Below are 72089 nucleotides of genomic sequence, written 5' to 3'. Positions count from 1 at the left end.
TATCGGCCTATATCGAATCTTCCATTCCTCTAATTTTTTTTAGAAAAGGCTGTTGCGCAACAACTCACTGCCTTCCTGAAGACAAACAATGTATACGAAATGCTTCAGTCTGGTTTTAGACCCCATCATAGCACTGAGACGGCACTTGTGAAGGTGGTAAATTACATTTTAATGGCATCGGACCGAGGCTCTGCATCTGTCCTCGTGCTCCTAGACCTTAGTGCTGCTTTTGATACCATCGATCACCACATTCTTTTGGAGAGATTGGAAACCCTAATTGGTCTACACGGACAAGTTCTGGCCTGGTTTAGATCTTATCTGTCGGAAAGATATCAGTTTGTCTCTGTGAATGGTTTGTCCTCTGACAAATCAACTGTAAATTTCGGTGTTCCTCAAGGTTCCGTTTTAGGACCACTATCGTTTTCACTCTATATTTTACCTCTTTGGGATGTTATTCAAAAACATAATGTTAACTTTCACTGCTATGTGGATGACACACAGCTGTACATTTCAATGAAACATGGTGAAGCCCCAAAATTGCCCTTGTTAGAAGAATGTGTTTCAGACATAAGGAAGTGGATGGCTGCAAAATTTCTACTTTTAAACTCGGACAAAACAGAGATGCTTGTTCTAGGTCCCAAGAAACAAAGAGATCTTCTGTTGAATCTGACAATTCATCTTAATGGTTGTACAGTCGTCTCAAATAAAACTGTGAAGGACCTCGGCGTTACTCTGGACCCTGATCTCTCTTTTGAAGAACATATCAAGACAGCTTTTTTCCATCTACGTAACATTGCAAAAATCAGAAACTTTCTGTCCAAAAATGATGCAGAAAAATTAATCCATGCTTTTGTCACTTCTAGGTTAGACTACTGCAATGCTCTACTTTCCGGCTACCCGGATAAAGCACTAAATAAACTTCAGTTAGTGCTAAATACGGCTGCTAGAATCCTGACTAGAACCAAAAAATTTGATCATATTACTCCAGTGCTAGCCTCTCTACACTGGCTTCCTGTCAAAGCAAGGGCTGATTTCAAGGTTTTACTGCTAACCTACAAAGCATTACATGGGCTTGCTTCTACCTATCTCTCTGATTTGGTCCAGCCGTACATACCTACACGTACGCTACGGTCACGCAGGCCTCCTAATTGTCCCTAGAATTTCTAAGCAAACAGCTGGAGGCAGGGCTTTCTCCTATAGAGCTCCATTTTAATGGAACGGTCTGAGAGACGCAAACTCGGTCTCAACCTTTAAGTCTCTACTGAAGACTCATCTCTTCAGTGGGTCATATGATTGAGTGTAGTCTGGCCCAGGAGTGGGAGGGTGAACGGAAAGGCTCTGGAGCAACGAACCGCCCTTGCTGTCTCTGCCTGGCCGGTTCCCCTCTTTCCACTGGGATTCTCTGCCTCTAACCCTATTACAGGGGCTGAGTCACTGGCTTACTGGGGCTCTCTCATGCCGTCCCTGGAGGGGGTGCGTCACCTGAGTGGGTTGATTCACTGATGTGGTCATCCTGTCTGGGTTGGTGGTTTTGGCCTTTCTAGGGAGTTTTTCCTAGCCACCGTGCTTCTACACCTGCATTGCTTGCTGTTTGGGGTTTTAGGCTGGGTTTCTGTACAGCACTTTGAGATATCAGCGGATGTACGAAGGGCTATATAAATACATTTGATTTTGATTTGATTTGATGCTAGTCAGGCGGGCGGGTGCAGGTAGCGAACGGTTGAAAAGCATGCATTTGGTTATACTAGCATTTAAGAGCCGTTGGAGGCTACGGAAGGACTGTTGTATGGCATTGAAGCTCATTTGTAGGTTAACACAGTGTCCAAAGAAGGGCCAGATGTATACAGAATGGTGTCATCTGCATAGAGGTGGATCAGGGAATCACCCGCCGCAAGAGCGACATTGTTGATATATACAGAGAAAAGAGACGGTCTGAGAATTTAACCCTGTGGTACCCCCATAGAGACTGCCAAAGGTCCGGACAACAGGCCCTCCGATTTGACACACTGAACTCTGTCTGAGAAGTAGTTGGTGAACCAGGCGAGGCAGTCATTTGAGAAACCAAGGCTGTTGAGTCTGCCGATAAGAATATAGTGATTTTCTGGCATATTTTCTTCACGCAAAAAGCGTGGATCTGGGCCTGTTCCAGTGAAAGCAGGATATCCTTCTCGTCGGACTCGTTAAAGTTTCTTCTAGTCCGCGGTGGGTAATCACTTTTCTGATGTCCAGAAGTTATTTTTGGGCATGAGAGACAGTAGCAGCAACATTATGTACACAATAAGTAAAAAAACAAGCTAGACAAAATGCAAAAAAAAACAACTAAATTACCAAAGTCACAGACAGCAGTTCAGAGTTTCCGCTATGATTACAGAGTCTTGATAGTTAGTTCAAGTAGACAATGGTAGCTGATGACTCTTTTAATAATTTTATCAAGATGAGCACTGGAGATGATACATAATGATGTTAAATTAGTGACAAGGCATATTTCTTTCTCTCCCATGTTTTTGCCTTCTGTTAATTTATGTTGAAACTTTGTTGCCTCATGCTGTGACATCCACAAACAGAAGGCAGTGAGCTAAAAACAGTTCCGCTAGAACTCAAGTCCTGACTTGTAAAGTGAATCTATGGGTTTATCCTGGATCATTGGCATCTAGATTGGATTTTAGTGGCACACTAGTGCATTAACAAAGCATTGACACGCACACCTGACAATTATTAGTAACTCATCACAAAAAAGTGAATTGCGCCTCTACGCCTCCATGTAAATACTAGCAGGCCAAAAAAATTGCTGAGCATCCTCGCCTATTCCCGGACCATCCTTTAAATCCGGCTTCTCTCCCTGGAACAATGGGGGACATATTTGGACATCGGGGCCAATGATTGGAGCCATTGAGCGGCCCCGCTACGGGATCGGATGCAGTGAATTAGTGTAAAGCCTCTGTGAGAAAAGGGCTGACACGACGGTCAGCTATGGCCCCTGCCGTGGTTTCAGCTAACTGCCACGCAACATGGCTCGACCCAACCCTCGACCACCTCTCCACTGGTCCCCTGTTGTGGATCCATATGGCTATAGGATAAAGATCATATAACGGAGAGGATAAGTGTTATGAGTGTATGTTGTCATCTAGAGGGGGCATAGAGAGAATGTGATGTAATAGTATGGTAAAAGGACTGATTAAATAATATCATACTTAGGAGGTTCATACAGGCCTGGAGCGTTTTAGCAATTTGTGAGTTAATTAGTAAAATAATGGATTCATTTATTTTGGATAAAATGATATGCCTTGTTTGTAACATTGTTTTAACATTAGCATCTTAGCATTAGTTCTGTGATTAAGATCTGTTGAAAAAGTGAGAAAAAAATATATAATATTTTATTCAGTTCTGCATTGGTAGACCTATCCTGGAGAAGGGTCATTCACAGTCAATGTCAGTTGTTCTCTGACTGTCCTGTGCCAAAGCTTGTTAGCCCAGCCTTATGAATGGCCCCTGTTCTCCTGCTCCAGAACGGCCCTGAGCAAGAGTGGAGTGTGGCACGCCACCATATGCCTGAACAAAACGGCCATATGCCCCACTGGTTAATTCATTCTTGTTAGGCATTGTGTCGGTTTTCTTTTTCATCATATCACACTTTTTTACAATGTCAAACCAGTGCATAATAAACTAAACAGTGCATGACCACAACAGTATAACTCAGTTAGGTGTGATAAAATAGTTATAATTGAATCTTGTCTTGAATAAATCATAATATAAATGTTATATTCCATTCTCTTGAGTCTCTCAATGTCACTAAATCCATAAGGTTAATTAAATAAAAATGCCCTGTGTAATTACATTTTTAAATCCCCTGCACTTTCTCTAGTCTCATTACTGACCGTGTGTGTGTGAGCCTGCGTGTGCATGCATTCTTGCGTGTGTGGTGTGTGCTTATAAGATAGATAGAATGAGATGGAGAGCAAGAGAGAGAGCGAGAAAGAGAGAGAGAGAGAGAGTCATAGAGAGAGCGAAAGGGCCGGTTAGATGCTAACACACAATAGTATGCAGGCACTCCATAGTGCCCGTGTGAAACGGGGTCAGTTGTTGGTAAAATTAGGCCTGTCCTCTGCACTGGGCGAGGCTCTATGGAACCGACAGATGGAGAAATGGTTCCCAGAGAGCCCAGACCGCCACAAATAGCTCTACACACATGCAAGCACACACACAGACAGACTCAAGCACACACGAGCACCCACACACATGCACATACACACACACACACACACACACACACATACAATGGTACCTAAGCAGAAGACAGCAGGTAGTCTATAGCTGCCAATCCTGTCACAATCACAAACTCAGTGTGGGACTTGACTATTAATACAAATTTAAAGCAGAATCAGATAACCTCCGGTTCTCAGACAGACCTGGCCTGGTTTTGTCTGGCTTTGCCTGATTTCCTGAGGCTGCCGCTGTGACAGTCCCTCTTCCTGAGCCCAGTTCTGGGGGCTCCACAGGAGCTGTCCAATCATATTGCAGCTAAGCCATCAAGGTTAGGGCAGAGAGACAGGAGAAACACAAAACTCTGGCGGCCTCACGACACTCCGACTCAATCCCCTTTCCTGGTTATAACACAAACATTGGGCTGATATCCTGAAGCCCTACGGTTGTATGTTTGTTTGCAATTTCCATTGAATAAGTGGATCAATTTGTTCCTAACATTTTGTCCAGAAATACATTGTACATTGTCACACCTTCACGCTTCACTCCTCAGTCGTAGGCAGAGACAGTTTTAGAATAATGATAAAGCACTTGTTCATCGGAAGAGGTGGGAAACACGTGCTTGCGTGAGAAAACACTGAAATGAGCATGTTTATGTTGAATTCTGCTCCAATAATAGCATGCAGAAATGCCTAAAGGGAGAGTCAGTAGAGAAAGGTTTAATGCATGCCATGAGTGACAACATATAATATAATGAACAGGAGAAGCCACCAAGCCACAGAGGGGAAATAAGGTCAACTGGTACTGTATTTATACTTTCTGGTTATACACTGTATTACTGAAAATGATACTGTCATGATTGTGAGCATTCAGGTAAATGTCTCTGTCCTTATGTACTGTCACGCCCTGACCTTAGAGATCCTTTTAATTCTCTATTTGGTTAGGTCAGGGTATGACTAGGGTGGGCAATCTATGTTTTCTATTTCTTTGTTGGCCTGGTATGGTTCCCAATCAGAGGCAGCTGTATATCGTTGTCTCTGATTGGGGATCATATTTAGGCAGCCTTTTCCCACCTGTTGTTTGTGGGATCTTGTTTTTGTATTGTTGCTTTTGAGCCTTACAAGGCTGTATGTTTCGTTGGTTACTCTTATTTTGTTGCTGGTTATCATTAATAAAAAATTATGAACCTACCCCACGCTGCATCTTGGTCCGACCATCCTTACAACGACGAGCATTACAAATACAGTAAGGGCTGCCTGCCCCAAACTACTTTACCTAAATTGTGGATATGATTTGAGACGAGACACATGTAAAACCTTTACTTAAAAAGTCACTGTAAAGTTCAAGTTTGATTGCTTTATGCTCAAGTACAGTGAAATGCTTAACTTGCCAGCTCTAAACTAAGTACTGTATGACAGGGCCGTCACCTGATTTTCCTAACATTTGGGGCTCAGTCCTGATACCAGGGGCTGAGGGATTTGCAGATCTGAGAAAAAATTGCCTTGTCTAAAATAATTTATTGCAATTCTACATGACTGGAGACATTACACAAATATGTTTTATTCTACACAAAATGACAAGCTACTCTGACATTGACATACTAAGATAAAAAAAAATGAACAACCCATGATTTAATTGCAACCAATAGCATAGGCCAATGTGTCATGGCTCTCGAAGGAACTGGACCAAGGTGCAGCGTGGTGAGCGTACATATTCTATTTATTAGAAAAGACGCCAAACAAAACAATAAAGACTACAAAACAAACTTGAAGCTAAAGGCTATATGCCATAAACAAAGTCAACTTCCCACAAAGAAAGGAGGGAAAAAGGGCTACCTAAGTATGGCTCCCAATCAGAGAGAACAATAGACAGCTGTCCCTGATTGAGAACCATACCCGGCCAAAACATGGAAACACCAAATCATAGAAAACGAAACAGAATGCCCACCCCAAATCACACCCTGACTAAACCAAATAGAGACATTAAAAGGCTCTCTACGGTCAGGGTGTGAGTGTACCCCCCCAAAGGTGCGAACTCCGGCTGCAAAACCTGAACCTATAGGGGAGGGTCTGGGTGGGATCCATCCGTGGTGGCGGCTCAGGTGCGGGACTGGAGACTGGAGACCGTCGCTGGAGGCTTCGTGCCATGACTACTCACTGGAGGCTTCGTGCCATGGATCATCACTTGAGGCTTCGTGCCTGGGCACTGGGCACCCTCGTTGCGGGCCCCGGACTGGGTTCCCTTGTTGCGGGCCCCGGACTGGGCGCCCTCGTTGCGGGCTCCGGACTGGAGACCGTCGCTGGAGGATCCGGACTGAAGGACGTCTCTGGAGGCTCCGAACTGAAGGACGTCTCTGGAGGCTCCGAACTGAAGGACGTCTCTGGGAGCTCCGGACTGAAGGACGTCTCTGGGAGCTCCGGACTGAAGGACGTCTCTGGGAGCTCCGGACTGAAGTACGTCTCTGGGAGCTCCGGACTGAAGTACGTCTCTGGGAGCTCCGGACTGAAGTACGTCTCTGGGAGCTCCGGACTGAAGGACGTCTCTGGGAGCTCCGGACTGAAGGACGTCTCTGGGAGCTCCGGACTGAAGGACGTCTCTGGGAGCTCCGAACTGAAGGACGTCTCTGGGGGCTCCGGACTGAAGGACGTCTCTGGAGGCTCCGGACTGAAGGACGTCTCCGGAGGCTCCGGACTGGAGACCGTCTCCGGAAGCTCCGGATTGAAGACCGTCTCCGGAGGCTCCGAACTGAAGGACGTCTCCGGAGGCTCCGAACTGAAGGACGTCTCCGGAGGCTCCGAACTGAAGGACGTCTCTGGGAGCTCCGGACTGAAGGACGTCTCTGGGAGCTCCGGACTGAAGGACGTCTCTGGGAGCTCCGGACTGAAGGACGTCTCTGGGAGCTCCGGACTGAAGGACGTCTCTGGGAGCTCCGGACTGAAGGACGTCTCTGGGAGCTCCGGACTGAAGGACGTCTCTGGGAGCTCCGGACTGAAGGACGTCTCTGGGAGCTCCGGACTGAAGGACGTCTCTGGGAGCTCCGGACTGAAGGACGTCTCTGGGATTTCCGGACTGAAGGACGTCTCTGGGAGCTCCGGACTGAAGGACGTCTCTGGGAGCTCCGGACTGAAGGACGTCTCTGGGAGCTCCGGACTGAAGGACGTCTCTGGGAGCTCCGGACTGAAGGACGTCTCTGGGAGCTCCGGACTGAAGGACGTCTCTGGGAGCTCCGGACTGAAGGACGTCTCTGGGAGCTCCGGACTGAAGGACGTCTCTGGGAGCTCCGGACTGAAGGACGTCTCTGGGAGCTCCGGACTGAAGGACGTCTCTGGGAGCTCCGAACTGAAGGACGTCTCTGGGGGCTCCGGACTGAAGGACGTCTCTGGAGGCTCCGGACTGAAGGACGTCTCTGGAGGCTCCGGACTGAAGGACGTCTCTGGAGGCTCCGGACTGAAGGATGTCTCTGGAGGCTCCGGACTGAAGGATGTTTCTGGAGGCTCCGGACTGAAGGACGTCTCTGGGGGCTCGTCTCTGGAGGCTCCGGACTGAAGGACGTCTCTGGGAGCTCCGGACTGAAGGACGTCTCTGGGAGCTCCGGACTGAAGGACGTCTCTGGGAGCTCCGGACTGAAGGATGTCTCTGGGAGCTCCGGACTGAAGGACGTCTCTGGGAGCTCCGGACTGAAGGACGTCTCTGGGAGCTCCGGACTGAAGGACGTCTCTGGGAGCTCCGAACTGAAGGACGTCTCTGGGGGCTCCGGACTGAAGGACGTCTCTGGAGGCGCCGGACTGAAGGACGTCTCTGGAGGCTCCGGACTGAAGGACGTCTCTGGAGGCTCCGGACTGAAGGATGTCTCTGGAGGCTCCGGACTGAAGGATGTTTCTGGAGGCTCCGGACTGAAGGACGTCTCTGGGGGCTCGTCTCTGGAGGCTCCGGACTGAAGGACGTCTCTGGGGGCTCGGGACTGGAGACCGTCTCTGGAGGCTCCGGACTGAAGGACGTCTCTGGAGGCTCCGGACTGAAGGACGTCTCTGGAGGCTCCGGACTGAAAGACGTCTCTGGAGGCTCCGGACTGAAGGACGTCTCTGGAGGCTCCGGACTGAAGGACGTCTCTGGAGGCTCGGGACTGGAGACCGTCGCTGGAGGCTTCGTGCCATGACTCCTCACTGGAGGCTTCGTGCCATGACTACTCACTGGAGGCTTCCTGCCATGACTACTCACTGGAGACTTCTTGCCATGGATCATCACTGGAGGCTTCGTGCCATGGATCATCCCTGGAGGCTTCGTGCCATGGATCATCAATGGAGGCTTCTTGCCATGGATCATCACTGGAGGCTTCGTGCCGTGGATCATCACTGGAGGCTTCGTGCCATGGAGCTAAAGGCCAAACTTTGATTTGAAACACAATTTCTAAGACATCCTCTATAGGATGTGAGATAGAAAAACTCCATCTTGTCTTGGCCATGGAAGAGTCTAGAAAAACATTGTCTTGGCCATGGAAGGGTCTAGGCTGTTGAAGGAACTGGACCAAGGTGCAGCGTGGTCAGCGTACATTCTATTTATTAGAAAAGACGCCATGCGAAACAAACACTACAAAACAAACTTGAAGCTAAAGGCTATGTGCCATAAACAAAGTCAACTTCCCCCAAAGAAAGGAGGGAAAAAGGGCTACCTAAGTATGGTTCCCAATCAGAGACAACGATAGACAGCTGTCCCTGATTGAGAACCATACCCGGCCAAAACATAGAAACACCAAATCATAGAAAACGAAACATAGAATGCCCACCCCAAATCACACCCTGTCCAAACCAAATAGAGAAGCTCTCTACGGTCAGGGCGTGACACAATGAAAGGAGTGGATACACAGATCTTAGGCCTACAATATGAGGAGGAAATGAGGAGGAAATTATAGTCAACCAACTTTCCAGTGACACTCACTTATCCAAACAGTTTTTTCCCACAATTGTATTTTGAAATATTTTGCGAAAGACCTTTTATCTGTGGCTTGCCTGTGGCTTGCCTGTGGCTTGCCTGTGGCTTGCCTGTGGCTTGCCTGTGGCTGTGGCTTGCTGTTCATTGACAACCACATTGACAGCCACAACAAAAAAATCCGCTGTTTGATATTTGCCATGAGGCACTATGTTTTCTTCTTTGTGCTGTGCTCTCCAAAAGGCCAAATAATCAACACTTCTTATTATTAATTCAATGGATTATGGTACGTAACCCCATATGAGGTAATTGTGTATGAGGTAGGCCTATTTTTACTAGAAAATACATTCATAAGTCACTGAAGCCAATAGGCTAGTCGTTTCAGCTATATGGTTATTAAAATGATGTAGGCCTTATGACCTTTGTAACCAATTATAAAATATAGGAAATTAGTTGAATAGCTTACGGGAAAAGTGTACAAATGTGTATTTGCATCAGTTGGCTAAGGGACTGAAATGCATCAGAACAGTATTGGAAAGTTCAAGAAAAGATCAGGCAAGCTCATCAGGTAGGCTATATGTGTAACGATGTGCACTGAGAGTCGGGAAGCAAGTTCAGGGAGTGAGTGTTTTAATAAATAAACGGAACATAATACAAAACAAGAAACTCGAACAGCAGACAGACAGGAAACAGAAACAATGATGTCTGGGGAAGGAACAAAAGAGAGTGACATATATAGGGCAGGTAATCAAGAAGGTGATGGAGTCCAGATCAGAGTGTCATAATGTGCTGATGCCCGTAACGATGGTGACAGGTGTGCGCCATAATGAGCAGACTGGTGACCTAGAGACTGGAGAGGGAGCACTCGTGACGATAGGCCTAATGTGTGTACAGAAGATCTGCATTGCTTTCAATTGCTAGACTAATGATCATGAGCACTCACCTCAACATTTCTAGCTAACACAGCCTAATTGTAACAAAATATCCAAATGTCAAAACAAAAATCGAACATTGATTGATTTATAAAGACGAGTTCCCATGCTAGTCTCAAAGCGGCACAATGATGCTGTCCCAATCAAAATGGTGCTGGAATTATCTGTTGACCACACATGGCAATTGCTTTACGTCTATTATAACCAGTGGTGTTGTGCTATTTTTTTAGGTAGCCTACTGGAGCAATTTTTGTAATCATTATTATGTCATAATTTCTGGAGGAAAGTTGCTACCGACGTGTAGCCTATTGTATAAAGTTATTTTAGATTATAAATTGGGTGGTTCGAGCCCTGAATACTGATTGGCTGAAGGCCGTGGTATATCAGACTGTGTACTACGGGTATGAAAAAGCATTTATTTTTACTGTTCTAATTACATTTGCAGCCAGTTTATAACAGCAATAAGGAACATTGGGGGTTTGTGGTGTATGGCCAATATACCACGGCTAATGGCTGTATCCAGGCATTCCACGTTGGGTCATGCGTAATAACAAATCAAACTTTATTTGTCACATGCGCCTAATACAACAAGTGTAGCCCTTACTGTGAAATGCTTACTTACAAGCCATTAACCAACAGTGCAGTTCAAGAATGAGTTAAGCAAATATTTAGAAAATAAACTAAAGTAAAAAATAACTAAAAGTAACACAATAAAATAACAATAACGACGCTCTATACAGGGGGTACCGGTACCGAGTCAATGTGCGGGGGTACAGGTTAGTTGAGGTCATTTGTTCATGGATGTAGCGGTGTGTTATGAGAATTATGCTCTCAGTGTTCATAACCCAATTCAATTAGACTACTCAGTCTGCAACCCAGAATATGTAAGATACTGGTTGAATGAAACAGACGGAGGCCCAGCTACGATAGTCAGAAAGTTTATTTACCAGAGCGTTGGTTCATTGTACAAAACCATTAATTTTATACTAGCCCCTTATGCACATACTTTTACACACAAACAGTAGATATCATATGCACATACATACACACCAACATTAGGTATCCTACGCACACACTGTCCCACTACCCAGCCGACAAAGATTAGGGGAGGCCGTGAGAATCACTCCCCGTCCTCCCTCAAGATAGGGAGACCGTGGGAAGTACCTCCCGTCCTTTCCTCAATCTTTCAGAGGCCCCTAGCCAGGGTGGCACTGAATTCTGCTAAGACAGTCTGTGTTTAAGATACCATAGATACATATTGTACAGTTATATTGTTTTACCCTAATTCTGACTAAAACTACACATCTAATTTATTTTAATTTTAATAGGACTACACACATCATTAATAATAAATCAAATCAAATCAAATGTTATTCGTCACATACACATGGTTAGCAGATGTTAATGCGAGTGTAGCAAAATGCTTGTGCTTCTAGCTCCGACAATGCAGTAATAACCAACGAGTAATCTAACCTAACAATTACACAACTACTACCTTATACACACACAAGTGTAAAGTGATAAAGAATATGTACATAAAGATATATGAATGAGTGATGGTACAGAACGGCATAGGCAAGCTGCAGTAGATGGTATAGAGTACAGTATATACATGTGAGATGAGTAATGTAGGGTATATAAACATAAAGTGGCATAGTTTAAAGTGGCTAGTGATACATGTATTAAATAAAGATGGCAAGATGCAGTAGATGATATAGAGTACAGTATATACATATGTGATGAGTAATGTAGGGTATGTAAACATAAAAGTGGCATAGTTTAAAGTGGCTAGTGATACATGTATTAAATAAAGATGGCAAGATGCAGTAGATGATATAGAGTACAGTATGTACAGTGGGTCAAAAAAGTATTTAATCAGCCACCAATTGTGCAAGTTCTACCACTTAAAACGATGAGAGAGGCCTGTAATGTTCATCATAGGTACACTTCAACTATGACAGACAAAATGAGAAAAAAAATCCAGAAAACACATTGTAGGGTTTTTAATGAATTTATTAGCAAATTACGGTGGAAAATAAGTATTTGGTCAATAACAAAAGTTTATCTCAATACTTTGTTATACACCCTTTGTTGGCAATGACAGAGGTCAAACGTTTTCTGTAAGTCTTCACAAGGTTTTCGGGGGAAGAAGAATTCCACTACCACCCCGCAACACCTACCAATTGAGACCCAAGACGGGCCCCCAGTCCAACAGGAGCTAAATGTCTTCAACTTATCAAGTAAGACCTTGACATCAGCTCACCTCAGTGTTCTCAATAAGGGGTTATCATTTGTACCCACTGCATACATTAATGACTTTTCCGTAATCTGATTGCGTGAGTTCTTTGATAAGAGTGAAACTTACATGACTCCATTTGAAATGTCATCCTCCGTGAGATATACATAGGTCTAGGTATACACAGGTCTACCACGCTAATCAATAGACTTACCTGTCCTACTGTGAGTCGAGGAGGAGATGGAGCCATTAACCCAGCTGAGGTACCTGGGAACTCTGAAAGAACCAATTTAGAGCAAAAGTTAGTTCGTACCTCCCCCCAAACGCAATGCGTCCATAGAAACCTTCTGTAGGATTGCTGAAAATTATGTAGGTGACCTACTGAAAGACAAACAGAAACACAAGTCCAATGATAACCTGAGACTAGAGAATGGCTCTTAAGGACTTAAAGTCAGATCCTTCAGTTATCATAAACAAATGTGACAAAGAAGGAGGAATTTGTATACAAAACAAATGTGACTATGTGAATGAATGTCACCGACAACTATCTAAAGGTGATTTCTGTCGCAAACTGAATTATGACCCTACCCTAGAATTCCAGCATAATATCTCAACCATAGTGGAAAGCTGTTTGGAATCAGGACATATCGCCAAAAAAAGAAGTTGAATTTCTATGTGTGAAATTTCCCAAGATACCAACTTTCTATACAGTCACTAAATTACACAAACAAGTGTCTCCTCCTCCAGGTAGATCCATTGTATCAGCAATCTACTCTGAGACATCCAACATTTCTACATTTGTGGATCACCACATTAAACCGATGGTTGAGAAGTTCCCATCTTATATCAAAGACACTAGTCACATGATCTCATTGATAGAGGGCTTAGGAAGGATACCAGAGGGCACCCTTCTGGCCACTTTTGCTGTGGAGGGTTTGTTCACTAACATCCCACACACTGGAGGCTTGCAGGCGCTGCAACACTTCCTTCAGCAGAGAGACTCTACCCTTGCTCCATCCAATGATTGCATCTTACATAATATCTTACTGATCTGGTATTATCCAATAACTACTTCATCTTGAGTCAGACTTTTTCCTTAAAATTCGGGCTGTAGCCATGGGCTCCCCCTTTCCCCCCAACTATGCAAACCCGTATGTGGGACAGTTTGAGGAAGCACTCCTTTTCAAAACAGAGACACACCCGCTACTTTCAAAAATCCTCCTATGGAAGAGATACATAGATGATGTCTTTGTGCTCTGGGAAGGAAGTCAGCAGGAACTAAATGAATTCCAAACTCTACTAAATGAGAGCTCTGAATACCTCACATTCACCATGCAGACTGATGAGATAGAAATAAGCTACCTGGACTCAAAGACAATGATGCATTACACACAGACCACAATACATTGCTATGTGCGGATAATATGCATCCCCTTCCCCTCAAGAATGGTCTACCATATGCAGGGTTAAATGAATCTGTGGCCACCAGACAGATGTTGACCATAATGCTAAAAAAATGACAGATAAATTCAAAATGAGAGGCTACAAAGACAAAACTCTTGATGCTGCAATGATGAAAATATCTTAAAAACCAAGAGAGGAATTACTAAAAACTCAACCAAAGAAGAAAAACAACGCAACCGTCTTTTGCAACAAGTACACCAAGTATTCGGAGAAAATATAAGCAATCCTGAAAAATCACTGGCATATTCTGCAATCAGACAAAAAAATTGCACACCTCTTCAAGGAACCCCCACTGGTGGTCTATGAGCATGGTCGCAATATTGGAGATAACTTGGTGAGATCTGACATGCCCCCTGAGCCCACTCAGACACTCTTGATGGGTGTCAAAAGAGCACAGTGCAATAGCACTGTCAAAACATCCTTCTTCAGACACCTTCTTCAGGGTATCATCTCATGAAAGACCATAGGGAGTAATCTATCTCATCACCTGTTCTTGTGGAAAAGCCTACGTAGGACAAACGAAAAGACAATTAAAACAGCAAATAGCTGAACACCGCAGCTCAATCAGGTGTAAGAACGTTGACTATCCAGTAGCAGCTCACTTTGTTGAAGCTAACCATCCAGTCTCCTCTCTCAAATACACTGGCATTGAGAATGTTGCTCTACCAAGGAGAGAAAAGTAACATCGAGATCCTACAACTACAAAGGGAGGCTTACTGGATATCCTATCTCAAAACATTGACCCCTAGTGGTCTGAATATTGACTTTGATCTCAGGCCCTTTTTATAAACAATTATTTATTTAATTTATGAACAAGTCTTAGAAATTGATATATTCTTTCTACAGCTTATTAGCGTCTTGTTTGTCAAGTCAACCAGCGTTTTTGTTATCGGCTCCTTGTTATCGGCTCTTTTTCTCGCCCTCCTGGTTTTGACCCTTGCCTGTCCTGACTCTGAGCCCGCCTGCCTGACCACTCTGCCTGCCCCTGACCCTGAACCTGCCTGCCGACCAGTACCTTTGCACCACCTCTGGCTTACTGACCCCTGCCTGCCTTGACCTGTCTATTGCCTGCTCCTGTGGAAATATTAAACCATTGTCAATTCGACGTGTCTGCATCTGGGTCTTACCTTGATTCCGATAGTTACATAAAAGCATATTCCAAATTGCAATTGCGTATGCCTACACATGTGCCTAAATGAAAATGTTTTTTTTTTTCATCCTAAAACACCAAATTAACCCTTCCTTATTATAAATTAGGCCATCATCACTGTCAATCATGAATGATAACTCTTCACATTTTACAGGTGAATCGTCCATACGGAATGCCTACCAACCATTTGATCCCAATCAGTTTAATGGACATACCCATTTTGATATTTTTGGATGATGTGGGTTAAGTAGCCTAACTACTGTTTAAACGTCTGTCTGCATGAGAAAAAAGTTCAGCATTTCATCACAATCATCCTAAATTGTCAAGATACATTTTGTGGCATTTTTTGTATAGCAGTAGCCTAACATTATCGATTCTATTATATTTAGTTTGTTATGTAGAATAGTAATGAATCATTAAGCAATCTTGCGAGACAAGCAATCTTGCGAGCATCCGAGAGTCGCTCTGCTGTGCACTGGCAGCACTACCCCCGATTATAACGGTTGGATGATTTCAGGAGTTTAATGTAACCACATGTCTATGAACTAAGTGATGCAGATAGTCGACACAATTTGTTTTACACCATCACAGCCACGCAAAAGATTCGGGGCCCAAAATCATTTGTCAAGTCCTGGTAACGTCCCTGCTGTATGTGGGGCAAAATATTTGAACAGTGATTGATGTAATCCAGTTCCATACATACAACACAACTCATCTACTGTTGTTCAACTGAGACTTTTAAAGCATCAGTTCTATCTGGATGATTTAAGATTAGGAGGAAGAAAATGCATCCTTCCAGCCAGTCAGGGTCAGAGGTCAGTGTCAGGAGAGAAGGAGAGGCACCAGGGTTGAAGGGTGCTAGAGGGGACAAAGGATCCTGAGACTATTATTTTTCACACACCGGGGGCGGCTGTCTGTGGACAGACAGGCGGGAGCTTTTCTCTCAATCTTGGGTGTCAGTATCGGGTCCCTGAGGGCCGAGTGAACCCTAGACACAACCTATCACATTACAGCCCATTAGATAATTAGGAAGCCCTGAATACAAATCAAATCAAATGTATTCATATGGCCCTTCTTACATCAGCTGATATCTCAAAGTGCTGTACAGAAACCCAGCATAAAACCCACAACAGCAAGCAATGCAGGTGTCGAAGCACAGTGGCTAGGAAAAACTCCCTAGAAAGGCCAAAACCTAGGAAGAAACCTAGAGAGGAACCAGGCTATGAGGGGTGGCCAGTCCTCTTCTGGCTGTGCCGGGTGGAGATTATGACAGAACATGGCCAAGATGTTCAAAAGTTCATAAATGACCGGCACGGTCAAATAATAATAATCACAGTAGTTGTCGAGGGTGCAGCAATTCAGCACCTCAGGAGTAAGTGTCAGTTGGCTTTTCATAGCCGATCATTAAGAGTATCTCTACAGCTCCTGCTGTCTCCAGAGAGTTGAAAACAGCAGGTCTGGGACAGGTAGCACGTCCGGTGAACAGGTCAGGGTTCCATAGCTGCAGGCAGAACAGTTTAAACTGGAGCAGCAGCACGGCCAGGTGGACTGGGGAAAGCAAGGAGTCATCATGCCAGGTAGCCCTAAGGCATGGTCCTAGGGCTCAGGTCCTCAGAGAGAGAGGAAGAAAGAGAGAGAGAGAATTAGAGAAAGCATACTTAAATTCAAACAGGACACTGGATAAGACAGGAGAACTACTCCAGATATAACAAACTGACCCTAGCCCCCCGACACATAAACTACTTCAGCATAAATACTGGAGGATGAGACAGGAGGGGTCAGGAGACACTGTGGCTCTATCTGATGATACCCCCGGACAGGGCCAAACAGGAAGGATATAACCCCACCCATTTTGCCAAAGCACAGTCCCCACACCACTAGAGGGATATCTTCAACCACCAATTTACCATCCTGAGACAAGGCCGAGTATAGCCCACAAAGATCTCCACCACGGCACAACCCAAGGGGGGGCGCCAACCCAGACAGGAAGATCACGTCAGTGACTCAACCCACTCAAGTGACGCACCCCTCCCAGGGACGGCATGGAAGAGCACCAGTAAGCCAGTGACTCAGCTCCTGTAATAGGGTTAGAGGCAGAGAATCCCCGTGGAGAGAGGGGAACCAGCCTGAGACAGCAAGGGCGGTTCGTTGCTCCAGAGCCTTTCCGTTCACCTTCACACTCCTGGGCCAGTGTAGTCTGAAGAAAGATGAGTCTTCAGTAAAGACTTAAAGGATGAGACCGAGTCTGCGTCTCTCACATGGGTAGGCAGACCATTCCATAAAAATGGAGCTCTATAGGAGAAAGCCCTGCCTCAAGCTGTTTGCTTAGAAATTCTAGGGACAATTAGGAGGCCTACGTCTTGTGATCGCAGTGTACGTGTAGGTATGTACGGCAGGACCAAATCAGAAAGATAGGTAGGAGCAAGCCCATGTAATGCTTTGTAGGTTAGCAGTAAAACCTTGAAATCAGCCCTTGCCTTAACAGGAAGCCAGTGTAGGGAGGCTAGCACTGGATTAATATGATCACATTTTTTGGTTCTAGTCAGGATTCTAGCAGCCGTATTTAGCACTAACTTAAATTCATTTAGTGCTTTATCCGGGTAGCCAGAAAGTAGAGCATTGCAGTAGTCTAACCTAGAAGTAACAAAAGCATGGATTCATTTTTCTGCATCATTTTTGGACAGAACGTTTCTGATTTTTGCAATGTTACGTAGATGGAAAAATGCTGTCCTTGAAACAGTCTTGATATGTTCGTCAAAAGAGAGATCAGGGTCCAGAGTAACGCCGAGGTCCTTCACAGTTTTATTTGAGACAACTGTGATTCAGAGGGGTTGGGCTAAACGTGGAAGACACATTTCGGTTTAGGGTTAGACAAAATGGTCAGCAGAACGCTACTGCAACTTTACCCATATGTTATTGCAATGAATGGAAATGATTAAGTGCTACTGTACTGAGACAAATTCATATCCTACAAATGAAACTGGTGAGTCTCGTGAAAGCTATTTGAATTTGTGTTGTAGTTGAAGGACTAACACAGAGTTTTAAGTGGGGTCAAGAAAGAACTGAAGTTGAGCATCCAGTTGTTGTTGGGCACTCATTCTTTTTTTTCTGTTTGAGTCGAGAAAAAGGCCTGCGGTCGGTAGCCTACCGTCCCTCACACCCCCGCCCCGGTGGCATGCGAAGCTGTGACAGTGAGCCAAGCTCTTGGACATCGAGTGTGAAAGCTCCCATTCATCCTGTGTAATAGTGTACTCAGACCCTCCACTAAGTTATAATGAGCCACAAATAGCGTCCAGCTTGCATACAGTGCCTAGTGAAAGTCTAAACACCCCTTGCACAGTCTTCACATTTTGCGGACTAAAAATGTAATCAAAACGTTTATTAAATTAGATTTTTGTCCTACCGACTTACACAACCTACTCCACATTTCTAAAGTAAAGAAAAAAATGATTACATTTTTTCCAAATGAATAAAAACTAGAACGAAGATTGAGTATGTTAATACAGAGTTAATACTGGAACCCCCTTTTGTATCTATAACAGCTTTGTGTCACAGCCGTTTAAATAAGAGGACCAGGGTGCAGCGTGGTACATTTTCTCTTTATTTGGAAGATGACGCAGAACAAAACAATAAACACTACAAAAACAAACCGTGAAGCTAAAGGCTATGTGCCCTAAACAAAGTCAACTTCCCATAAAGACAGGTGGGAAAAGGGCTACCTAAGTATGGTTCTCAATCAGAGACAACGATAGACAGCTGTCCCTGATTGAGAACCCTACCTGGCCAAAACACAGAAATACAAATAATAGAATATAGAATACCCACCCCAAATCACACCCTGACCAAACCAAATAGAGACATAAAAAGGATCTCTAAGGTCAGGGCGTGACAGTACCTCCCCCGCCCAAAGATGCGGACTCCGGCCGCAAAACCTGAACCTATAGGGGAGGGTCTGGGTGGGCATCTATCCGCAGTGGCGGCTCAGGTGCGGGACACAGACCCCGCTCCACCACTGGTTCACCCCACTTTGGTGGCACCTCTGGTGCCGGGGACCCTCGTCGCCGACCCCAGACCGAGGACCCTCGCTGCGGGCCCAGGACCGGGGACCCTCGCTGCGGGCCCCGGATCGGAGACCGTCGCTGGAGGCTCCGGACCGGAGACCTTCGCTGGAGGCTCCGGACCGGAGACCTTTCGCTGGAGGCTTCTTGCCATGGATCATCACTGGAGGCTTCTTGCCATGGATCATCACTGGAGGCTTCTTGCCATGGATAATCACTGGAGGCTTCTTGCCATGGATCATCACTGGAGGCTTCTTGCCATGGATAATCACTGGAGGCTTCGTGCCATGGATCATCACTGGAGGCTTCGTGCCATGGGTAATCACTGGAGGCTTTGTGCCATGGATCATCACTGGAGTGGAGAGATACACAGGAGGCCTGGCTCTGGGAGCAGGCACAGGACTCACCAGGCTGGGGAGGGGCTTAGTTCTTTGGCCGAGGCACCGGATACACTGGGCCGTGGAGGCGCACTGGCGGTCTCGAGCGCAGACCTAGCACAACCCGTTCTGGCTGGATGCCCACTTCGCCCCGGGAAATGCGGGACGCTGGCACAGAGCACACTGGCCTGTGAATGCTCAACCGGGACACGTGCACATCACCCCATAGCACGGTGCCTGACCAGTCACATGCTCACCACGGTAAGCATGGGGAGTTGGCTCAGGTCTGAATCCTGACTCTGCCACACTCCCCGTGTGCCCCCCCAAACATATTTTTGGGGCTGCCTCTCAGGCTTCCTTGCTAGCCGTGTTCCCTCATAATGCTGCCTCTCTGCTTTAGCTGCTGCCTTCGCCTTCCTCTCTGGTTCTACCTGCTCCCAGGGCAGGCGATACTTCCCGGCCAGGATCTCCTCCCACGTCCAGGATCCTTTGCCATTTAGGATGTCCTCCCATGTCCAGTCCTCCTGAACACGCTGCTCCTCCTTACCACGCTGCTTGGTCCGTTTTTGGTGGGAAGTTCTGTCACAGCCGTTAAAAGAAGAGGGCCAAGGTGCCGCGTGGTGAGAGTACATTTTCTCTTTATTTGCCCTAAACAAAGTCAACTTCCCACAAAGACAGGTGGGAAAAGGGCTACCTAAGTATGGTTTTCAATCAGAGACAACGATAGACAGCTCAATACATATTTTTTTTATTGTTTATTAATTTGGGAAATGTTATATAATGTTTATTTCACAAAATGTGGAGTAGGTTGAAAAAAACTAAAGTATTCCCTTTTGAGATGTAATTTTAAGGCAAAATGTGAAGACTGTGCAAGGGGTGTGTTGACTTGCACTGGCGACTCTAACTGCGTGTTACAATAGGGTTGCCTTTCTGCCCCAACGGACAATACATTATCACAATTCCCCATCCCTGGTCCATTCAAGACTGACCAGAACACAGGAATGCACGGTAGCAGAGCCACACTTCTCATCATGAGCGCCCTCTAGGCTTTTTCCCACCACAGCAACTTCCTAAATAACATCTCCTCCTCTCGCCTCGCCAGCTCAGACGCCATAGAATTAACATGGAAGCTACATCGTTTGTATCACAGGTTCGTAGAGGTCAGAAAGAGCCAAGGACTATGCTAATGCTAAAGTAACAAAACGTTCAGCCTGTTTATGCTAGGAACTATGCAAATACTAAATGCTACGATAACAACACTTTGCTTGTTTACAGTATGCTAGGTAGACCTAATTGTGTGCAGAACAGGTGAACCTTAGGCTGTATCCTGTCTATTTGAGCATTTCAGTCACAATGTTCAGCTTGATGAGGCTAGTTTCTCTGGCGAAAAATATCTTGAGGTCCTTTTATGAAAAGTGGCTAATCCATCACCAAGGGAAAGTTTCTTTCCCCATCTTCCCACATTGATCTGAAAATACAATCATTATGGCTCATAATGGTCCCATACTGGTTTAATAATCAATCCTACTAAGTCAATGACATCGCTTCCAATAAATTGAATAATATGATATTTTGTAGCACATTTTGAAGCACATTCTATTTTCATATCACTAAAGACAGCGTTAGTGTCTTTTCATCTAATAAACCAATTTCAGTCCTTTTTTCATTGTCAAGCTTTAGTCAATACATCAAGTTTACACATTCACAGATGTGATGAATTCACAATCTCAAAGCAAGCCAACTGCTTGAACATAGTGCATAAATTGTTGACAGACTTTTTCAATGAACAGTGAAAGGACTAAAAGATAATACACAGTAACGACAGTTATTGTTATGACTGAACAGTGAAAACTTACTGCAGTTGTCATCTATGAGTATTGTTGAGAAATAATCAAATTCACTACGCAGGCGTCAACCCAACCAAACCAGACACTCAATTTCCTTCAAATGTAATCTAATGGGAACATTCTCTGCTATAACTTTATTTGAATTGAGAAATACTTTTTCAGCTCGTACGTTTAGAAACTGTGGTACGTTAAGAGCTGCCATATAAATTCAAATGCCGTAACAAAGAGACACAATTAGTTGGATGGAAGATTCTATCGTGGCTGCAGTATTAGTCCTGGGCAGGACTCAGATCCGTGTTTATGGAGTTGACGAAGCAAGATAATATCTTTTAGACATAATTTAGAGTTGAATGGGAAGAGATTGTATAAGAGGTCAGTGAAAATCCAATGGCCGTGCCAGTGAGAGGCGAGTGGTGTGCAAGGGTTAGTTATAGCAGATAAATGACTATCGGATCAAACCTTGATCATTATCCTCTTTTTGGACAAAGTAGACAAAGTAGAGCAAACAGAGAGAGAGGGAGGTGGGGAGGAGGGAATGAGAAGGCTTGATGTCATTATGCAATAGCTTTAACCGTCTCTAGCCTCACTTGCATGGCTCGTCTGACTTTAATAAGGCAGAGTACAGTACACTGTACACAAGGTTAATCCTGGCACTTGTCATCAAAACTTCAAAGTTTGGTAAATAGATTCTCTCAGCAGTACGTCCCAGATGTATCCTGGCAGTACCATGAACGATAAACGCGGTGAAATCACATCACTAATCATGTTTAATTCACACAGCCATAATACAATAATGGCTGAAATGAAATGAAGGGAGTAGAAATTAAATGGCCCTCCAAGCCTGAAATAGCGCTGTCAGACAGGAGGCATGGAGAGTAATGTAATTGGGGTGCTTAGAGACAGCCAGAGCAGGGGAGGAGAGGGAAGGAGGGGACAGTTCAGCACTCTCCTGGGCTTTTACATAATAGAGCTATATCCGGGTGTGGGAAGAGGAGATTATCTGTTTTTTTGTCTTTCCTTTCGTCATTTGTAGCAGGTTAATCAGCTCAGATGAGAGGTAAAGGGGGCAGTGTTGGTATTGTAAGAGTTCAGCAGTGGAACTGTTGAGGAGTGGAAGTGGAAGTGGAAGAGGAAGAGAAGGTGAGATAAGGAAGGACGACACAGTATTAGTGTATAGTCATCCACAATTCCATACTGAGGATACCCCTTAGTGGTTAAAGAGTTCTGATGTCTACACACACCTCCATGGCTTCCATTGTGGTCACAAACTTTTGTTCCTTTGTTTACTTATGATTTGGAAATAATTTATAGCGTATATATGAATTGGAAATAATTTATAGCGTATATATACAGTGGGGAGAACAAGTATTTGATACACTGCCGATTTTGCAGGTTTTCCTACTTACAAAGCATGTAGAGGTCTGTATTTTTTAATCATAGGTACACTTCAACTGTGACAGACGGAATCTAAAACAAAAATCTAGAAAATCACATTGTATGATTTTTAAGTAATGAATTTGCATTTTATTGCATGACATAAGTATTTGATACATCAGAAAACAGAACTTAATATTTGGTACAGAAACTTTTGTTTGCAATTACAGAGATCATACGTTTCATGTAGTTCTTGACCAGGTTTGCACACACTGCAGCAGGGATTTTGACCCACTCCTCCATACAGACCTTCTCCAGATCTTTCAGGTTTCGGGGCTGTCGCTGGGCAATACAGACTTTCAGCTCCCTCCAAAGATGTACTATTGGGTTCAGGTCTGGAGACTTGGCTAGGCCACTCCAGGACCTTGAGATGCTTCTTATGGAGCCACTCCTTAGTTGCCGTGGCTGTGTGTTTCGGGAAGTTGTCATGCTGGAAGAGCCAGCCACGACCCATCTTCAATGCTCTTACTGAGGGAAAGGGGTTGTTGGCCAAGATCTCGCGATACATAGCTCCATCCATCCTCCCCTCAATACGGTGCAGTCGTCCTGTACCCTTTGTAGAAAAGCATCCCCAAAGAATGATGTTTCCACCTCCATGCTTCACAGTTGGGATGGTGTTCTTGGGGTTGTACTCATCCTTCTTCTTCCTCCAAACACGGCGAGTGGAGTTTAGACCAAAAAGTTATATTTTTGTCTCATCAGACCACATGACCTTCCTCCATTCCTCCTCTGGATCATCCGGATGGTCATTGGCAAACGTCAGACGGACCTGGACATGCGTTGGCTTGAGCAGCGGGACCTTTCGTGCGCTGCAGGATTTTAATCCATGATGGCGTAGTGTGTTACTAATGGTTTTCTTTGAGACTGTGGTCCCAGCTCTCTTCAGGTCATTGACCAAGTCTTGCCTTGTAGTTCTGGGCTGATCCCTCACCTTCCTCATGATCATTGATGCCCCACGAGGTGAGATCTTGCATGGAGCCCCAGACCGAGGGTGATTGACCGTCATCTTGAACTTCTTCCATTTTCTAATAATTGCGCCAACAGTTGTTGCCTTCTCACCAAGCTGCTTGTCTATTGTCCTGTAGCCCATCCCAGCCTTGTGCAGGTCTACAATTTTTTTATCTCCGATGTCCTTACACAGCTCTCTGGTCTTGGCCATTGTGGAGAGGTTGGAGTCTGTTTGATTGAGTGCGTGGACAGGTGTCTTTTATGCAGGTAACGAGTTCAAACAGGTACAGTTGATACAGGTAATGAGTGGACAACAGGAGGGCTTCTTAAAGAAAAACTAACAGGTCCGTGAGAGCCGGAATTCTTACTGGTTGGTAGGTGATCAAATGCTAATTAATTACTTAAAAATCATACAATGTGATTGTCTGGATTTTTGTTTTAGATTCCGTCTCTCACAGTTAAAGTGTACCTTTGATAAAAAATGACAGACCTCTACATGCTTTGTAAGTAGGAAAACCTGCAAAATCGGCAGTGTTTCAAATACTTGTTCTCCCCACTGTACAGTGCCTTGCGAAAGTATTCGGCCCCCTTGAACTTTGCGACCTTTTGCCACATTTCAGGCTTCAAACATAAAGATATAAAACTGTATTTTTTTTGTGAAGAATCAACAACAAGTGGGACACAATCATGAAGTGGAACGACATTTATTGGATATTTCAAACTTTTTTAACAAATCAAAAACTGAAAAATTGGGCGTGCAAAATTATTCAGCCCCCTTAAGTTAATACTTTGTATCGCCACCTTTTGCTGCGATTACAGCTGTAAGTCGCTTGGGGTATGTCTCTATCAGTTTTGCACATTGAGAGACTGACATTTTTTTCCCATTCCTCCTTGCAAAACAGCTCGAGCTCAGTGAGGTTGGATGGAGAGCATTTGTGAACAGCAGTTTTCAGTTCTTTCCACAGATTCTCGATTGGATTCAGGTCTGGACTTTGACTTGGCCATTCTAACACCTGGATATGTTTATTTTTGAACCATTCCATTGTAGATTTTGCTTTATGTTTTGGATCATTGTCTTGTTGGAAGACAAATCTCCGTCCCAGTCTCAGGTCTTTTGCAGACTCCATCAGGTTTTCTTCCAGAATGGTCCTGTATTTGGCTCCATCCATCTTCCCATCAATTTTAACCATCTTCCCTGTCCCTGCTGAAGAAAAGCAGGCCCAAACCATGATGCTGCCACCACCATGTTTGGCAGTGGGGATGGTGTGTTCAGCTGTGTTGCTTTTACGCCAAACATAATGTTTTGCATTGTTGCCAAAAAGTTCAATTTTGGTTTCATCTGACCAGAGCACCTTCTTCCACATGTTTGGTGTGTCTCCCAGGTGGCTTGTGGCAAACTTTAAACGACACTTTTTATGGATATCTTTAAGAAATGGCTTTCTTCTTGCCACTCTTCCATAAAGGCCAGATTTGTGCAATATACGACTGATTGTTGTCCTATGGACAGACTCTCCCACCTCAGCTGTAGATCTCTGCAGTTCATCCAGAGTGATCATGGGCCTCTTGGCTGCATCTCTGATCAGTCTTCTCCTTGTATGAGCTGAAAGTTTAGAGGGACGGCCAGGTCTTGGTAGATTTGCAGTGGTCTGATACTCCTTCCATTTCAATATTATCGCTTGCACAGTGCTCCTTGGTATGTTTAAAGCTTGGGAAATCTTTTTGTATCCAAATCCGGCTTTAAACTTCTTCACAACAGTATCTCGGACCTGCCTGGTGTATTCCTTGTTCTTCATGATGCTCTCTGCGCTTTTAACGGACCTCTGAGACTATCACAGTGCAGGTGCATTTATACGGAGACTTGATTACACACAGGTGGATTGTATTTATCATCATTAGTCATTTAGGTCAACATTGGATCATTCAGAGATCCTCATTGAACTTCTGGAGAGAGTTTGCTGCACTGAAAGTAAAGGGGCTGAATAATTTTGCACGCCCAATTTCTCAGTTTTTAATTTGTTAAAAAAGTTTGAAATATCCAATAAATGTCGTTCCACTTCATGATTGTGTCCCACTTGTTGTTGATTCTTCACAAAAAAATACAGTTTTATATCTTTATGTTTGAAGCCTGAAATGTGGCAAAAGGTCGCAAAGTTCAAGGGGGCCAAATACTTTCGCAAGGCACTGTATATATACGTGATGACGTTGAATCAACATCAAAACTGAATGGATTTGCAAAAAGCCGGGGAATTTTAACCTTTCAATGTCATGGTTGATTTCACATTCGCTGACAACTCAAACAAATTCAAAAATAGACGTTGGAATGACATCTAAAAACTATAACAAATATTCAGAAGTCCTCCTTGTAAATGAAACTATACATCTTTTACACATCTCACTGACCAAAACCTGGTTGAATCAACGTTGTTCCCACATCATTGAACTTGTTATCAGTATAAAAGACACCTGTCCACAACCTCAAACAGTCACACTCCAAACTCCACTATGGCCAAGACCAAAAAGCTGTCAAATGACACCAGAAACAAAATTGTAGACCTGCACCAGGCTGGGAAGACTGAATCTGCAATAGGTAAGCAGCTTGGTTTGAAGAAATCAACTCTGGGAGCAATTATTAGGAAATGGAAGACATACAAGACCACTGATAATCTCCCTCGATCTGGGGCTCCACGCAAGATCTCACCCCGTGGGGTCAAAATGATCACAAGAACGGTGAGCAAAAATCCCAGAACCACACGGGGGGACCTAGTGAATGACCTGCAAAGAGCTGGGACCAAAGTAACAAAGCTTACCATCAGTAACACACTACGCCGCCAGGGACTCAAATCCTGCAGTGCCAGACGTGTCCCCCTGCTTAAGCCAGTACATGTCCAGGCCTGTCTGAAGTTTGTTAGAGAGCATTTGGATGATCCAGAAGAAGATTGGGAGAATGTCATATGGTCAGATGAAACCAAAATATAACTTTTTGGTAAAAACTCAACTCGTCGTGTTTGGAGGACAAAGAATGCTGAGTTGCATCTAAAGAACACCATACCTACTGTGAAGCATGGGGGTGGAAACATCATGCTTTGGGGCTGTTTTTCTGCAAAGGGACCAGGACGACTGATCTGTGTAAAGGAAAGAATGAATGGGGCCATGTGTCATGAGATTTTGAGTGAAAACCTCCTTCCATCAGCAAGGGCATTGAAGAGGAAATGTGGCTGGGTCTTTCAGCATGACAATGATCCCAAACACACCGCCCAGGCAACGAAGGAGTGGCTTCGTAAGAAGCATTTCAAGGTCCTGGAGTGGCCTAGCCAGTCTCCAGATCTCAACCCCATAGAAAATCTTTGGAGGGAGTTGACAGTCCGTATCGCCCAGCAACAGCCCCAAAACATCACTGCTCTAGAGGAAATCTGCATGGAGGAAAGGGCCAAAACACCAGCAACATTGTGTGAAAATCTTGTGAAGACTTAGAGAAAACGTTTGCCCTCTGTGATTACCAACAAAGGGTATATAACAAAGTACTGAGATAAACTTTTGTTATTGACCAAATCCCTATTTTTCACTATAATTTGCAAATAAATTCATTTCTGTATTTTTTTTCTCATTTTGTCCGTCATAGTTTAAGTGTACCTATGATGAAAATTACAGGCCTCTCTCGTCTTTTTAAGTGGGAGAACTTGCACAATTGGTGGCTGACTAAATACTTTTTTGCCCCACTGTATATACACTGCTCAAAAAAATAAAGGGAACACTAAAATAACACATCCTAGATCTGAATGAATGAAATATTCTTATTAAATACTTTTTTCTTTACAAATACTTTTTTCTTTTTACAGTTGAATGTGCTGACAACAAAATCACACAAAAATTATCAATGGAAATCAAATGTATCAACCCATGGAGGTCTGGATTTGGAGTCACACCACACTACAGGCTGATCCAACTTTGATGTAATGAGGCTCAGTAGTGTGTGTGGCCTCCACGTGTCTCTATGATCTCCCTACAACGCCTGGGCATGCTCCTGATGAGGTGGCGGATGCTCTCCTGAGGGATCTCCTCCCAGACCTGGACTAAAGCATCCGCCAACTCCTGGACAGTCTGTGGTGCAACGTGGCGTTGGTGGATGGAGCGAGACATGATGTCCCAGATGTGCTCAATTGGATTCAGGTCTGGGGAACGGGCGGGCCAGTGCATAGCATCAATGCCTTCCTCTAGCAGGAACTGCTGACACACTCCAGCCACATGAGGTCTAGCACTGTCTTGCATTAGGAGGAACCCAGGGCCAACCCCACCTATATATATGGACATATGGTCTCACAAGGGATCTGAGGATCTCATCTCGGTACCTAATGGCAGTCAGGCTACCTCTGCTCCCCCCCAAAGAAATGCCACCCCACACCATGACTGACCCACCGCCAAACCGGTCATGCTGGAGGATGTTGCAGGCAGCCGAACGTTCTCCACAGCATCTCCAGACTCTGTCACGTCTGTCACGTGCTCAGTGTAAATATGCTTTCATCTGTGAAGAGCACAGGGCGCCAGTGGCGAATTTGCCAATCTTGGTGTTCTCTGGCAAATGCCAAACGTCCTGCACGGTGTTGGGCTGTAAGCACAACCCCCACCTGTGGACGTTGGGCCCTCATACCACCCTCATGGAGTCTGTTTCTGACCGTTTGAGCAGACACATGCACATTTGTGGCCTGCTGGAGGTCATTTTGCATCCTGCTCCTCCTTGCACAAAGGCAGAGGTAGCGGTCCTGCTGCTGGGTTGTTGCCCTCCTACGGCCTCCTCCACGTCTCCTGATGTACTGGCCTGTCTCCTGGTAGCGCCTCCATGCTCTGGACACTACGCTGACAGACACAGCAAACCTTCTTGCCACAGCTCTCATTGATGTGTCATCCTGGATGAGCTGCACTACCTGAGCCACTTGTGTGGGTTGTAGACTCCGTCTCATGCTACCACTAGAGTGAAAGCACCGCCAGCATTCAAAAGTGACCAAAACATCAGCCAGGAAGCATTGGAACTGAGAAGTTGTCTGTGGTCACCACCTGCAGAACCACTCATTTATTGGGGGTGTCTTGCTAATTGCCTATCATTTCCACCTGTTGTCTATCCCATTTGCACAACAGCATGTGAAATGTATTGTCAATCAGTGTTGCTTCCTAAGTGGACAGTTTGATTTCACAGAAGTGTGATTGACTTGGAGTTACATTGTGTTGTTTAAGTGTTCCCTTTATTTTTTTGAGCAGTGTATATTAGATTTTTTTATGATGTGGAAACAACGATGATTCAACCAGATTTCGGTCATTGGGTTGTGTAAAAGATGTATAGTTTAATTTACAAGGAGTACTTCTAAATATTTGTTATAGTTTTTATTTTAAGGAGGACTGATTACTTCCCTGTAGGAGTCTTCCGTACTGCATAAAGCAGTTATTGGAGCAAAAATAAAGTCAAAATAAAATTGCCACAATAGACAATTTACATCACAATTACAGTACACCTGGATGGATAAATAAATATTGATTACATGTTTATTAGAAGGGCTAAATTGTCCACCTTTCCATGTCTGTGTCAAAGGTCCTAAATGAGATTCCCTGACTATGATGGAGTGGACTAGATCCATCAGCCATAATAAATGAATAGCCCTTAGTAGAATGACAGACAGAGTGTGTGTCCCAAATGGCACCTTATTATATAGTGCACTACTTTGACAAGAGCCCTAAGGGCCCTGGTCAAAAGTACTAGACTATTAATGGAATAGGGTGCCATTTGGAATGTAGACAGACTGTTGACTCTGGGTAAAAGGATGACATGACACAATCAATATCATCATTATTATTATACAATGTTTATTCAAAGGAGCCTGGTGATTAATGCAAATTAGGCTTCTCTCTCTCTTCTCTCTCCGATGATGAGTCATGGTCACAGTGGGTCTCTTCTTGGTTGAGTGCGGGTTGGCTGTAAGCACTCTTTTTTTTCACTGTGGTGATATTTTCAAGTTTGACACCAGGAAGAATAACATGGCTTATATATATATACTCACACCTCTCCTTAGGACACCAAACCCCATCATGCAAAGGATGTGTGAGGAGTGGATATAGCACCTGTCTTTTATTGCTGTTCTTCTTGTTTTCTTTACTCACACTTCATACTGAGGCATTGAAGCAACAATACCTTGAAGTCTAATGCAAACTAACGCAACGGCACATTGAAGAACCCTATGTCCTCTAGACCTCTAGCTAATTTACAGCATAATCTCAATGCAATGACACTAGATGACCATTAAGAAGAAGCAGGCTTTTCCTGACAACATTAAAAGATTCAATTACAGGATAGGCTGAGTTTGGGGGAAAAGAAAGAGCACCCACAAAAAAGAGAAACATTTTTTTTTTAAATAAAGAAAAGGGAGTGAACGAGCACCAAAAAAAAGTGTCACTGTGCTGATGATTCATAAGTGATAAAGGTGGGCGGGAGCCCAGTCAGGCTGTATTCAGAATCTTCTCACTCTCCTCCCCCTGAGTAATTGTCATCTCCTTTAGTATTTGACTGATCAATGTGAGAGCGTGCTAGTCTTGCAGAGCATCATCAAAGATAATAATGTCCCTGCTTGGAGTTGTCAAGGGTAACGCAGAAATATATTTCACAACATCAGTAGCCAGAAGAGCTACAGGTTGAAACCGTTGGCATAGCACACCCACCCCCTGCAGCCCCTTCAAGGGGAGTGGGCACGAGCTTTGGAGCCCCCCCCCCTCTCCCCAGATAGTACATAAACAAATCATGAGCCATGAAATAAATGCATTACAGGAAATTAGCTCTTAGATTCTTGAAAGTAGGACACTCCTGAAACTTGATTTTTATAGTTTAGCCCAATTCTATAAGTGAAAAGATTTTTTTGGGCTGGGATTTTCCAAATTCTTTCAACATTATTAATTTCCATGTCGGCTCTATGCCTGGACATGCCCTTGTCCAGAGAAAATGATCCCAATTTCAAACTCCAAAAAAGTGTTTAGAATTCTAAAAACTGGCAATAATGGATATCAATAGGAAAATGATATAATGTAGTTTCTTGCAATAGCCCTCAGTGAGAATATTTCTCTCAAAATTGTGATTCCTAAAAGACGTGCCCGGAGATTTTTTAAACTCCGTCTAATTAATGAAAAATTCTAAATTTATCAGTAATGAGCAGGGTCAGCTATACCATAAGGACCCCTTATTCATGTCCTCATTACAGTAGTGCAACAACCAATGGCCTGTTAATTAAGTTCTCTTCTTAAAAAAAAACAATATTGGAATCACCATGGTCACAACCATAAACTGTAAAATCCATCTGCCTGATAGAATATGCATTTTTTGTTCAAATATGTTACATTTAAATAGGTTTAAACATTTAAAGTAATACATTGCTACTGTGTATAACTGTAATGGGTGCGTGTTGGTGGCAGGGAAGTCAGGCGCAGGAGAACGAACTTGGTATAAACAGAGTTGTTCAGTAAGTGCTGACAAAACTCCAAAAACCAAAATAGCACAATCACATACAATAAAACAATCTCCGACAAGGACATGAGGGGAAACAGAGGGTAACACAATATGCAATAACACAATAACAATAACAATAACACAATATGTAATTGTTGGGATTGGAACCAGGTGTGAAGGAAGACAAGACAAAACCAATGGAAAATGAAAAATGGATCAGTGATGGCTAGAAGGTCGGTGACGTCGACCGCCGAACACCGCCCGACAAGGAGAGGGACCGACTTCGGCAGAAGTCGTGACAATAACACTTGAATGAAAAATAAACATTTTTGTCAACTCCATCAGAGTGCTGTAAGATCTGACAAAATGGTTGTGTTTTGTTGTGGATTTTCAAATGAGTAATTTCCCATATTTGTTTTGAACTTGAATATTTTTAGAGGCAAACATTTCATTTTATTTTCTGAACTCCGTCAGTGGCTTGTCAACTCAGTCACTGATGGAGTCAATCTTTTTGTTGTCAATATTCTAATCCCTGTTCTGCAACATATGCTTAAACAATTGAAACATTTGCTGTGCTAGACCTAAGGGATAATGTAGTTTAATGTTCTAAATCTAGAAAAACGGGCCAAAATGCTAATGGAATTAGCCCTGGAGCATTTAATAATTACGGTATGTAAAACAAAACAAAAATAAATTTACATATTTGAATAATCTCTTGTTAGAATTAAACAATCAAGGCCTTTAAACATTTGTTGGCCAATAACTGTAAAAATGAAATGCCTTTTATGGAGTCTAACATTGTTTTCCTTTACATGGTGTGATAGCTGATACGTTAGGCTATGAAAATAAATATTTCAAATTTCTTATAATTAAGACAAATATTTGTGGGAAAAAAGTTGAGATTGTCCTGTCTTTCAAGAATCCCTGAGTTCTAAATCAACAACATTTTCTCTCAACCTCATCGCAAAATGTGTGAAATAGCATGAGATTTGCTATAATAGTGCACATTTTTCTCTCAGCCCCATGGGGACCTTGCGGGTGGCCCTACAAACTGCGTTACTTCATTTGTTGAAATGGTTCTTAAACACCTTGAGACAAACAAGGCGATGCTTCATTCTTCAGATTTCGAATTTGGATAGAAAATGATTTATGGTAATGTATGTAACCTCCAGACAGACCTCGGAAAGAGTGCTTTGATAGAGGCATTTGAAATTGAAAGGCTCTTACTGATGACTCAATGTTTTTCTTTATTCTGGACACAGAAGAGAAGCAAACAGAAAATTAGGCTACCTAACACACACACACACACACACACACACACACACACACACACACACACACACACACACACACACACACACACACACACACACACACACACACACACCCTGGGTCAATACTGATTACACACTGGATCATCAAAATCAAATCAAATTTATTTATAAAGCCCTTCATACATCAGCTGATATCTCAAAGTGCTCTACAGAAACCCAGCCTAAAACCCCAAACAGCAAGCAATGCAGGTGTCGAAGCACGGTGGCTAGGAAAAACTCCCTAGAAAGGCCAAAACCTAGGAAGAAACCTAGAGAGGAACCAGGCTATGTGGGGTGGCCAGTCCTCTTCTGGCTGTGCCGGGTGGAGATTATAACAGAACATGGCCAAGATGTTCAAATGTTCATAAATGACCAGCATGGTCAAATAATAATAATCACAGGCAGAACAGTTGAAAATGGAGCAGCAGCACGGCCAGGTGGACTGGGGACAGCAAGGAGTCATCATGTCAGGTAGTCCTGAGGCATGGGCCTAGGGCTCAGGTCCTCCGAGAGAGAGAGAGAAAGAAAGAGAGAAAGAGAGAATTAGAGAGAGCATACTTGAATTCACACAGGACACCGGATAGGACAGGAGTGTCACACCCTGACCATAGTTTGCTTTGTATGTTTCTATGTTTTGTTTGGTCTGGTGTGTGTGATTTGAGTGGGCATTCTATGTTGGATGTCTTGTTTGTCTGTTTTTGTGTTTGGGCCTGATATGGTTCTCAATCAGAGGCAGGTGTTAGTCTTTGTCTCTGATTGGGAGCCATATTTAGGTAGCCTGTTTTGTGTTGGGTTTTGTGGGTGGTTGTCTCCTGTGTCAGTGTTTGTACCACACGGGACTGTTTCGGGTTTTCACGGTTCTTGTTTTGTAGTTTATTCATGTATAGTTTCATTATTAAAGAACCATAAATTATAACCACGCCGCATTTTGGTCCGCCTCTCCTTCACAGGAAGAATCCCGTTACAAGGAGAAGTACTCCAGATATAACAAACTGACCCTAGCCGCCAGACACATAAACTACTGCAGCATAAAAGTGTGAAGGGTGTCTCTCCACACTAAGTCACCCAGCTCAGCAACGTGGTCTATCAATACACTGTATCCATTCCATCGGCAGAGCGACATACTCCCACAGAGCACCAAATAATGCATGAGATATATTTAAGGCAGGCATGCATGTTGAAAACAGTCAACATCCTCACCCCTTCACACACAAAAAATATACAACTGTCATAAAGCATCAACATAAACTCAACTGATATGACCATGGTGAATGTAGACCTACAGGTTACTGCCAAAATAAAGGAAACACCAACATATAACGTCACTAGGGAGTTAGGTAACCACGAGCTGCAAGAACAGCATCAATGCGCCTTGGAATAGATTCTACAAGTGTCTGGAACTCTATTGGAGGTATGCGACACCATTCTTCCACAAGAAATTCCATAGTTTGGTGTTTTATTGACTGTGGTGGCAAATCCTGTCGCAGATGTTGCTCCAGAATCTCCCATAAGTGTTCAATTGGGTTGAGATCTGACGACTGAGACAAACACACACACATCAGTGGAGGCTGCTGAGGGGAGGACGGTTTATAATAATGTCCAGAATGGAGTGTTTGTGCTTGATACCATTCCATTCATTCATCTTTGATACCATTCCATTCATTCGTCTTTGATACCATTCCATTCACTCCATTCCAGCCATTACACTTCATTTTGGCCATTATTATGAGCCATCCTCCCCTCAGCAGCCTCCACTGACACACACATACACACACCCCTTTAACCCCTTATGCTCCTTTGAGACCCCTGTTTTAAAGTCACTAAGATCTCTTCTTTTAGCCATGGTAGTCAAAATAATAGACAGCTGGGCATTTTTATGCATGACTCTAAGTATGACGGGATGTTAACTGCTCAATTAACTCAGGAACCAAACCTGTGTGGAGGCATCTGCTTTCAATATACTTTGTATACCTCGTTTACTCAACTGATACCTTCATTTTTGCAGTTACCTGTATCTGATATTGAGAGGACATAAAGAGGCAAGAGGTTGGTACTATAAGTTGGTACTGTAATGTGGATTGGACAGTCAGTGTGTAGCAATGTGAGTGCTCCGACAGTAACACTCTGTTTACAGTTCTGTCATTTACCCCACCAAAAATGATCAAATTATTTAAAAAATGATCAGAAACAATTATGTATACAGACGTGGCCAAAAGTTCTGAGAATGACACAACATTGTTGTCAGATGTTACTATGGAATACTGAAGTATAATTACGAGCATTTCACAAGTGTCAAATGCATTTATTGACAATTACATGAATGATGCGAAGAGTTAATATTTGCAGGGTTGACCCTTCTTTTTCAAGACCTCTGCAATCTGCCCTGGCATGCTGTCAATTAACTTCTGGGCCACATCCTGACTGATGGCAGCTCATTCTTGCATAGTCAATGCTTGGAGTTTGTCAGAATTTGGGTTTGGGTTTGTTTTTTTGTGGGTTTTTTTGTTTGTCCACCCGCCTCTTGAGGATTGAACACAAATTCTCAATGGGATTAAGGTCTGGAGAGTTTCCTGGCCATGGACCCAAAATATCAATGTTTTGTTCCCCGAGCCACTTAGTTATCACTTTTGCCTTATGGCAAGGTGTTCCATTATGCTGGAAAAGGCAATGTTCATCACCAAACTGTTCCTGGATGGTTGGGAGAAGTTGCACTCGGAGGATGTGTTGGTATGATTCTTGAGTCATGGCTGTGTTCTTAGGCAAAATTGTGAGCCCACTCCCTTGGCTGAGAAGCAACCCCACACATGAATGGTCTCTGGATGCTTTACTGTTGGCCTGGCACAGGATGGTAGCGCTCACCTTGTCTTCTCCGGACAAGCTTTTTTCCGGATGCCCCAAACAATTAGAAAGGGGATTCATCAGAGAAAATGACTTTTCCAATCCCTGTACCTTTTGCAGATTGTCAGTCTGTCCCTGATGTTTTACCTGGAGAGGAGTGGCTTCTTTGCTGCCCTTCTTGACACAAGGCCATACTCCAAAAGTCTTAGCCTCACTGTGCGTGCAGATGCACTCACACCTGCCTGCTGCCATTCCTGAGCAAGCTCTGTAACGGTGGTGCCCCGATCCCGCAGCTGAATCAACTTTAGGAAACGGTCCTGGCATTTGCTGGACTTTCTTGGGCGCCCTGAAACCTTCTTCACAATAATTGAACCGCTCTCCTTGAAGTTCTTGATGATCCGATAAATGGTTGATTTAGGTGCAATCTTACTGGCAGCAATATATTTTCCTGTGAAGCCCTTTTTGTGCAAAGCAATGATGATGGCACGTGTTTCCTTGCAGGTAACCATGGTTGACAGAGGAAGAACAATGATTCCAAGCACCACCTTCCTTTTGAAGCTTCCAGTCTGTTATTCAAACTCAATCAGCATGACAGAGTGATCTCCAGCTTTGTGCTCATCAACACAGAGAATTACTGACATGATGTCAGCTGGTCCTTTTGTGGCAGGGCTGAAATGCAGTAGAAATGTTTTTTTTGGGAGGATTCAGTTCATTTGTATGGCAAAGAGGGACGTTGCAATTAATTGCAATTCATCTGATCACTCTTCATAACATTCTGGAGTATATGCAAATTGCCATCATACAAACTGAGGCAGCAGACTTTGTGAAAATTAATATTTGTGTAATTCTCAAAACATTTGGCCACGACTGTACACTACTACACTGTTCTGGGCATTTGAATGATGCATATATACATCAAGTTGCTGTCCACTGACTGTGCCGTGCTGTGGGAGGAAGGGAGAGAGAGAGAGGGGGAGGGAGGGAGGTGAGGAGACCACATCGTGGCTGCAAATGGCAGCTTCTGTGACACAACAGAAGAGGGGGAGTGAGAGAAGAGAGGCAGGGAGCGAGTGAGTGAGCAAGAAACAGTGAGAGAGTGAGAGAAAAAGAGAGAGAACTGCAGCCAGGAGAACTAGATCAGATTGCAAAGATTGATAGAGGGGCTGTTCAGCTAATAAGCAGAGTTCATTTTCTCTCTTTAATTCTCCAGTTTTATGGGAAATGTGATGAGGGACTTAAATGTCTAAAGATTGTGACTGAATAGAAGTGCTGAAGGAGTTCATAAGATGGGGATACAAAGCCTTTTTTCACATTTGGAAGTTCTCAGATACCTTTTTTATGCCCAGCAGCAGAGGACAAACTGAGGACGGAGTGATTCAGTCAGAAAAAGAAAAGTCACCAGTTTTTCATAGTTTTTATCTTTGTGGGGACCGACTGACACCTGGTGCATTTATTGTATGTGCGATGTATGTCGGGGAAACTCCCTGACTGAAACCAACAGAGGAAGGAGAGAAAGCAGAAATAGAGATCGACAATGAAGAAATTCAAAGGGTTTCTGTGCCTGTGGCTCAAAAGGATGGAGTGGTTCTACCCTTAGGAATCACAGAGAGAGAGAAACCAGTTCTGGTGGCTTAAACTCAGAGGGAAGAATGATGCTTCAGTTTGGCTAGCTGGTATATGAGCTAGGAGGATACTGTATTTCAGCTCTAAAGTGGGGGAAGAAAAGACCAGGCGGATAATATAAGGTAAGAAAGGAAGCAATCAAACTTCACATCAAGTTTGATGCTGCTCTTTTAACAAATCCTTTTCCTCATCATTGCTGTAATATTGGTTGGAACAGCAATAACGTTATTGGGTTTAGTGTAATTGTAAATACAATGTCCCTTATCTTCTCCAATTTAAGTTCATATAGTACAGGTGTGTTGCTCTGTAAGAGAGAAGGCAACTCTTCGAGTCAATATAGTGACGCTTTCCTCATTAACATCACAGAATATGAGTTGTGTATATGATCCTCCTGACACTTGCATACAGTATCACGTCACACCTTCAGCTGGTATGAGATAGGACTGTATGATGCTTAGCTTATACCTGTTCCAGACAGTACTACATAAAAAAAAACATGTTGCGGTCTCAAACATGATACACATTCTACGCTCATAATTATAAGTAAATGTCTAAGTCCACTGACTATACATAATTATCTGAGGTAAATCCATTAACAGAACATAATGATTGAGGACCACTAGTTGCATTTGTGACAGTAGTTTTTGGCATGAGACACACTTCAGATTTTCTGAACGGATAAAAGTAGATACAGTTGAAGTCGGAAGTTTACATACAATTATGTTGGAGTCATTATAACTCGTTTTTCAACCACTCCACACATTTCTTGTCAACAAACTATAGTTTTGGAAAGTCGGTTAGGACATCTTCTTTGTGCATGACACAAGTCATTTTTCCAACAATTGTTTACAGACAGATTATTTCACTTAAAATGTATTGTATCACAATTCCAGTGGGTCAGAAGTTTACATACACTAAGTTGACTGTGCCTTTAAACAGCTTGCAAAATTCCAGAAAATGATGTCATGGCTTTAGAAGCTTCTGATAATTTTAGTCAATTGGAAGTGTACCTGTGGATGTATTTCAAGGCCTACCTTCAAACTCAGTGCCTCTTGGCTTGACATCATGAGACAATCAAAAGAAATCAACCAAGACCTCAGAAAAAAAATTGTAGACCTCCACAAGTCTGGTTCATCCTTGGGAGCAATTTCCAAATGCCTGAAAGTACCACGTTCATCTGTACAAACAATAGTATGCAAGTATAAACACCATGGGACCCCGCAGCCGTCATACTGCTCAGGAAGGAGATGCGTTCTGTCTCCTAGAGATGAACGTACTTTGGTGCGAAAAGGGCAAATCAATCCTAGAACCACAGCAAAGGACCTTGTTAAGATGCTGGAGGAAACATGTACAAAAGTATCTATATCCACAGTAAAACGAGTCCTATATCGACATAACCTGAAAAGCTGCTCAGCAAGGAAGAAGCCACTGCTCCAAAACCGCATAAAAAAGCCAGACTATGGTTTGCAACTGCACATTGGAACAAAGATGGTAATTTTTTGGAGAAAGGTCCTCTAGTCTGATGAAACAAAAATAGAACTGTTTGGCCATAATGACCATCGTTATGGTTGGAGAAAATAAGGGGGAGCCTTGCAAGCCGAGGAACACCATCCCAACCGTGAAGCACGGTGGTGAGCGTATCATGTTGTGGGGGTGCTTTGCTGCAGGAGGGACTGGTGCAATTTACAAAATAGATGGCATCATGAGGTAAGAAAATTATGTGGATATATTGAAGCAACATCTCAAGACATCAGTTAAAGCTTGGTTGCAAATGGCTCTTCCAAATGGACAATGACCCCAAGCATTCTTCCAAAGTTGTGGCAAAATGGCTTAAGGACAACAAAGTCAAGATATTGGAGTGGCCATCACAAAGCCCTGACCTCAATCTCATAGAAAATTTGTGGGCAGAACTGAAAAAGCGTGTGCAAGCAAGGAGGCTTACAAACCTGACTCAGTTACACCAGCTCTGTCAGGAGGAATGGGCCAAAATGCATCCAACTTATTGCGGGAAGCTTGTGGAAGGCTACCCGAAACAATTGACCCAAGTTAAACAATGTAAAGGCAATGCTACGAAATACTAATTGAGTGTATGTAAACGTCTGACCCACTGGGAATGTGATGAAAGAAATAAAAGCTGAAATAAATCATTCTCTCTACTATTATTCTGACATTTCACATTCTTAAAATAAAATGGTGTTCCTAACTGACCTAAGACAGGACAATTGTGACAGGAATTCTGAAAAACTGAGTTTTGATGTATTTGGCTAAGGTGTATGTAAACTTCCGACTTCAATTGTATACTTGAATATTAAACTGAATATAAGACAGACATTTGTATTATTACGAAAATGAAAGCAGTTCATTTTGGATAATGCATACATTGTACCCTTGATAATGTATAGAGCTTTGTCCAGCTGGCAGCTGTCATGAATTAAATCCATAGGAATGCTGTATGATCTGAGTGCATCTCCCAAAAGTACTGTACTCAAGATACAACTAAAGAGTTTAAAATACCAAGAGGATTCAAGTTGATGTACAGTCGTGCTCTGTTTCCCAGATGGATAAATGACCACATCCTGCCTGCCTGTTATCTCAATAGCACACCAGCACACCACAAACATTATCTTCATGTTGCATTCATACATGACGCCGTTAAAATGTATTAAAATAATGAAGTCATTATACATACTTGATCTCATATTTGAACATGTGTTCAGATATTAAAACTCATTTTAAATGGCACTTAAAATGCAGAATACTTCAGGACATTTCAGAGTTCTATTATTTCTCCTGACCTGCGCAGCATTTTGCACTAAGTGCAATACAGAGAAGATGCACAGTAAAGTGTATATTTTAAAAAGTACTCAGTGGTTCTCTCAGTGAGTAGAACAGTAAGTAAAATACTACGTGCAAGTACCCCCTAGTGGGATTGACCTGTCATCACTTAATTGATCAAGAGGTGGATAAAAAACGGACCACAGGAGATATTCAGCCAGCTTGTCTTGTCCAGTAATACATAAATAGAAGAGACGATGGACGATCATTAAATCAAATTAAACAGTGACAAAAAGAACACAGATCTGCCCTGAAGCAATGAATGGCTATGATACAAAATGCACAAACACAAACATGCAAATGCTCACACAAACACACGCACGCTTATCTCTTTGGTTCCAGCTGAACAGTAACTTCAGATGGCGTCTGAAACACAAAATATTATCCCAGTCCACGGGACGATAGAGTGTGACTCATCAATCTGTCTTTTATCTGGAGAGACACATACCGATAAAGAAAAGAACGGACTTTATCAGAGGTGACCTTTCCATTGCCTTGGTCAAATCCTGTCAAACTGTTCATGTTGAATAAAGGTCACTGTGATAGAAATAGAATGAATAATAGTATTTCTATTTTTATGTTCACTACATTATTATATTGTCCAAAGCATACAATGTAGTAACAAACTTCCCATGTAACTGCCCATGGCAGATACTGTACAGTACTGTACCACGGTTAAGATGTGAGCTACTCTATAGGAAAGTACCTGTAGGTCACTTGAGACTACACTAGTGAAGAGGGTGTATAGGAAAATACACTGACGTCTGAACCTGATCTCTTCCTCGACAATGGATGTGGGTAGTGGCCTCGATCGCAGTCGCCGGTTCAATTTCCTACCTCCTTGAGATGGAGTGCCCCTCTTTCCCCTAGGCCTAAACTTCTTAGGATCATTCAAAGCAATACACCTTACCTGCACCCTCAATTCACCTCCATACTTGGCGTGTGTGTGTGTGCTCCTGGAAGCAACTGTACTAAAGTTATATGTGAGTAATACCCACATCATACGTTCTATATAGACGCCCTCATGAGTTCTATCATTTGGTTGTTATTTCAGACGCAACAAAGTCATCCCGAAGTCAAGTTATTTTAAAGTGAAAGGAATGACAATGAACAACTTACCGTAAATAGAAATGCAGCAAAATGGTGTCACACAAGGTGCGACTTCCATCACGTGCCTGTCACGCCCTGACCATAGTTTACTTTGTATTTTCTATGTTTTGATTGGTCAGGGTGTGATCTGAGTGGGTATTCTATGTTTCATGTCTTGTTTGTCTATTTCTATGTTCAGCCTGATATGGTTCTCAGTCAGAGGCAGGTGTTCGTCATTGTCTCTGATTGGGAACCATATTTAGGTAGCCTGGGTTTCACTGTGTGTTTGTGGGTGATTGTTCCTGTCTATGTGTTTTTCACCAGATAGGCTGTTTTAGGTTTTCGTTACGTTCTTTATTTTGTAGTGTTTGCATTGATTCGTGTTTTACGTTTGTTCATTAAAACATGGATCGCAATCTACACGCTGCATTTTGGTCCGACTCTCCTTCTCATACGGAAAACCGTTACAGAATCACCCACCACAAAAGGACCAAGCAGCGTGTCAACAGGCAGGAGCAGCGCGAGGAGACGCGCAATAAGGATTTCTGGACATGGGAGGAAATCCTCGACGGGAGAGGACCCTGGGCTAAACCAGGGGAGTGTAGCCGCCCAAAGGTGCAGCGGGAGAAGAAGCAACAGGAGCAGCCCAAAGAGGAGTACAGTATGGAGTATACGACTTGGGAGGAGATCGACAGGTGGGCGGCCGACCCAGGGAGAGTGCCGGAGCCCGCCTGGGATTCGATGGAGCAGTGCGCGGAAGGTTATCAGAGAATGGAGTTGGCGAAGCAGGCACGGCGGCGCGGAAGGAAGCCCGAGAGGCAGCCCCAAAAATTTCTTGGGGGGGGGCTAACAGGGAGTATGGCTACGCCAGGTAGGAGACCTGGGCAGACTCCCTGTGCTTACCGGGGGGCTAGAGAGACCGGACAGGCACCGTGTTATGCAGTGGTGCGTACGGTGTCTCCAGTGCGGGTGCATAGCCCGGTGCGGTATATTCCAGCTCCGCGTGTCGGCCGGGCTAGATTGAGCGTCGAGCCTAATGCCATGAAGCCGGCTCTACGCAGCTGGTCCCCAGTGCGTCTCCTTGGGCCGGCTTACATGGCACCAGCCTTGCGCTCGGTGTCTCCGGTTCGCCTGCATAGCCCAGTGCGGGCTATTCCACCTCGCCGCACTGGCAGGGCGACCGTGAGCATTCAACCAGGTAAGGTTGGGCAGGCTCGGTGCTCAAGAGCTCCAGTGCACCTGCACGGTCCGGTTTTTCCAGTACCACCTCCACACCCCAGCCCTCCGGTAGCAGCTCCCCGCACCAGGCTTCCTGTGCGTGTCCTCGGCCCAGTACCACCAGTGCCAGCACCACGCATCAGGCCTACAGTGCGCCTCGCCTGTCCAGCGCTGTCGGAGCCCTCCTCCTATCCAGCGCTGTCGGAGTCTCCCGCCTGTTTAGCGCTGTTAGAGCCTTCCTTCTCTACAGCGCTGCCGGAGTCTCCCGCCTGTTCAGAACTGCCAGTTTGCAAAGAGCTGCCAGTTAGCATAGAGCTGCCAGTTAGCATAGAGCTGCCAGTTAGCAAGGAGCTGCCAGTTAGCAAGGAGCTGCCAGTCTGCAAGGAGCTGCCAGTCTGCAAGGAGCTGCCAGTCTGCAAGGAGCTGCCAGTCTGCAAGGAGCTGCCAGTCTGCATGGAGCTGCCAGTCTGCAAGGAGCTGCCAGTCTGCAAGGAGCCGCCAGAGCTGCCTGTCTGCAGGATGCCGCCAAAGCTGCCAGTCTGCAAGGAGCCGCCAGAGCTGCCAGTCTGCAAGGAGCCGCCAGAGCTGCCAGTCTGCAAGGAGCCGCCAGGGCCGCCAGTCAGCATGGAGCAGCCAGGGCCGCCAGTCAGCATGGAGCAGCCAGGGCCGCCAGTCAGCATGGAGCAGCCAGGGCCGCCAGTCAGCATGGAGCAGCCAGGGCCGCCAGTCAGCATGGAGCAGCCAGGGCCGCCAGTCAGCATGGAGCAGCCAGTCAGCATGGAGCAGCCAGAGCTGCCAGTCAGCATGGAGCAGCCAGTCAGCATGGAGCAGCCAGAGCTGCCAGTCAGCATGGAGCAGCCAGTCAGCATGGAGCAGCCAGAGCTGCCAGTCGACCAGACTCTCCCAGATCTGCCAGTCGACCAGACTCTCCCAGATCTGCCAGACGACCAGACTCTTCCAGATCTGCCAGTCGACCAGACTCTTCCAGATCTGCCAGTCGACCAGACTCTTCCAGATCTGCCAGTCGACCAGACTCTTCCAGATCTGCCAGTCGACCAGACTCTTCCAGATCTGCCAGTCGACCAGACTCTTCCAGATCTGCCAGTCGACCAGACTCTTCCAGATCTGCCAGTCGACCAGACTCTTCCAGATCTGCCAGTCGACCAGACTCTTCCAGATCTGCCAGTCGACCAGACTCTTCCAGATCTGCCAGTCGACCAGACTCTTCCAGATCTGCCAGTCGATCAGACTCTTCCAGATCTGCCAGTCGACCAGACTCTTCCAGATCTGCCAGTCGACCAGACTCTTCCAGATCTGCCAGTCGACCAGACTCTTCCAGATCCTACTACCTGCCTGGGCTTCCTCTCAGTGCTGAGCTTCCTCTCAGTGCTGAGCGTCCTTTCAGTGCTGAGCTACCCATCAGTCCCGAGCTACCTCTGTCCCGAGCTGTCCCTCTGTCCCGAGCGGTCATTAAGGAGGGTAACCTATCTAGGGACGCAAGGGAGGTGGATTAAAACTGTCATGGAGTGGGGTCCACGTCCAGCGCCAGAGCCGCCACCGCGGACAGATGCCCACCCAGACCCTCCCCTATAGGTTCAGGTTTTGCGGCCGGAGTCCGCACCTTGGGGGGGGGGGGTACTGTCACGCCCTGACCATAGTTTACTTTGTATTTTCTATGTTTTGATTGGTCAGGGTGTGATCTGAGTGGGTATTCTATGTTTCATGTCTTGTTTGTCTATTTCTATGTTCAGCCTGATATGGTTCTCAGTCAGAGGCAGGTGTTCGTCATTGTCTCTGATTGGGAACCATATTTAGGTAGCCTGGGTTTCACTGTGTTTGTGGGTGATTGTTCCTGTCTATGTGTTTTTCACCAGATAGGCTGTTTTAGGTTTTCGTTACGTTCTTTATTTTGTAGTGTTTGCATTGATTCGTGTTTTACGTTTGTTCATTAAAACATGGATCGCAATCTACACGCTGCATTTTGGTCCGACTCTCCTTCTCATACGGAAAACCGTTACAGTGCCGTGGTATTTTTGGCATTGCCTCTGCAGACCTGTCATTTCTCACTCACACACACCGTCACACCCCCCCACACAAACAGAAACATAAGGGAATCTCACTCACACACACCATCATACCCCCCCACACAAACAGAAACATAAGGGAATCTCACTCACACACACCGTCATACCCCCCCACACAAACAGAAACATAAGGGAATCTCACTCACACACACCGTCATACCCCCCCACAGAAACATAAGGGAATCTCACTCACACACACCGTCATACCCCCCCACACAAACAGAAACATAAGGGAATCTACTGAATTTTAACGTCAATTTCTCAATAAAAGCTGTAACACATAAATATGCAACAAATAGGGCCAAAGTCATAACTATAGTTTGTCTACTCATGCATGTGTTCCATTTACAACATAAGACAAGGGGATTGGTGACAATATACTTCACAGGCCTAATCTACTCTATTCTCAGCTGTGTTATAAAGACGTCACAAAAACTGTCGATTCTGAAAAACCTTGGCATTTTAACAAGGCATACATTCTCTGATATTTCTGAGCGAGTTCCAAATCCAAGTCCATTGCCTGACAACCTATTCATGCAGCACGTTGCTAAATGCTTTCTTTAGCAGAGACCTGGAGGCACTTATCTAATGACTTGAAACACACACACAGGCAGTTTTACTTTCATTTGAACAATTCATGTGTTACCTGATATACTACAACAGTATGATATGGGCGTTGGTAGTCTAAAGGGGATAAGAGGCCAGCCTGGTCGTGCATGTACTGCAAAAGATGACACAGGGTAAAAACATACTGAAATGCTGAAACCATCTGTATACTATGCATTTTTTGTGATATTTGTGATTGGTTCAAGTGATTTACAGTGCATTCGGAAAGTATTCAGACCTCTTGCCTTTTTCCACATTTTGTTACGTAACAGCCTAAAAAAAAATTTTTTTAAAAATTCCTCATCAATCTACACACAATACATTATGACAAAGTGAAAAAAATGTATTTAGCATTTTTTTTGCAAATGTATTAAAAATAAAAAACAGAAATACCTTATTTACCTAAGTATTCAGACCCTTTGCTATGAGACTCGAAATTGTGCTCAGGTGTTTCCTGTTTCCATTGATCATCCTTGAGAGGTCTCTACAACTTGATCAGAGTCCACCTGTGGTAAATTCAATTGATTGGACATGATTTGGAAAGGCACACACCTGTCTACATAAGGTCTTAAGGTCTTGACAGTGCATGTCAGAGCAAAAACCAAGCCATGAGGTCGAATGGAATTGTCCGTAGAGCTCCGAGACAGGATTGTGTCGAGGCAAAAACATTTCTGCAGCATTGAAAGTCCCCAAGAACACAGTGGCCTAAATCATTTGAAATGGAAGAAGTTTGAAACCACCAAGGCTTTGCTTTGTCATTATGGGGTATTGTGTGTAGTTTTAGAATAAGGCTGTAACGTAAGAAAATGTGGAAAAAGTCAAGGGGTCTGAATACTTTCTGAATGCACTGTATGGTATTTCTGCAGTAACACTAGTGGGGAAGTGTGAGACATTATCAGGGGACAATTAAATCCTTTGGAAGAGGACATGGCTTTCATAATATATTATAGCAACTGAGAAAGGGCTCTGTTGGACGTGGCTGTAGAGCACAGCAGACTACTGTGTGTTCATAGTGAATGGAATGAGACTAAGAGGCTGTGGTAGAGAGAGGGAAGGACCAGAGGTATTTGATAGAGCACGTCAGTGGGCGGTTGTACACCTTCAGTCAAGCCTTCCGAGCCTTTTGTTGATCAGTGGGAGAGCATTTCCATCTAAAAGGACCCATGAGCAACAACATGTGAAGTTTATAGGAGCATGCCAAATTGGATTTCAAATGAAAGCTAAGAGTCTATATTTATTTTAAATGAAGGCATACATATATTATTAAACCATTTTCCTTCCCAAAAATTAGGCTTTGATTTCTGGCCAAACAGATGGAAAAGGGGTCTTAGACAACATCTACCAGAAAAAGTCTTAAAAGTTATTAGAAATACAACAAAACACAATAATTTTGAAGTAAATACCTCTGCCAACTAATATCAACACTTATACTTTGTTTTAGAGAAATGATTTGCCTTCTGTAAGTTGAAGAAACATTGCCTTGTGACTTGTAATTCTGTGACCAAAAACCCATGTCTTTAATACGTTTTAGGATTCCTCACCCTCATGAGGGACAGTAATGAAAGATCACAGAAGCAACAAATAATGTTACACCTACCAGTTAGTTATAGTGTATTAATTGGTAACGTAATTACAGAAACCTCTGTAACAGAATTACTGCAATCGAATAGGCTACAATGGGAAATCATAGTAGCCACAAACCACAGGTGGGTCACTTGCTACTGTCCTCCCTTCCACTTGCATACTGTTATGTTCAGCTCATAAGACTTGTTAAAAATCTTTCTGTTGTCTGTTAGTGAAAGCAAGACTGTGAAAACAGTCTGGACAACCCCTCCCTCTCCCTCTCGCTCTCTCTCTCTGCTGCTCTCTCTCTCTCTCTCTCCAGTTAATGTTACCTTTCCCGGTTCTTACTGATACCTACAATGACATCTACCACCTACCCTCTTTACTGTAACAAGCATCCTCAACCACTGAGCACCGACCGACATCAGACGTAAATGGATGTTGAAAAGTAGTTGAAATTTGGTCAGTCACGCCCTGGTAGGACCAGATTGTGTCAATCATAGACATCTACTGTGTGTTTCACAAGTTTGGACAACACGGAACAGTACAGTTTAGCACAGTAGAGTAAAGTACAGTATAATGTGTTGTATTGTACTGTACTGAACATATCTACTCTACTGTACTGTACTAAATTCTACTTCCACATTTCTGTGCTGTTCTGTTCTCTATCAATCATTGAAGCCATTTTTACATCAGCAGATGTCAAAAGTGCTTATACAGATACTCAGCCTAAAACCCCAAAGAGCAAACAATGCAGATGTCGAAGAACAGTGGCTAGGAAAAACTCCCTAGAAAGACAGGAACCTAGGAAGAAACCTAGAGAGGAACCAGGCTCTGAGGGGTGGCCAGTCCTCTTCTGGCTGTGCCAGTGGAGATCTACTTCCGGCGCCGACAGAGATGGCCGCCTCGCTTCGCGTTCCTAGGAAACTATGCAGTGTTTTGTTTTTTTACGTGTTATTTCTTACATTAGTACCCCAGGTCATCTTAGGTTTCATTACATACAGTCGAGAAGAACTACTGAATATAAGATCAGCGTCAACTCACCATCAGTACGACCAAGAATATGTTTTTCGCGACGCGGATCCTGTGTTCTGCCTTTCACCCAGGACAACGGAATGGATCCCATGCAGCGACCCAAAAAAACGACTCCGAAAAAGAGGGAAACGAGGCGGTCTTCTGGTCAGACTCCGGAGACGGGCACATCGTGCACCACTCCCTAGCATCCTTCTCGCCAATGTCCAGTCTCTTGACAACAAGGTTGATGAAATTCAAGCAAGTGTAGCATTCCAGAGGGACATCAGAGACTGTAACGTTCTTTGCTTCACGGAAACATGGCTCACCGGAGAGACGCTATCGGGGGCGGTGCAGCCAGCGGGTTTCTCCACGCATCGCGCCGACAGAAACAAACATCTTTCTGGTAAGAAGAGGGGCGGGGGCATATGCCTTATGACTAACGAGACATGGTGTGATGAAAGAAACATACAGGAACTCAAATCCTTCTGTTCACCTGATTTAGAATTCCTCACAATCAAATGTAGACCGCATTATCTACCAAGAGAATTCTCTTCGATTATAATCACAGCCGTATATATCCCCCCCCCAAGCAGACACATCGATGGCTCTGAACAAACTTTATTTGACTCTTTGCAAACTGGAATCCATTTATCCGGAGGCTGCATTCATTGTTGCTGGGGATTTTAACAAGGCTAATCTGAAAACAAGACTCCCAAAATTTTATCAGCATATCGATTGCGCAACCAGGGGTGGAAAAACCTTGGATCATTGTTACTCTAACTTCCGCGACGCATATAAGGCCTTGCCCCGCCCTCCTTTCGGAAAAGCTGACCACGACTCCATTTTGTTGATCCCTGCCTACAGACAGAAACTAAAACAAGAGGCTCCCACGCTGAGGTCTGTCCAACGCTGGTCCGACCAAGCTGACTCCACACTCCAAGACTGCTTCCATCACGTGGACTGGGACATGTTTCGTATTGCGTCAGATAACAATATTGACGAATACGCTGATTCGGTGTGCGAGTTCATTAGAACGTGCGTTGAAGATGTCGTTCCCATAGCAACGATTAAAACATTCCCTAACCAGAAACAGTGGATTGATGGCAGCATTCGCGTGAAACTGAAAGCGCGAACCACTGCTTTTAATCAGGGCAAGGTGACTGGTAACATGACCGAATACAAACAGTGCAGCTATTCCCTCTTCCCTCCCGCCCCGTAGCACTCACATCCGTCATCATGAAGTGCTTTGAGAGACTAGTCAAGGACCATATCACCTCCACCCTACCCGACACCCTAGACCCACTCCAATTTGCTTACCGCCCAAATAGGTCCACAGACGATGCAATCTCAACCACACTGCACACTGCCCTAACCCATCTGGACAAGAGGAATATCTATGTGAGAATGCTGTTCATCGACTACAGCTCGGCATTCAACACCATAGTACCCTCCAAGCTCGTCATCAAGCTCGAGACCCTGGGTCTCGACCCCGCCCTGTGCAACTAGGTACTGGACTTCCTGACGGGCCGCCCCCAGGTGGTGAGGGTAGGCAACAACATCTCCACCCCGCTGATCCTCAACACTGGGGCCCCACAAGGGTGCGTTCTGAGCCCTCTCCTGTACTCCCTGTTCACCCACGACTGCGTGGCCACGCACGCCTCCAACTCAATCATCAAGTTTGCGGACGACACAACAGTGGTAGGCTTGATTACCAACAACGACGAGACGGCCTACAGGGAGGAGGTGAGGGCCCTCGGAGTGTGGTGTCAGGAAAATAACCTCACACTCAACGTCAACAAAACTAAGGAGATGATTGTGGACTTCAGGAAACAGCAGAGGGAACACCCCCCTATCCACATCGATGGAACAGTAGTGGAGAAGGTAGCAAGTTTTAAGTTCCTTGGCATACACATCACAGACAAACTGAATTGGTCCACTCACACAGACAGCATCGTGAAGAAGGCGCAGCAGCGCCTCTTCAACCTCAGGAGGCTGAAGAAATTTGGTTTGTCACCAAAAGCACTCACAAACTTCTACAGATGCACAATCGAGAGCATCCTGGCGGGCTGTATCACCGCCTGGCACGGCAACTGCTCCGCCCACAACCGTAAGGCTCTCCAGAGGGTAGTGAGGTCTGCACAACGCATCACCGGGGGCAAACTACCTGCCCTCCAGGACACCTACACCACCCGATGTTACAGGAAGGCCATAAAGATCATCAAGGACATCAACCACCCGAGCCACTGCCTGTTCACCCCGCTATCATCCAGAAGGCGAGGTCAGTACAGGTGCATCAAAGCTGGGACCGAGAGACTGAAAAACAGCTTCTATCTCAAGGCCATCAGACTGTTAAACAGCCACCACTAACATTGAGTGGCTGCTGCCAACACACTGACACTGACACTGACTCAACTCCAGACACTTTAATAATGGGAATTGATGGGAAATGATGTAAATATATCACCACTTTAAACAATGCTACCTTATATAATGTTACTTACCCTACATTATTCATCTCATGTGCTCATATATACTGTACTCTATATCATCGACTGCATCCTTATGTAATACATGTATCACTAGCCACTTTAACTATGCCACTTTGTTTACATACTCACCTCATGTATATACTGTACTCGATACCATCTACTGTATCCTGCCTATGCTGCTCTGTACCATCACTCATTCATATATCCTTATGTACATATTCTTTCTCCCCTTACACTGTGTATGAGACAGTAGTTTTGGAATTGTTAGTTAGATTACTTGTTGGTTATTACTGCATTGTCGGAACTAGAAGCACAAGCATTTCGCTACACTCGCATTAACATCTGCTAACCATGTGTATGTGACAAATACAATTTGATTTGATTTGATTATAAGAGTACATGGCAATTAAGGTACAGATCATTCTTCAAATGTTCATAAATGACCAGCAGGGTCTGACAATAGCCCACCGGCACATAGACTATTGCAGCATAGATACTGGGGACTGAGAGAGGGGAGGTGGGTGACCCTGTGGCCCCACCCAAATTTACACCCAGACAGGGCCAACCAGTTAGGATATAACCCCACCAAACCCCACCAAAGCACAGCCCCCACACCACCAAAGAAATATCAACAGACCACTAACTTACTACCCTGAGACAAGGTCCAGTATAGCGCACACAGATCTTCCCCACCGCACAAGGGGGCACAAAACTGGACAGGAAGATCACATCTGTGACTCAACCCACTCAAGCCTGGAATGACGTGATGCACCCCTCCTAGGGACAGCATGGGAGAGCGTGATCAAGCTAGTGACTCAGTCCCTGTAATAGGGTCGGTGGCAGAGAATCCCAGTGGAGAGAGTGGAGCTGGCCAGGGAAAAGACATCAAGGGTGATTCCTCACTTCAGTGCCTTGCCGTTCACCTTTGCACCACTGGGCCAGACTACACTCAATCATAGGACATACTATGATAGGACGTGAAGAAATTAGTCTTCAGTAAAAACTTAAAGGTTGACACCGAGTCTGCATCTCTCACATGGATCGGCAGACCATTCCATAAAAATGGAGCTCTATAGGAGAAAGCCCTGACTCCAGCTGTTTACTTAGAAATTCTAGGAACAATAAGGAGGCCTGCGTCTTGTGACCATAGCGTATGTGTGGGTATATATGGCAGAACCATATTCGAGCGATACGTAGAACCATGTAATGCTTTGTAGGTTTACAGTAAATCTTCAAATCAGCCCTAGCCTTAACAGGAAGCCAATAGAGGCTAGCACTGGAGTAATATGATAATTTTGAAGGCTTCTAGTCAAGATTCTAGTAGCCGTATTTTGCACTAGCTGAAGTTTATTTAGTGCCTTATCCGGGTAGCCGGAGAGTAGACCATAGCAGTAGTCTAATCTTGAAGTGACAAAAGCATGGATTAGCTTTTCTGCATCAATTTGGGACAAATGTTTCCGATTTTTTTGCAATGTTACAAAGATGGGGAAAAAGCGTCTCTTTAAATATTTTTGATGTGTTCGTCAAAAGAGAGATCATGGCCCAGATTAACGGCAGGTCCTTAGCAGTTTTATTTGAGACGACTATCGAGATTCATTGTCAGATCCGACAGCAGATCTCTTTTTTTGGGGGGGGGGACAAAACTCAGTTTTGTCCAAATTTAAAAGCAAAACATTTTCCGCCCATCCACTTCCTTATGCCTGAAAAACAGGTTTACAGGGTAGGCACCTTGTTTCATTGAACTGTACATTCATGTGTTTTCTGTATAGCAGTGAAAGTTGACAATGTGGTTCTGAATGACATCACCAAGAGGTAGCATATATAAAGAAAACAATAGTGGTCTTAGAACGGAACCTTGAGGAACACCGAAACGTACCTTTGATTTGTCGGAGGAAAAACCATCCACAGAGACAAACTGATATCTTTCAGACAGATAAGACCTAAACCATTGTTGAGAGGAATGAGAGATTCGATATAGGCTGATAGGTTTTTACATTTTCCGAGTCAAGGTTATGCTCTTTCATGAAAGTCTTTATTACTGTCGCTTTTAGTGAGTTTGGTACAAATCCAGAGGATAGGAAACCATTTACTACATTCAACACAGGAAATAGCTCTTTCAGTAGTTTAGTTGGAATAGGTTCCAGTAGATAGCTGGAAGGTTTTGAGGCCATGACTATTTTAGAGATATACAAGATTTTTAAAAAGTGTAAATTATTTGTTTTTAATCTCGTCATTTAGGTTGGAAAAGTGGGCTGATCGAGCAGCAGTGAGGGCTTTTCAATATTGCACGGTACTTCCCAAACTAGACGAAGACGGGCAGCTTGTTTCAGGGCTAGGGTATTTTCTGTATACTAGGGAGCTAGTTTCTTGGGAAATTTTGTTTTTGTTTTTAGCAGTGCGACCACATCTAGGGCATTACGCAAGGTAAAGTTTAGATCCTTGGTTAGGTGGTTAAATTATTTTTGTACTCCAACATCCTTGTGTAGGTGGAAGGAGTCTGGAACAGCATCTAGGAATCTTTGGGTTGTCTGACAATTTACAGCGCAGCTTTTGAAAATCCTTAGTTGGGGTCTAAGCAAATTATTTGTTACGATTGCAAACGTAATAAGATTGTGGTCCAAAAGTCCAGAATTTTGAGGAAAAACATTTAGATCCTCAATATCTATTCTACAGGACAAAACTAGATCCAGGGTATGATTTTGGCGATGCTTAGGTCCCGAGACATGTTGGACAAAACCTGATGATAGCTCTGAAAGCCTTTTCGAGTGGGTCTGTGGACTTGTGAATATTGAAATCACCAAAAATGTTAAAATGATCTCCCATGACTACGAGGTACGATGTGAATTCAGGGAACTCAGTGAGGAACGCTGTATATGTCCCAGGAGGCCTGTAAAACAGTAGCTTTAAAAAGTTATTGAGTAGGCTGCATAGTTCCCTTTCAGTCGGTCACTTGGTATAACATACTATGGGGAGTCAACGACAAATCCTATTCACCTGAAGCAAACCGATATCACGCCCAATGGATGCCAAGCCCACCCCGGGAGCCCCCCCTTCCTGGCTCTTCACTGCCCCATTGGAAACATGTCCTGTGAATCATAGTGTAATATTTTTGTCACCCATACCCTTTATGTACTGTATATCATTTTCAATACTTGTTAATAATTCCTGGAAGAACGTTTCACGCAATTTACAAACTTTTCAAGCGCACGAAGGCTACGAGATTCGGCTCCAACTTAGGTGTCTGTTAGTTGGGAGAGAGTACTTGTCCCCCTAGATGTTTCAAGTTTTGGGTCTTGGTATCCGTTTTGTGTTTGCTAAAGGCTAAATAGATTCTGCTCTGCTTGGGTAGCTAATGCTTCATTGCTTGGGTAGGATTTGTGTTGGCTAAAACCTCACTACTTTCTGCTCTGCTTGTGTAGCCGGTGCTTCCTTGCTTGGGTAAGATGGTCAGTGGAAAGACTTCAAAAAGGCTAACCAGCAGAGTTTGTGCCGCTGACTGTGCCCTAGGGCATGTGGTTTCACAATGAAAATTAAATATACTCATGAGTGCTGTCCTGTTGCCTGGGGTGGGAACACCCTCAGGAAGCCTTGGGTCAGACCGTTCGTGTGACCATCGTCTCCAGCTGGTTCTGGACACCACCCTCTGCAACTGGATCCTGAACTTCCTGACAGGCAGACCACAGGTTGTGAGGATTGGCAACAACACCTCCGCCACACTGACCCTTAACACAGTCCCCCCCCCCAGGGGTGTGTCCTCAGTCCTTTGCTGCACTCCCTTTTCACCCACTACTGCGTAGCCTTGCAAGGCACCAACTGCGTCAGCAAGTTTAATGACGACACCACGATTGTAGGCCTGATAACTGACAAAGATGAGTCAGCCTATAGGGAGGAGCTAAGTGAACTGGCATTGTGGTGTTATGACAACAACCTCTCCATCAATGTCAGCAAAACAAAGGAGTTGATTGTTTACTTTAGGAAGCAGAGGAGGGAACATGCCCCGATCCACATCAACAGGACTGCAGTAGAGAAAGTCACTAGTTTTAAGTTCCTCGGCATCCACATCACCGAGGACAACACCACCATACTGGTCAAGAGGGTGCAATAGCATCTCTACTTCCTAAGGTGGCTGAAGAAAGTCGGCATTCCACCCCTGGTCCTCTCCACATACTACTGCTGCACCATTGAGAGCTTCCTGACCGGTTGCATCAAGTTTCAAGTTTCCAGTTTTAATGTCACATGCATATGTAGCAGTGTGATGTTGTTCCCCTAGATAATGCACCAAGTTGCACACAAGGACCAATTCCAATAGGCCAGGTCAAGAGGGGATGTTAATAATTTGATAATAATAATAATAATTCAGTGTATTATTTTATTTAACTACAACTGCATAGCTATTGTATTTCTTTGGTGTACAAACACTTTTCATATCAATATTGTACATACATGTGATTGTAAAAGTTATTTCCTTTTGGCACTCTTTTGCCTGACCTTCGGCTAGCAAGGTGCCTGAGAGCTAGGACTGCGCCAAGGGTTAACATAATGTGTGTTGTCTCTTCGTGTGCAGGGCAAATAAAAAATAATTCAACTAGCAGACCTCCAGTTGTGGCAGCGTCCTAATTAAAAGTACACAACGCTACACATATGTACAGTGACATTCTTTCTTACACACCCCAACAACGCAGTAATCAATAACGATGTAATAGATAAAATAACAAGGTAGAACAAAAACTCAAAAGATGTAAAGAGTAAGAAATAAAAACACGATGAAGTAGGTTAGCATACTATATACAGGGTCAGTTCCAGTACCCTATTTACAATGGGCAGGGACACTAGATCGATAGAGGTAGATACAGTTGAAGTTGGAAGTTTACATACACTTAGGTTGGAGTCATTAAAACCCGTTTCTCAAGCACTCCACAAATTTCTTTGTAAACAAACTATAGTTTTGACAAGTCGGTTAGGACATCTATTTTGTGCATGACACCAGTCATTTTTCCAACAATTCCAACAACAATTTCCAGCTAAATGGCTAATTGACATCATTTGAGTCAATTGGAGGTGTACCTGTGGATGCATTTCAAGGCCTACCTTCAAACTCAGTGCCTTTTTGCTTGGCATCATGGGAAAATCAAAAGAAATCAGTCAAGACCTCAGAAAATAAATTGTAGACCTTCACAAATCTGGTTCATCCTTGGAAGCAATTTCCAAACGCCTGAAGGTACCACGTTCATTTGTACAAACAATAGTATGCAAGTATAAACACCATGGGACCACACAGCCGTCATTCCAGATGCCGAGCAGTTATCATACTAGGCGGTGATGCAACCGGTCAGGATGCTCTCGATGGTGCACTTGTAGAACCTTTTGAGGATCTGGAGACCAATGCAAAATCTTTTCAGTCTCCTGAGGGGGAAAAGGTTTTGTCGTGCTCTCTTCACGACTGTCTTGGTATGTTTGGACCATGATAGTTCATTGGTGATGTGGACACCAAGGAACTTGAAACTCTTGACCCGCTCCACTACGGACCCATCGATGTTAATGAGGCCTGTTTGGCTCCCCTTTTCCTGTAGTCCACGATCAGCTCCTTTGTCTTGCTCACATTGAGGGAGAGGTTGTTGTTCTGGCACCACACAGCCAGTTCTTTGACCTCCTCCCTATAGGCCGTCTCATTGTTGTCAGTGATCAGGCTGTTGTGTTGTCAGCAAACTTGATGATGGTGTTGGAGTCGTGTTTGGCCACGCAGTCGTGGGTGAATAGGGAATTCCACGAGGGGACTAAGTACACACCCAGTGTTAAGGATCAGTGTAGCAGGCATGTTGTTGCCTACTCTTACCACCTGGGTGGGCCCGTCAGGAAGTCCAGGATCCAGTTGCAGAGGGAGTGTTTAGTCCCATAGTCCTTAGTTTAGTGATGAGCTTCATGGGCACTATGGTGTTGAATGCTGAGCTGTAGTCTATGAACAGCATTCTCAAATAGGTGTTCCTTTTGTCAAGGTGAGAAAGGGCAGTGTGTAGTGCGATTGAGATTGTGTATATACTGTATACTTTATCCTTCCCTATCTATTCTTTACTATCTATTGCATCTTAGCCGCTCTGACACTGCTCATCCATATATTTTATACTTCTATATTCTTATCCCATGACTATACTAGATTGTGTGTTAGGTTTTGTTGTGGAATTTGTTTGAAATTACATTTTGTTTCTGGAATTGTTAGATATTACCTGTTAGATACTGCTGCACCGTTGGATCTAGAAGCATAAGCATTTCACTACACTCACAATAGCATCTGCTAGCCATGTGTATGTGACCAATAACATTTGATTTAATTTGACAACAAGGGGGCTGATCCTTGCACACCGCCTCCGAATAAACAGCGCAGGTTCTCGGGATTCCTGAGAGGGGCAGGTGGATGTATTTGGATGTGCCAAATTTTTCCGCAAGATTGTGTGGCTCTGGAACCTCCTCCCCAAGCATTTACTGTGGCAACAGTTTTCCCAAGTGGCTTGTTCAATGGGGTCAAGTTACTGGTTGCCGAAGTCCCCGAACCTGGTGTGGACTGGATATCAGAACGCACAGTTCCTTCTCCACGTTCAGACACACGGTTGTCAAGAGTGGTGGATATGAAAACAATAATTATCCCAGTCCTCAGGGTGGAGCGCTGCCCCTTCAGGAGATAATTTGTGGGAGACTGGCAGTCTCACCATGGGTGATGACGACGGTGGCGAGAGGGTACAGTCTACAAATCGCTCTGCATCGTCCTCCTTTTTTGGCCTCATTACATCAATGGTCCCCGAGGTCCTAGCACCTGTCTTTTGAGAGGAGATTTCCTCTCTCCTTCAAACGCAGGCTGTTCGTGTGGGTCCCGTGTCAGAGGTACAGAGCGGTTGGTAAAGCCTGTACTTCTTAGTTACCCGAGAGCGATGGAAAGTTGGATTCCATCCTGGTCTTACTCACCTTTCACCAGCTTTTGCAGTCTGTGCGCTCCAGCGATAGGTTCACATCCATAGATCTGAAGGATACATATTTTCAAGTGCTATACATCCTCCCCATCTCCCTATTGCCCGCACATTTTCTATGGTGGTGGAGGCAGTTTTGGCACCGGTGCAGTGTCAGGGTATCAGAGTATTTTATTTATCTGGATGATTGACTGGTCATAGCGGAGTCGAGGGAACAGGTGGAGCTCCACACTGCCACTCTGGTTTTCTCTGGGGTTCATAGTGAATCACAAGAAAAGTTGTTTGACTCCGGCTCAGCGTATTCACTCATCGTGACATGACCCTCCAGCATGACAATGCCACCAGCCACACTGCTCTTTCTGTGCGTGATTTCCTGCAAGACAGGAATGTCAGTGTTCTGCCATGGCCAGCAAAGAGCCCGGATCTCAACCCCATTGAGCACATCTGGGACCTGTTGGATCAGAGAGTGAGGGCTAGGGCCATTCCCCCCAGAAATGTCTGGGAAATTGCAGGTGCCTTGGTGGAAGAGTAGGGTAACATCTCACCGCAAGAACTGGCACATCTGGTGCAGTCCATGAGGAGGAGATGCACTGCAGTACTTAATGCAGCTGGTGGCCACACCAAATACTGACTGTAACTTTTGATTTTGACCCCCCCCCCTTCCCCCCTTTGTTCAGGAACACATTATTCCATTTCTGTTAGTCACATGTGTGTGGAACTTGTTCATTTTATGTCTCAGTTGTTGAATCTTGTTATGTTCATACAAATATTTACACATGTTAAGCATGCTGAAAATGAACGCAGTTGACAGTGAAAGGACGTTTCTATTTTTGCTGAGTTTTATGAAAGCTGTGGTGCCTCTGTGACTTTTGTTGATGTGTCTGTTTCAGCGCTGGGTGATTGTCGACGACAGGATGGTGGTGGTATGCACCAACAGACAGGGTGGGATATCGTCTCTAACTCTCCTTAACCTGGCCCGTTATCTGCCCGTATGGAGCAATGCACATTTTCTGTTGCTCAGGCTTTGGTCCTGGACGCTCTGTGTGAGCCTCTGTTTGAAACATTGGAGTCTGTGGACCTGAAGGTCCTTTCCTAAAAGACTGCCCTGCATATTGTGCATTTATCCAGGTTACCACAGTTACCCTGCTGGTTTGAGCCTTGGTCTGCTGTGGTTCGTTGATGAGGCTGCGCGTGAATGCACATTATCAAGTCACAGCAGATGCCCTGTTGTTTTGGACTTGCGGTTTCTTGTGTGAGTTCTGGCATTCCAGACTCCTCAGATCTCTATGTTAGCCTTTTTGGAACCAGTAGGATCTACGGACTAGGCCTGCCGTTGACAATGTTACCCAGCTTTTTGTCCAGAGTACCACAGTTTTCCTGTGTGTTTGAGCCTTGGGCTGCTTTGATGTGTGGCAGCGTGCGAGTACACAGTTTCTGTGTTACTGCAGGTTTTCTGTAGGTTTGAGCCTCAGGCTGCCATGGTTCAACAACTCTTGTCGGTTCAGTACGCATAGCCAAGTTGCAGCAGGTTCTGGTTCCCTATGTGGGGCTGTGACAGTTCAGGCCTCATGAAGCTGTGACAGTTCAGGCCTCTCAGGTAAGTGTTAGGGAAAAAGGTGGCTTCTGTAATCCATTTTTGGAGTCGGTAGAACGTGTGTGTGCTGGGCTGCAATAGGTCTCCTAGTTTGGTACCTTCCTGGGCAGGCTTGGGGCGTGATTGTATGTCCCCATAGTATGTTATACAGAGTGACCGACTGAAAGGGAATGTACGTTGTGAAAATAACAGTATAACAGTATTATAGGTAGGCAGGGTTTCCGAGGGCAGTCTCGGCATCCATTGGCCCATTGGGTGGGATTTCAGTTTGCTTCAGGTGAAAAGGTCACCTGTGTAACCAGTAGGAGAGGCCTCATTTAGAGCAGTAAATTATTTTGGCTTAAGCCACGATTCAGTCAGGCCAATCATATCAATGATTGGTAATGATCAGTAATTAGTTAATTGACTACGACTGCCTTGGAAGTGAGCGATTTAACATTTAGTAGTCCCATTTTGAGATTTGAGGTGTTATCACAATCTCTTTCATTTATGACAGGAATGGAGGAAGTCTTTATTCCAGTGAGATTGCTAAAGTGAAGTCCGACCTATTATAGATCAAGGCAAATCTACTCTGCTCTACTGTGCTGTACTGTGATGTCCAAACTTGTGAACCATTGAAATCTATGATTATTTCATAGGTATTGTTTAGTGGTGGAGCTCATTACAATAATAGTGTTTAGAATTATACCCAAATATGCAAAAGAAGGATATTGCATATTGTTACCTTTGTGTACCTATTCAGGATACACCACCATTAAGAGAATTATATTCGAATCCATAATTATGCATTTCTGTATAGTACAGATCAGGGGCCCATGACATCCTTGAATCTCCAATCGTTTTTGAAAAACGTGGTCACATAAAAAAACTGTGGGAGATTTTACCGTAATCCTGCGACCAAACTTTGCATCTGCACAGTTTTTCAATTACATGTGTTTTTGTGAAATGTTCTGTGTCAATTGTTCAAAGTAGTAAACAATAAAACAAGTCCCATGATGGTAGTGACTGCTAATTACTGCTTATCACTTATTAAAACCTCTACGGTATTGGTGTCCCTATACCGTGCTAATGTGGCTAGAATGACGTTGTAAGTAACAGCAAACTTTGTCTTATATGGGCAGAAAGCTTAAATGTTTGTTAATAATCTAACTGCATTGCCCAATTATAGTAGCTATTACAGTGAAAAAATACCATGCTATTGCTTGAGGAGAGTGCGCAACAACACGGAAACTGGTTTGATACCTTCACCTCTGAAGGTAAATAATGTACTTATACATTCAGTTATCTTGCTCTGATTTGTCATCCTGAGGGTCTCAGAGATAAAATGTAGCATAGTTTTGTTTGATAAAATCTATGTGGGCGACGCACAATTGGCCTAGCCTCGTCCGGGTTAGGGAGGGGTTGGCCGGTAGGGATAACCTTGTCTCATCGCGCACCAGTGACTCCTGTGGCGGGCCGGGCGCAGTGCGCGCTAACCAAGGTTGCCAGGTGCAGGTGTTTCCTCCGACACATTGGTGAGGCTGGCTTCCGGGTTGGATGCGCACTGTGTTAAGAGGCAGTGCGGTTGGGTTGTGTATCGGAGGACGCATGACTTTCAACCTTCGTCTCTCCCGAGCCCGTACGGGAGTTGTAGCGATGAGACAAGATAGTAGCTAATAAACAATTGGATACCACGAAATTGGGGAGAACACGGGGTAAAATGTAAAAAAAAAAGTAATAGGAACTGGGTTCTACAGTTTGAAACCCTGCTGTCTCTGGCTCCACACCCATCTCGCCCGGCCATCTAGATGTGTGAACGTTAGTGTATAAGCTAACTCATCTCTGTTGTTGTTGTCTTAGCTGATTAGCTGTTGTTATCTTACCCGTTGTTGTCTTAGCTAGCTCTCCCAATCAACACCTATGATTGCAACATGCCTTGTATACTGTTGTTTAGGATAGTTATAATTGTTTTAGTTTACTGCAGAGCCCCTAGTCCCACTCAACATGCCTCAGATACCTCTTTTGTCCCACCACCCACACATGCGGTGACCACACCCAGCATAACTAGTGCGTCCAGAGATGTAACCTCTCTTATCATCACTCAATGCCTAGGTTACCTCCACTGTACCCGCACCCTACCATACCCCTGTCTGTACATTATGCCCTGAATCTATCCTACCACGCCCAGAAATCTGCTCCTTATATTCTCTGTCCCCAAAGCACTAGACGACCAGTTTTGATAGCCTTTAACCGTACCCACATCCTACTCCTCCTCTGTTCCTCGGGTGATGTAGAGGTTAACCCAGGCCCTGTGTGTCCACAGGCGCTCTCATTTGTTGACTTCTGTAACCGTAAAAGCCTTGGTCTCATGCATGTTAACATCAGAAGTTGTTTAACTCACTGCTTTAGCACACTCCTCCAACCCTGAAGTCCTTGCCGTGTCTGAATCCAGGCTTAGGAAGGCCACCAAAAATTCTAAGATGTCCATCCCCAAATACAACAGTTTCCATCAAGATAGAACTGCCGAAGGGGGAGGAATTGCAATCTACTGCAGAGATAGCCTGCAAAGTTCTGTCATACTTTCCAGGTCCATGCCCAAACAGTTTGAGCTTCTAATTGTATTAATGTATCTCTCCAGAAATAAGTCTCTCACTGTTTCCGCCTGTTATAGACCCTCCTCAGCTCCCAGCTGTGCCCTGGACACCATATGTGAATTGATTGCCCCCACATCTATCTTCAGAGTTTGTTCTGTTAGGTGACCTAAACCTGGATATGCTTAACACCCCAGCAGTCCTACAATCTAAGCTAGATGCCCACAATATCACACAAATTATCAAGGAACCCACCAGGTACAACCCTAAATCCGTAAACATGGGCACCCGTCAGTAGAGGATGCCTGGTCGTTCTTTAAAAGTTATTTCCTCACCATCTTAAATAAGCATGCCCCTTTCAAAAAATGTAGAACTAAGAACAGATATAGCACTTGGTTCACTCCAGATCTGACTGCCCTCGACCAGCACAAAAACATCCTGTGGCGGACTGCACTAGCATCAAATAGTCCCCGTGATACTGACTGCATAGTCAGTTAGGAAAGCAAAGGCTAGCTTTTTCAAACAGAAATTTGCATCTTGTAGTTCTAACTCCAAACAGTTTTGGGACACTGTAAAGTCCATGGAGAATAAGAGCACCTCCTCCCAGCTGCCCACTGCACTGAGGGTAGGTGTCACGCCCTGTTGTTGCGGTCACAACAACGCCGAAAAATATTCATAATATCGACAGAAACATGGCAAACGTTGTTTATAATCAATCCTCAAGGTGTTTTTCAAATATCTATTTGATAATATATCAACCGGGACAGGTGGCTTCTTAGTAGGAAAGAGAGAAACAATGGCCAAATTTTTCTTTTACGCACAAAACACTCTGAGAGCCTCCAGCTGACCACTGAGGCAATGTTGAAGTTCAGGCTCATTTTTCAAAATAAAAGCCTGAAACTATGTATTGTGACACTAGACACATTAGGGAAGCCATAGAAAAAGGAATCTGGTTGATATCTCATTCACTGCTCAATAGGGACGCATAGGAACGCAGAGCTTTCTAAATAAGAGTCCCTTCCTGATTGGATTTTTCTCAGGCTTTCACCTGCAATATCAGTTCTGTTATACTCACAGACAATATTTTTACAGTTTTGGAAACTTTAGCGTGTTTTCTATCCTAAGCTGTCAATTATATGCACATTCTAGCATCTTGTCCTGACAAAATAGCCTGTTTACTTTGGGAACGTTATTTTTCCAAAAATGAAAATAGTGCCCCTTAGATTCAACAGGTTTTAACCTCTCTTTCGTATTTTCCGAGATTCGTAAAGATTGGAAAGCTGCCGCGGTCATCCCCCTCTTCAAGGGGGGTGACACTCTAGACCCAAACTGTTACAGACCTATATCCATCCTTCCCTGCCTTTCTAAAGTTTTCAAAAGTCAAGTTAACAAACAGATCACTGACCATTTCGAATCCACCATACTTTCTCCGCTGTGCAATCCGGTTTCCGAGCTGGTCACGGGTGCACCTCAGCCACGCTCATGGTATTAAACGATATCATAACCTCCATCAATAAAAGACAGTAGTGTGCAGCCGTCTTCATCGACCTGGCCAAGGCTTCCGACACTGTTAGTGACCGTGTTCTTATCGGCAGACTCAACAGCCTTGATTTCTCAAATGACTGCCTCGCCTGGTTCACCAACCACTTCTCAGATAGTTCAGTGTGTCAAATCGGAGAGCCTGTTATCCGGACCTCTGGCAGTCTCTATGGGGGTATCACAGGGTTCAATTTTCGGGCCGACTCTTTTCTCTGTATATATCAACGATGTCGCTCCTGCTGCGGGTGATTCCTTGATCCACCTCTACGCAGACGACACCATTCTGTGTACTTCTGGCCCTTCTTTGGACACTGTGTTAACAAACCTCCAAACGAGCTTCAATGCCTTACAAACAAACCTCCAAACGAGCTTCAATGCCATACAACACTCCTTCCAAGGCCTCCAAGTTCTCTTAAATGCTAGCAAACCTAAATGCATGCTCTTCAACCAATCTGCTTCTTTAATCAGCACAACAGTTTTCAGCTGTACTAACATAATTGCAAAAGGGTTTTCTAATGATCAATTAGCCTTTTAAAATTATAAACTTGGACTAGCTAACACAACGTGCCATTGGAACACAGGAGTGATGATTGCTGATAGTGGGCCTCTGTACGCCTATGTAGATATTCCATTAAAAATCTGCTGTTTCCAGCTACAATAGTCATTTACAACATTAACAATGTCTACACTGTGTTTCTGATCAATGTGATGATATTTTGATGGACAAGAAATTAGCTTGTCTTTCAAAAAACAAGGACATTTCTAAGTGACCCCAAACTTTTGAAAGATAGATACAAATTAAATATGAATGATTGATCCCTTAACCATCAGAAAGGTTTCACTCTAGTATTGGACATGCACACAAGCAGAGAGTGGAAAAATGCAGTATACCTATATACCGTAGGGTGCACTGGGAAAATGCAGTATACCTATATACCGTAGGGTGCAGTGGGAAAATGCAGTATTCCTATATACCGTAGGGTGCAGTGGGAAAATGCAGTATTCCTATATACCGTAGTGTGCAGTGGGAAAATGCAGGGAAAGGCTGGGCTGAATACAAAAATGATCATTTTGAAAATATTCTAATTTCCATTTTTACTTTAGAGAGCCATAATGGTTTTTACACCCTCCTTTAAAGGATGTTAAAGGTTTCTTGATAAAAATCTATTAAAATCTGTTTTAAAAAATTCTGCAGAAAGCATAGTACCTTAGGATTGCATATTTACACATAGCCTGAATAGTATACAAGCACCTAACCCTAATTGGGTAGTTTTAAAAATCGTTATAAATATCATTACAAGGAAAATTATAATGTTTTTTTTGTATTACAACTTTTCTGAAACATTGTAACAACATGTAACAAAATGTGTAACTTAGACTATATACACATGACATGCCCACTCCAATTTTCTGGAAACTGCATAAAGTTACTACATTTTGGGGGGCTTTCATTGGAAAAAGACACTACTGGACAATTCATACTTTGTTGATAAACACTCCTCTCATCTTTCTTTCTAAACAACAGTACTGCAATGTAATGTATGATAAATGCATTTTATAATATATTTTCTAAGAGAATCTTAGCTAGAACACATCATTTTCAAGATATCAACAATTGTTTCCTTTTAAGTCTGAAGAATACATCTCCAAACAAGCACGAAAAATGTGGTGAATGCACAAGCTTCTGAAGCTATCATACATACATCAATATCCAAATCAAATCTACTGCAAGTTTATTTGTCACGTACTGTACATATATTTGCAGATGTTTGTGTTTCTAGCTCCAACGGTGCAAAAACATACACACGTAATCTAAATAGTAAAAGAAATGTCAGAACAAATCCAAATACCAACCAAATGCAATCTATATGCATCTACACATAACTCATTTCACAAGATATACTAGGAATGAAATGTACAGCAATATACATATTAGAATGAGCTATGTCGAGAATAAAGTGTAATAGTGGATTTGGAAAGTATTCAGACCCCTAACTTTTTCCACATTTTGTTACGTTACAGCCTTATTCTAAAACAGATTCAATTATTTATTTTTCCTCATCCATCCACACACAATACACCATCATGACAAATTGAAACAGGTTTTTAGAAATGTTTGAAATGTATAAAAACTGACGAATATAAATACCTTATTTACATCATTATTCAAACCCCTGACTTTTTACACATTTTGTTATGCTACAGCCTTAGCCTTAAACAGGTTTTTTGATATTTTTGCAAACGTATTCCAAATAAGTATTCGGACCCTTTGCTATGAGACTCAAAATTGAGCTCAGGTGCATCCTGTTTCCATTGAGCATCCTTGAGATGTTTCTACAACTTGATTGCAGTCCACCTGTGGTAAATTAAATTGATTGGACATGATTTGGAACACACGCTATCTATATAAGGTCGCACAGTTGACAGTGCATGTCAGAGCAAAAAACCAAGCCATGAGGTCAAAGGAATTGTCCGTAGAGCTACGAGACAGGATTGTGTCGAGGCAAAAATCTGAGGAAGGTTACTAAAGCACTGAAGGTCCCCAAGAACACAGTGGCTTCTATCATTCTTAAATGGAAGAAGTTTGGAACCACCAAGACTCTTCCTGGAGCTGTCCGCACAGCCAAACTGAGCAATCGGGGGAGAAGGACCTTGGTCAGGGAAGTGGCCAAGAACCAGATGGTCACTCTGACAGAACTCCAGAGTCTCTGTGGAGATGGGGTAACCTTCCAGATAGACAACCATCTCTGCAGCCCTCCACCAATCAGGCCTTTATGGCAGAGTTGCCAGACGGATGCCACTCCTCAGTAAAAGGCACATGACAGCCCACTTGGAGTTTGCCATAAGGCACCTAAAGTACTCTCAGACCAAGAGAACAAGATTCTCTGGTCTGATGAAACCGAGATTGAACTCTTTGACCTGAATGCCAAGTGTCACGTCTGGAGGAAACCAGGCATCGCTCATCACCTGACCAATACCATCCTATCACCTGACCAAAGTCATACCCGTGGTACGGTCTGATATACCATGGCTGTCAGCCAATCAGCATTCAGGGCTCGAACCACCCAGTTTATAATATTACTTAAACTCTGTATGTATTTCTTACTTTTTTTGGGGGGGGGGGGGGGGGGGGCCTACAGGTGCATGTTTTATAAACATATAATTTGAAATGGATAATTTACTTTACTGCGTGCTTCGAGCCCTGAATGCTGATTGGCTGACCGCCTTGCTGTATCAGACAGTACACCACAGGTATGACAAAATATTTCATTTTAGTGCTCTAATTACACTGGTAACCAGTTTATAGTAGCAATAAGGCACCTCAGGGGTTTGTGGTATATGGCCAAGCACTCCGCGTTGCGTCATGCATAAGAATAGCCCTTAGCCGTGGTATATTGGCCATACACCACACCCCCTCGTGCCTTATTGCCTAAGTAACCCCCCAACAAAAAATAACAAAACACATGTTAAATAAAGTATAAATAGTCTTGTATTGTATTGTATTGTATTGTAAAGCAGTTGGTTATTGTAAAAACGTAACAAGATCCCCATTTCTACGTGACTTGTCAAGTGAAACAGTATCGCCTGTCTCTCTGCTTCAAAATTCATCAGCTTACAGTGTATCAATGAAATTCAGATAATGAGTGGAATATATTGTTATAAACAATCCACGTATTTCAGCAGTGCATTTTACTCTACACTATTATTCTAAATGGTAGCACATATAGAGAATGGTGATGTTGTATTCACAGCACATAAACATACATTTATGTCAAATTGATACATTTATGAGGTAATAATATAGTATTTTACAGTATTCCGCGGTTATCAAACTATATACTAGGCACTCCACAATTTTGGTTCAGTAGTTTTCAGTTTTGAGAAGTTTGATTAAGTGATAATTAATTGTATTGTTAACAAATGACAAGACAATCTAATCAAAAGTAAGTTGAATATTTTATTTTTAAAAGCAGATACTAGATTGAACATGTATCCAAATTGAAAGAGTGATTTTGTGCAGTGAACAAATGTGTTTGTTATACTCAGTCAATTGAAAATGTACTTAGAGTATTGACAAATTAGCAATTTTGATGATCTGTTTAGATTTTTGTGCAAATGTACTACATACTTGTGAAGACTTTTCATTAATTGGACTTTTGACCTGTTCTTTGATCATATAAGCTCCGAAAAGATCTGATGTGAAAAGATCTGATGTGATTTGTCAAAAGACCAATTAGTGGAAAAAATATCAGAATTTGTCTGCCTGTCTAAACGCAGCCTTTGTAGTGCAGTTTCCCAGAGTCTTCATGGGGGGGTATGTTGATACTGTCATGCTGTGATATACTGACATCCGTATCCCTTTCCTCTTTCCTCAGGCAGTGGTCTGCCAAGAGTACAACACCCAAAAGCGCACCTCCACCTTCACCTTCTGAGATGGGGCTCTGGCAGTGATACCCCTGGGAAGGGCCTTTGAGTGATCACACATTGGGACTCAAGGATTTCCCACTTACTCCGACACTGCAGCCCGGCCTACGTGGCCAGCATGAGCGTTGGGCGGATCAACCGTTACAGCATCGTGTCGTCCGAGGAGGAGGCACTGCGCCTCACCAATATGCACAACAGCAGCGGTGGCGGCATGAACGGCTTCGGCAACGGCAAGATCCACACACGCCGTAAGGTCCGCAACCGCTTTGTCAAGAAGAATGGCCAGTGCAACGTGCAGTTCGCCAACATGGAGGACAAGTCATCTCGCTACATGGCCGACCTTTTCACCACGTGCGTGGACATCCGTTGGCGCTACATGCTGGTGCTGTTCACACTGGTGTTCGTGCTGTCCTGGCTGGCCTTTGGCCTGGCCTTCTGGGTTATAGCATTGCTCCACGGCGACCTGGACAACCCGGCCGGAGACGACAACTTCACACCTTGCGTCCTGCAGGTCAACGGCTTCGTGGCCGCCTTCCTGTTCTCCATCGAGACCCAGTCAACCATCGGCTACGGCTACCGCTGTGTGACAGAGGAGTGTCCGGTCGCCGTGTTCATGGTGGTCTTCCAGTCCATCATTAGCTGCATCATCGACTGCTTCATGATCGGCGCCATCATGGCCAAGATGGCAAGGCCCAAGAAACGTGCGCGGACACTACTGTTCAGCCACAACGCAGTGATCTCTTTGCGCGACAGCAAGCTGTGCCTCATGTGGAGGGTGGGAAACTTAAGGAAGAGTCACATCGTAGAGGCCCATGTCAGAGCTCAGCTCATCAAACCCCGGATCACTGACGAAGGGGAGTATATCCCCCTGGACCAAGTAGACATCAATGTGGGCTTTGACAAAGGCCTGGACAGGATTTTCTTGGTTTCTCCCATTACGATTATCCATGAGATCAATGAGGATAGTCCACTCTATGGGATCAGGAAAAATGACCTGGATACGGCGGATTTTGAGATCGTGGTCATACTGGAAGGGATGGTCGAGGCAACTGCCATGACCACGCAGGCCCGCAGCTCCTACCTGGCCACGGAGGTACTGTGGGGTTACCGGTTCGAGCCAGTGCTCTTCGAGGAGAAGAACCTGTACAAGGTGGATTACTCTCACTTTCACAAGATCTATGAGGTACCGTCCACCCCGTGCTGCAGTGCCAAGGACATGGTGGAGAACAAGTTCCTGGTGCCCACCTCCAACTCCTTCTGTTACGAGAACGAGCTGGCCTTTCTCAGCCGGGATGAGGATGAGGAAGAGGAGGTGGTGGGCATGGGCATGGGCAGTGGTTCGTTCAGAGCGTTGGCCAACCTGAACAGTCCGGACCGGAACAATCGACACGAGTTTGAGCGGCTACAGACCACCAGGGGACTGGACCAAAGGTCATACCGCAGGGAGTCGGAGATATGACCTCTGCACTACCTGGGGTCAACTTCGATACGTTGTCTTTGCCATAGGAAAAGCTGTCTACTGTAATAGGATGTAAAGTAAATGAGAGGACAGTGAAAGGGAAAGCAGGACACTGGAAAAAGTGGATGCTAGCAAACGTATGCAGCATGCAAAACTGTGGTAAAGAATGTCCACAGGACCACAACAAAAGGAAAAGGCCAGCGAAGGACATTATTCCTTCATGGAAACTTGAATCTTCATTTTTCATTTGAGTTGAGAGTGTTTAATGATGCATCGAACAGGTCTAATGACAAGACCTAATAATCAGGACCTAGGTGTAAATATTATTGCTTAGATAAGTTACGTTTCATGTGGAGTATTATTTTAAAAAACATCTTAAAAAATATTTTTTTTTAGCTATTTCAAGTTGCTATTGGGCACAAATGGCAGCGTTACAGTTTAAAGCTACATATAAGCTTCCCACATTGCTGGAATTCACAATCGCTGGAACTCAGTTCGATGACACATTGAAAATTCCTGTAAAAGTGCTCTGCAACATTCAGAAGCAATGAGCCATGCTAAATGATCTAACCATACACGAGCCACTGATGCACAACATAGTTTCACAACGTGGACTTAATTTTAACCCGTTGTGATGAATAGATATCATTTGCACTATAAGCAGAACTTAAGAGTAGGCCCTATACTAATGCAATAAATTAATTTTAGAATGGGCAATCATTTTATTGTTCATTTTGATACCCCTTGCTTAAAACATTAAAATAACACAGGATTATTCTGACCTCAATGAAGTTTGAAACTACTAAGTTGTTGATATGGAAAATATCATTACATTTCATCATTATTTTGATTATTCTCTTTACAACGAATCTATGCACATCATTAATGTTATCAGGAGACAGAAACTCAATGGAGATGATGCAATCCAATCATCATTGCATAATTCTACAAAGAGAACGGGTTTGATGAAAGTATGTCTGAACTCAATGAGAATTGAAGGGCTTCATGTAAAAAGCATTTACCCTCTATTACACTGCATGACCAAAAGTATGTGGACACCTGCTCGTTGAGCATCTCATTCCAAAATCATGGGCATTAATATGGAGTTGGTTCCCCCTTTGCTGCTATAACAGCCTCCACTTCTGAGAAGGCTTTCCAATATACAGTATGTTGAAACATTGCTGCAGGGACTTGCTTCCATTCAGCCACAAGAGCAGTAGTGAGGTTGGGCACTGATTAGGCGTTCGATGGGGTTGAGGTCAGGGCTCTGTGCAGGCCAGTCAAGTTTGTCCACACCGATCTTGACAAACCATTTCTGTATGGACCTTGCTTTGTGCATTGGGGGCATTGTCATGCTGAAACAGGAAAGGGCCTTCCCCAAACTGTTGCCACAAAGTTGGAAGCACAGTTGAAAGATTTCCATTCACTGGAATTAAGTGGCCTAGCCAGAACCATGAAAAACAACCCCAGACCATTACTCCTCCTCCACCGAACTTTACAGTTGGCACTATGCATTCGGGCTGGTAGCGTTCTCCTGGCATCCGCCAATCCCAGATTAGTCCGTCGGACTGCCATCAGTCCAGAGAATGCGTTTCCACTGCTCCAGAGTTCAATGGCGGCGAGTTGTACACCCCTCCAGCTGACGCTTGGCATTGCGCGTGGTGATCTTAGGCTTGTGTATGGCTGCCCAGCCATGGACTTGCACTGATGTTGCTTCCAGAGGCAGTTTGAAACTCAGTAGTGAGTGTTGCAACCGAGGACAGACCATTTTTACGTGCTCGGCGGTCCCGTACTGTGAGTTTGTGTGGCCTACCACTTTGCGGCTGAGCCGTTGTTGCTCCTAGACTTTTCCACTACACAATAACAGCATTTACAGTTAACAGGGGCAGCTCAAGCAGTGCAGAAATTTGACGAACTGATTTGTTGGAAAGGTGGCATCTTATGACAGTGCTGAAAGTCACTGAGCTCTTCAGTAAGGCTATTCTACTGCCATTGTTTTCTACAGAGATTGCATGGCCTTGATTTTAAACACTTTCCTCAATGGGTGTGGCTGAAATAGCCGAATCCACTAATTTGAAGGGAAGTCCACATACTTTTGTATATATAGTGTATCTTTATAGTGAATAGCAGTTTTTGTATGTTATAAAATCCCTTTTGATGGCTAAGTTCAAATAATGAGGTGCATGCAGAAAGAATGTGACTTTACCAGGTAAATGATTGTGAGTTAAGTTTTACTTTGCACAAAAACTGTCATCAATATATTCATAATGGCCTACAAAGGTTATGCGTGTGGGAAAGGACATTCCCTTATCATGTTAAAATTATTCATCCAATTATTTTAGAAAAATATGGGCAAGCTTTTAAAAAAACACTATCAAGCACAAGAAACTATCTGTGATATGGTGATTTGATTCCATCACACCTAAGACGCAATAGGTTTACATGATCAGTTGGACAGCCAATACGAAAAGCAATAATACTGAAATGCACCTTCCTGTTATTTAGTCAACATAATTGACAGATTGGCACAAAGCTCCGTTTTATTTCTGGATACCACTTCTTGAGTCTAAGGATTTTTTTGTGGTGCACCTGTTAGATAACAGCACCACACTCATCTCTCTGACTGTGTTTTGAGTTTGAGTTACATAGACATCCTTCATTCTTCATTTACTGGAGTGCTCTCCAAAGTTAGATAACTCAAGAGGTTGCTGAGCAGCTGAGTTACGTTTGATTTGGTACAACATTAAATTAAGAATTGATATGGACAAAATTATTTGTAAGGAGTGTTGTTGATATGTAATCTTACACCCACTGCGCACAGACGTGAATTCAACATCTATTCCACATTGGTGTGGAACAACGTTGATTCAACCAGTGTGTGCCCAGTGGGAAGCTACCGAAACGCAACTTGAAATTCGAATTGGACAATGATGCTTTGGACTGGAAGTAACAAAAGTAGTCATAATTGAGAAAGGTAAAAAGTGTCTTGAAAGTAAATAATCTAGGTTCAACTTCAAGCACAATACCAAACAAAACATTTCTAAATGGGGGCGGCAGGTAACCTAATGGTTAGAGTGTTGGGTCTGTAATAAAAAAGTTGCAGGATCGAATCCCCGAGCTGACAAGGAAAAATTCTGTCTTTCTGCCCCTGAGCAAGGCAGTTAACCCACTGGTGCCGTGGATGTCAATTAAGGCAGCCCCCTACACCTCATTGATTCAGAGGGGTTGGGTTGAATGCGGAATACACATTTCAGTTGAAGGCATTCAGTTGTACAACTGACTAGGTCCCCCCCTTTCCCTTAAAACCAAATAAATGTATTATTTTAGTATGTACAGATTTGTTTTTGTCTTCGTTACAATAAATTGAGTAGTTTCATCAGTATCTAAGTAAAGCAAGAAAACTAAGGTGCATGACAGACACATTTGAATATTTGGCATCAATCGTAGAATTTGAAATGTAATTTATGCCTACACATAATGCACTGCTCTACGAAATAGCATACCATTTATTATGCTGTGTCATGGAGTTAATGTCCCCTAAGATACTACTTTTCTCTATTTCCTCTGACACCAAAATCACTGCCCTTCAAAGCAAGAAAACAACTATCAGATAGTCATTCAGCTGGCTACAGTGACTGATATTTTCCTAGTGGTCCTGTTATCCCTTGGGTATACTTTGCTCTAAATAATCCTACATAATGTGTTGCTTTTTTGATTTTTTAAGAAAAGAGAGATTTTTTGGGAGATGAATGAAACCTTTTCGTCCCAATCCTAGACTTTATGCTCATTGCCTTCTGGGAAGGTTCTGGTATCCCATGTATGACA

The 72089-nt window shown here is 44.0% G+C and overlaps 1 protein-coding gene across 1 annotated transcript; it reads left to right on the top strand.

Moving 5' to 3' along the window:
* Window positions 1-36251: 36251 nt before the first annotated feature.
* On the top strand, window positions 36252-69384 carry LOC110498839 (ATP-sensitive inward rectifier potassium channel 12). Its single transcript, XM_021575489.2, has 2 exons — window positions 36252-36945; window positions 66757-69384. The coding sequence occupies exon 2, from the start codon at window positions 66924-66926 to the stop codon at window positions 68262-68264; it is 1341 nt and encodes a 446-aa protein (XP_021431164.1). The 5' UTR covers window positions 36252-36945; window positions 66757-66923; the 3' UTR covers window positions 68265-69384.
* The last annotated feature ends 2705 nt before the right edge of the window (window positions 69385-72089 follow it).

Source organism: Oncorhynchus mykiss, chromosome 20 (assembly GCF_013265735.2).
Source record: "Oncorhynchus mykiss isolate Arlee chromosome 20, USDA_OmykA_1.1, whole genome shotgun sequence".
NCBI lineage: Eukaryota > Metazoa > Chordata > Actinopteri > Salmoniformes > Salmonidae > Oncorhynchus > Oncorhynchus mykiss.
This window is presented reverse-complemented; position numbering and strand designations above follow the sequence as displayed.

Coding starts and splice junctions, on each gene's coding strand:
- LOC110498839 (XM_021575489.2), top strand. CDS start 66,924: ATGAGCGTTGGGCGGATCAACCGTTACAGCATCGTGTCGTCCGAGGAG.